Below are 72,089 nucleotides of genomic sequence, written 5' to 3'. Positions count from 1 at the left end.
ACGAAATGGGTAAATAGTGGTTTTATCGGGCAATTGAAACTTTTTTGAAAAGTGAGATTTCACAGAAAAGACCTAAAGAGTTAAGGGTGAATTGGAGGTATTCAAAATGATAAAGCTCATTTACGTTCAGGGCGCCTTTAACTTTTTGGTGTCCCTAGGCACATAAGGATTACGAGACTCCTATGCAGATGAGAGTAGATAAGCATTCAGTTTACACAGGATCAGTTTTTCGACTAACTTAGTGTGCTAAATAGATAATTATTCAATGTCTCTGTCGAATTTCTTTCGATGTGCAATTGAATCTAATTTAATTATATAAAAAAAATATACTACTAATATTTTATAAGACTGGGGATAGAAAATCACATTCTAAATCAATTACTTTGTAATTGAATCGTGTACTCAATATATAGAATGGAATGACGCCTGCAAAAGAATGCTTTTTTGAGAACAGACAAAGCCTCCATCGATCGCATTAGTCTAGGCACTTGCCCAGAGTGCCCAGTGAAAAAGGGGGGGGGGTTGTTTACATCTTATTTGTCTGTGACAAAATAAGCACACTCTGTATAAACTATACATGTATATGATATGTTATACAATTTTGAACGAATGATAATGCATTTTTGTCATAGTTAGAGAATGCTAATAAAAAAAAATTAATATGGTTTAAGTTTCTGCATATTCATTTTATTATATATTAAAAATTTTTGTAATAATAATCAATAAATATTTATTAAAGATTATTTTTATTGAAAGGGGGGAAATGCTGTTCTTGAGTTGAGTTGTAAGTCGTCCGTGTATATTTACTATTATAAAATATTAATTCTTCTTTTTTCTGCGGCATTTTTCATATATAAAATTACCCTTTCATTAATAAAATTTATTATTTATTATAAGTTTTACAGGCATTTATAGGGTGCTCACAAATTAGATTAACCGATTATTGTTTTTTAACCGACTGTTCATGGTTTTGTGTTAAATTAGGACTCAAAAGTAAAAAAATTTTATCGAAAAATCAATCAGACGTATCGTTTTTGTAATATAGTCATAAGGCGTTCTGGAATTCGAAGATTTCGATTTTTGCAGGCTTAAGGTGCATGTATCACAAATAGTACATCTCAGATGTCCATTTTAACACGAATTTTGTTATTTTTGGATCATTATGACCCAAGTAAATAGATAATTTTTTCAAATTTCCCTATAATCGATTCGCAAAAATCTTTTTGTTTTCCATTTTAATGAAAGCCATTTTCTAAGGTAATTGGAACCCGAAAGTTAACCACTCAACCCAATCGAAAATATATAAATATATATCGTGGTTTCAACGCATGTTTAGCCAAGTCCAAAAAGTAGTAAAAAAAATTATCCCTACAACTCAGTAGATATAAGAAGATAAAATCCTTAAACTAGATAGGGATGGAGCAGTCGAGCTTAAGCCAAAAGTACAACAGAGTAAAAAGGGAAGCCAATGTTCACTCTGTGTGTTAGACCTTGAGGTTCTTACAAATTCCGAGACACCCGCTAAATATAAAATATATAATCCATACAGTTTTCGTTTTTGTTTAAGGAATCTGTAATATATTATGCATTTGTAAAATATGAATAGAAATTGTATTAATAATAAAATTTGATATAATGAAATAAAAATCATATGCGTTTTGAAAATGATATTCTTGAATATTGAAAAGTGAAATTATGCGTAGGAATTTATTTTAAAGATATTTCATTAAAAATATATAATTCAAAAAAACTAGTACGGTGATGCTTAGAGCACGAGTAAACAGTGATGCTTAGGAAATAATGTTTCAAACAAAAGTTGTTTTATAACGAACATTTTACATTTAAACGTTTGTTCTATCTCTAACGGTTTACAAGATGACTCCTACGGACCAAAGACGTAATTGACCTATGTTGCCCATTTACGAACTCGACCTCACTTTTTATGTCCTGAGTACGCTGTAATTTCAGTTTGATATCTCTTTTCGTTTTTGAGTAATCGGGATGACAGACGGACAGACAGGCAGACAACCGGAAATGGACGAATGAGGTGATTTTATGAACACCTATACCAAAATTTTGTTCATAGTATCAATATTTTTAAGCGTTACAAACTTGGAACTAAACTTAGTATACCTTAGTATATTTCATATACACATGGTATAGCAATATATATATAATATGTGTTCATGTATGTTTATCAATATTTATTTATATGTTCTAGATTTCATTCGTTTGTGGGTCATCTTGATCATTTGATTCAGACCTCGGATTAATTAAATTTCAATTAAGACTATGGTATCCTTTGAAAATATTCGAAAAGATGGTGTAATTCGAGAAAGAATCCAATTAAGATATTTAAAATTATTTTTTTATTAATTTAAATATACCAAGCACACTTTAAAGGATGTAACATTTTGTAAATATTGATTATTTATTGTTTCAGAAGAGTTATTTGAGAAATTTATATAACCAAGAGTATTCTTACTTTTCAATTAAGTTTTAAAATTTAAGAGGCGGGCAGACAAATGAATGTATTCTTAGTTGAGTACCTATCGATTCTAGACCTGATTAATATTTCCTATAATTAATTAATTAATGGAGTATAATTATAATAAATAAGTTCTGCTTATACATTACATGATTATGATTTAAAATATTGAGTTTAATGTCAAAAATCTTTTGAACAAAAGTTGTAAGTTTTTGAAAACAAATTTGGTAAGCGTTGGCCCATATACCTTTAAGAAAGAATGAAAAAAAGCTCAAGATATACAAAATTTTCTCAACCATTTATGAATAAGAGGGTGTAATTGTAACGAGGGTAAAACACTAATAACATCTTTGGATTGAATTTTTAGCAGAATTAGGTTAAAATGGTCTCCATGAAATATCGTGTATTTTATGATATCTTTTTTTAATTTCTTTAAAAAAAAATTCAATCGATGATTGATGCTGGCTGGCTAAGATTATTCGGACAAATTATGGGCTTAGAAGTTTTTGTTTTGTTATTTGGTATATTGATTAATTCTTTTAATCGTCGAATATTGTCGAACTTGAATCAAAAATACCAAAACTTCCCTACCTTAACTCTTACCAAAAAAATAGAATTAAATAGAGATAGGGAGCCTCGGTCAGAATAGATGAAATCCATTTCAGGAATAAAACAGTTACCTGAAAAAGACAAAAAAAAATTTTTTACTTTTTTATAATTTTTTCAAAAACATAATTTAGAAAGTTTGTTACTGATTTCAACATAATTTTTAATTAAGAGATTTTACTTAAATGATAAATATTAATCATATTTTTTAAAATATAAAACAGAAAAAAACCGTTACAAAAGATTATTATATTATAAGAAATCAAGACGACACACAATATTTTTTAATAGCGTTATGTTCTTCGGTTTTTTTTTGTTTGGTAAATTATAAATAATATTTAAATAAACAAGCATTTAGATACAGCTAAAAAAAGCTAATGGCTAATTTTGTAATTCATATATAAAAAAAAAAAAAACAAGTTCAGAGTAAAATATTTGATTTTAGTCAATTATTTAAATACAGTCTGCAGTATTAAATTTGGTCAATATGGATAGAATAATTATGAGGCCACGAAGATGAGAATATCTCTCTGGGGAACTATGTTTGACCATGTAACAGCTTTAAAAACGGATACCACATGAATTTTTTGTAAGAAAGATTGATAAAATGAAATCTAAGTGTTTCTCGAAAGAAAATAGATATCTTCTGTCTCCGAAGAGTGTGGAAAAACTACTATGTAAGGAAGCAATGATAACATTCAGTGGCCAGAATAACGATAAAAATTAATTATTAGTTTTTTAATTAGAGTTATTTTCTGGCACCAGAGACTGTCAGAAAAGAAGATATGAACGTATTCGGCAAGCTGTAGAGGATTCTTGTTAAATGAGCTTCAAATTTTAGAGTTCCCAACTTCCCGAGGCTGGGTGAAGAGGCTATAAAGAGCAGATAACGCCATACTATATGGCGATGAAGTCTTCAAGTAAGATATCACTTCGACACATCAATTTCAGCCTTATCTTTGGTTGCAGTCCTTTTATATGAAATAATAAAACTGTGGATTTAACCGTGGTCCGGGTGCCTTGCTAATGAAAATCGATTTTCGTGTGTTTTGACCAATTTTTTCACATCCAAAAATATGACAAGAAAGACATTGATAACACTATAGGTATATACGTAAAAAGAATGTTCGGAATATGTCTAAAACCTCTACGTTGAATAATCACCGAATTTTTTCTTCATTATAGCCAATAATTTATAGGTTCATGATCTAAATGAAGTCATGCATTTAAAAATATGTTTAAAGTCTTAACATGTATATAACTTTTGGTCCTTCAGACCGGATGGACATACCTTAATTAAAGAAAATAAAACTATAATGTTACCGTTTTGAATTTGAGTATTGCATATAAGAAGGACTTATAATAAAATGAAGAAATTAGTTTAATTTGAATAAAGTAGATTAAAATAACTTGCAACAGGTAATTGTGAATCGAATGGTGTAAGATGCTACAGTTAAAATAATTTTAAGTCAAGGTATGATTGCATGTTTGTTTTTCAAATGAGCTTGAACTTTGATAATGAATAAATAACAACAAGAATTAAGAACAAAAACAATATATATACTTCCAACATTTATCATTAAAGCCAACATTTTTCCATAATGTACGTAGCACGAGCCCCTCTCCGCCGCTTTAAATAAAAAATTATATAATAGAATGACGCCAACAAAACCATTTACTGCTGGTATTACTTGGTTTGTAACCATCAAACACAAAAAGAAGAAGAAGAGAAATATTAGTTCAAAAAGAGATAGATACATGTAGAAAAATAAAATGAACTTGAAGTTCTCTTGTATATATTTCTCTTCAAATAATCATATAGCTTCGATGTATAAAGTTTATGTTAGTTCTGTCACGATGTACTACACTAAGTGTAGATAATAAAAGATAGTTTTATTTACTCTTTGATGACACTATCTCTTTCTTTCTACACTTAGATTGACAAAAAGAGCACAAAGACTATGAAATGATGGAGAAGTGAAACGAGGCAAACGAAGGCAAACAAACACTAACAAATATCGTTGTGTGTGTTATTATGTGTTGACGTCAGCGGTGTAGTTTCGAAAGTATAATAAGATAGATAGGAGAAGAGAGAAGAGAGAGAGGGACAGTGGAATATGTTGCCGAGGTTCGTGCGGCGTTCTCCACAATTTCATTCATAAAGTTATTGAATGAAACTCTAGTAAGAGATGGTTTGGTATACTACGTATATATTATATAGTTGGTATAAATTGGCAACCAGATTCCTTGATGAAAGAAAGGGTAACCATTAGTATGTATATAGGTTGTATGATAGAGATGGTAGTAAACCAAAGAATCTGTATCTAGCAGGCTTTGGTAGGTACAATATATAGTAGGTAGGTATATGAAATATTATGAATGAAATACGTTTATGTCATCGATATATAGGTAGGTAGGTCCCTACGTACATACATACGACGAAACATTACAAACTTAAATTTTACACTAAACTGTGTTTTAAGGTAGTACCTACACGAAAGTGATATTTCAAGAATTTCTCAAAACTCAGAATATAAAATATTTAATTCATAATACACTTGCTGTTAAAATTAGAAGATGATTTACCATGTCATACATGAGATATTAGCAATTAAAAGTGACGCAATTTGTACGTGTACATGGGAGAAGCGTATAAAAATACACAAATTTACAAATATTATATTTATTTATCAATGAATGACGTCCACCATCTCTATGAAAAACTAATATAATGTAGAATACTATATTTAGAAAATATATAAAAAAAAAATAAAAATTATTTACCATATAGTTTCGATAAAAAACTTAAATAAATAACTCGTTTTAGCGATATTTTTTTATGGAGAGGATATAATAACTAATGGTAAAGTTATATATCATAGTGTGTGTGTGTATACGTATAGGAGATTTAATAGTGAGTAACTACAGTCTTGTGAAAATAATATATGGTATATGTATAATAGTCATAGCACAGTTAATGCACTGAATGATAGTATTAGTCCAAAACTTTTTGACTGGACTGTCGCGGAGGAACTACCTTAAAATACTAAATTTATTTATGCCTAGATAGGTACTGTACTTACGTATGTGAATATATTGGGTGGTCTTAGTAAAAAAATGGATTTAAAATTGCTTATCACGTACAGATCTTAGTTTCGGGCAAGATAATCAGGGATTTTTTAGTTTTATAAAACAGAAAAATTGTGTTCACCCTGAACAAGTTCAGGTGCCTATTAAAATTTTTCAAAGTACGATAACACTCTTGCTGACTCTTTTTTTCTTTGTATAAAGGCATTAATATAATTTATTTAAACTTATTCTACCATATAGGTGTCTACAATAAAGGCATTCGGTTTGCTCTAAAGTTTAGCAAGAGAGCGTTGATTAAAATAGTAGTTTTAACATGTAAGATAGAACGTCTAGAATAATCTAACTCCATGTAGTATCCTGAATAGAGAAACTGCTCTAGATGACCTAACAAGAGAGCTCTATATTGCTCTGGATAGACCAAAGAAGAGCATAATTTAGGTATTTTGTCTACCCAGAATTTAGTAAAAGCAAATCTAGCTGCAGTGTAGGTATTTTTAACCTTTGACAAATTGGGATTAGTTAATTAATATACCTTATTTGATAACCAATGAAACTTGATATGCAATGAACTATATTTACTGTGAGAAGTCTTGGAAACCCTTTGGAGAAGTTGTAATACTACGGTGAAAGACCCGTAAATAATTTTTCTTTTACTGAATAGAATCATTGACACTCAGTTTTATGTGAAAATTCATTTTCTCCATCAAATAAAATTTTTAAATCGTTTGTTTATCTTGCAAGCAATAAAAAAATGATTCAGCTACACGGTAAATATTTTCATTCATTGTTTACGAACGACTACTAATAAACTATCTTTATCTATTATGGGTTAAAGAAGATTGGCAAAACTATTCAAATCGACGAATGTATATAACAAGATACATATTGGGGTATTATATATTATATATTATTTTATTCTATATTATGCTATAGTCTAGAGTTAGCATTTTGCGAACATGGTCTCCTGATAATTCATACTATATTTGGTTAAGGAAGATTCACAATCAGTGCTTTTACTTCCTGGATTACAATGGATAGATATGTCACTGAGAGGATACTATTTCACCAGTTCAACAAAACTGGCTGCGAATAAATAGATTACTACAGTTAACTCTTCAATCTTGGTGATACATTTGCGTTGTTGCAGACGTAAACATTAAAACAGCTTACAAATAGAAGCAAGTCAAAAAATTCGAAATATTTCCTAGCTTATTTCACTTTTAGAGATTCAGGCAATTCATTCAATTATTCCAAGTTTGACAGTACATTCTCATCTTCTGAATTGTTTTAAGAGATCGTTAATAATTATGTTAAGAATTAACTATGAAAATTCATGAAATAAATGGTAGAAACGCATATAAATAATATATTACATTACATTTTAATATTCAAATGTATTTATTTGCGCTCTCACCATATTTATTTAGAATTGTGAACAGTTATATGAATAGTATTGAGATATTATTTATTATTATTAAGGTATAGTGAATAGATATTCATTAGAGCCATAAGTCCAGGCAGGCTGAAGGCCAGGCCAAAGGGCAGTTATTCCAAAGTTTCAAGTTTTCACTTCCGTTGACAGTCCCCAAGACTGACTTTTTTTTTCGCATACACCCAATATACATAAATAGATTTAGTACTACACCAATTGAAATAAAGAATTGTACGAGTTTTAAAAGTTATTGATTTTAATATATTATTTTTCATGTATTAAACGTATATTTTATTATTGCCACATTACTTTACGATTAATTCATTATTTATAATATGAATTCTATATTTAGATACCTAGTACAATACTATTACAATGTAATTCATATGTATGTATGCATGTACGTATGCATGTATATTTTATAAATACATAATAATATTCCACCTTTTTTTACGTATGGCGTAATCATTTGTCAATTATTTTTCATTGATTAAAATTTCTTGAATATAATATTTTTTTTGTGTTCAATGGAGGAAGATTAAAATCGTCCTTGTACTCAAAAAAGTAGGTTTTAATATTTTTTTACACTTATGAAAAAAGTATTATTTTTATTCATTCAGTTAGATTGTTATATCCGTATGGTCCTTCAAACCGGATGGAGATTCTTTAAATTAAAAAACCAACTGGACTTGTTCTTTTTTGTTTTGAAATTGATCACTGCGGAGTGTAATATAAAGTTCACTAAAAGTATACTCATACTGTGAGACACACCTTAATTTCAACAATGTAAATGGACAAAACAGGCTCGATAAATGAATTATCGTTTGGATTTCGCAAGTTTTTGGAATTTTTAGTATAAATCAATAATATTTGCTAAAATTAATTATGATTTTGTTTTATATTTGCTGTGTTTTTCAAACAATTAGCAACAGGTGTGGAGATAATTGTAATTGGAAAATTCATTAAATAGACTTATTCCGCCTTAAGCTATGATCATATCGAGAAGGGTAGGTGTATTGCAAGTCATTAATTCTATATCTAATATTATGAACTTCGGTACTTTAGTAAATTTTCAAATATTCCTGATATATGCTGGTGACTGACCTAGGAATTAAAATTTTGGATTTGAAATATGTTCCGAGTGTTCTTCGCGTCAAGGACACTTGATTTTAACTACCACGAATATATAAGATTATATAAATAGTTTTGCTAAGAATTTTCTGTTATCCTGTTATCAAGATATCTGAAAAATATCCATAACCAAGATCATGACAATTATATATCATCATTGTTTGTCTTTTGACAAAGGAGCATTCAAAAAAGATGATAAGAAAATTTTTAAAATATTTTGAAAAAGTTAGAACGTATAAGATTAATAAATATCAAACAGATAGGTAATTATTGAAACATCCAAAAAAGTTCAAAAAATTATTCGTTGCACAATATTTAAAAAGCTGCATGTATGAGCTTTAAGGACTTAAAATAAACTTGATAAATTATAAAATCGATTCTAACAGCTCAAGGCTGAAAACAACGCAATCGTTTTTAAACTTTAAAAAAGTTAAAATTATTAAAGCTAATGATTATTATTTCTAATGAAGGTTTAAAAATAGTCTTTGGTATAATAATAGAAATAAACTTTGAAAAGGATAATTACCTAGAAAAGGAAAAAAAAGTATAAGTATATTGAAAATTGGAAATTATCACGTAAGCGAGCAGCTTTTGTGAAAACTGGTCGGTATGGAAAACAAGTAATTTTTCAGAATTAAGTGCTTTATTCGAGGCTTTGAGCAGGACCAAATACAGGATCAAATTGAAAAAAGAATGCTTTGAACTAAGAAAAAATGAGTTCAAAATTTTATATTCTAAGAAATATATAATGAATTAAAGTTATCAATATTTCAAGCCAAATATAAAGCTTTATACTATCGCTGTAGAAGTATTAAAAAAATTTTTATTTTAAAATATATTTTCGAGAAAGAAAATGACGTAAACTCTTTGAGGTGAAAAATGAGGAGCATTGAACGATTATCATACATCGAAGGTTTAAAAATAACTATACAATTACTAAAAATTCAATCGATTTTAAGGAAGGGTAATTATCTAGTCAATATTATTCTAAATAAAAATATAATTTCCTATTTTACATATTTGATTGAGCTATATTTTGTTTTACGTATATATGATCCAAAATCCGACCGTAGTAAACCCTCCTTGATACAATTTATGTAATCCTAAAATGTACAGAAAATTTTTGTTTTCGCTTATCCCCAAAAAAATAATTTATTGGGGTTGTACACACGTTCTTGTTGGCCAATAATAACAAATTTCATAAATTTTCATACAAGTTAAATAATAAAAATTTTAAAAATTTGCAATCGTTGCTCTGACCTGAGTCTTTTCATTATGAAGCGGAAAACTAAATACAAAAAAACTGTCTGCTGTCAAATAGCTTACCAAGAAAACGAGTGTTGCCAACTCAAAGATGTGAATCTCTAAAAAAATCGTTTACTTTAAAAGGGTCGATTTTTCAACTATTTTCAGTATTTTCGAGCCATCCAAAGACTACATCAAAACAAATTGACTGTTTTTAAGTATAAAAACTATAAAATTTATATTTACTAAATTCATATTTAATACTACCAGGGAGAGTTTACTACGATCAACTAACTCTGCCGCTATTCATACAGGTATATATATATTAAAAGTCGAGCCTAGTTTGTTGGAGGTAATATAATAGACCTTAAATAGAAATTCAATGGTGTAGTTCATGATTTGACCTTAATCCTTCAAAAATTATTATATGTGATGACGTAAATTCCATTCATAATAAACAACCATAACGTTAGTATCTTCGGCTACATGCGTTGTTCGTTATAACTGAAAATAGGTATTCTCCTTATGTGAGTGTATTCCCCTATTCTCGATTGACGTAAGCATTTCATTCTGTTTTATCTCTTGATGAGAATTTCCCCATGTACACAAACACACACATATATTATATTGACGAAAGCATTTCCCCTATCGTGTAACTATGTATAAAACCAATCCCTTTTTACTATGATGACGTCAATGGTTGTTATGTTCGGAATTATTTTCATGGAGAGGAGAAATGTATATTTTATAGTCATGTAATTTTCTATATAGCCGGCCGGCCGGCATCGCATGTGTGCTCTTTTATATATAGACGGTTGAGTGTGTTGTCACGAAAGCACGAAAGCTATTTATTATGTGTATAGAGATATTTTGTTCATGTTTTCCTGATATTGTATATCCGGCTTTTTATTCGCTTGTGAGTTTTTAAGCTAGAGGCATTTAGGGAATTTACTGGGTTGATCGTGGAAAATATTCCAATATTTCAATTATTCCCTTGGTTTCTTTTTACCCTTAAGCGTGACTAAGCTTAGAAGGTATGACCATAAATTTGTAGGCTCTCATATAATCGTTTATACATCTCTTAAAAATATTCGGTTACGTTTAACCATGTTAACCAGTGGTGATTTCGAACTAAAGCTTAAAGATCATTGCAATATACCCAAAAACGTATTAATGTTAAACTTTCACTTTCAACCGTATCCAGTTTTTAGTAGAACTCATTATTTTTCAGCTACTTTTACCCTCGTTTCTTACAGTTTTTTTCCTTCTCCAATTCTGAATTGAAGTTATTATCCAACAGCATAGTGTCTATAAAATTTTTTTGCATGAGAAGCAAAAAATTCTTTTTTACTTGTCGTGAAAGATAAAAACATTTTGCGAGAAATTCATTAAATGTCGTATAGAAATTGATCAACTTCCTTCTCGTCGTTACTCAATATACTATGCTAAAGATTAAGATTGATATAATAAGCAAACTTACACGAGAATCCAAATATCCAAATCTATTTAGAAAATTAGAAAAGCTATATAATGAAAATTTACTTTGAGTGAATTCAGTCCAACAGGTTTTGTCATGCAAATTGAATTAATTTACCGCTATATAGGCGGAAAAGCTATTGTCATATCACGACATACACGAATATGGATTCCTTGGCCTTGAACTTAGTTTTCTTTCAATAAGAACATGTGAAAATCCTCTTTTATAGGCCGAATATTTAATTTCACGGTAAAATTAATTTTTAAATTACAAAATATGTTTAGATTTTAATTTCAACAGTTTATTTATTTAGACTTTTTGCTTCAACTTACATCAATGGTAATATAAAATCAATAATAATATAAAATTATAAACCGCAACAAATTTTTCCCAAAAAATATACTTAATCTACTAAATTTATTTAACAACACTATTGAGTTATTTATAAATTTATTGGATTTTACCAGCACGTTTTTTCTCGGAAAACCTTATATTAACTTATTGAGTAGAAAGTTCATATGTAACTTAAGAATCAAATAAAATGTATCATCAAAAAATTAATGATAATCTAACCAGAAATTTTTGCAAAGATATTTTATACATTGCGATGGCAGAAAAGATATTTGTTTAAATTTGGTTTAAATTTAATTATTTTTTTACATTCTTGCACAAAGTAAAAGAAAATTTTGTCATCGGGAAGAAAATCGGTGTCAACTCGTATAGGGAATATGGAAGCCTGTTTCGATGTGAAGCGTGTACGAACTTATGTATAAACTTTACTTAACTAAAATAAGTGAGACCTTGAATGTTGAAGTTTTGAGTCTAGGATTGTTTAATCATTTATTTGTGCACCTTTTCAATAGCACTTTCTTGCATATGGCAATATTGACAATTTTTATTTTTGCGAGATGTACTAAATGGATATTTGAGTAAACATGCAAGATTTCATTGGGCTAGTTTCGAAAAACCGAATCACTGATAATGCTCTTCTTTATTTCTGATATGATTTAAACGAGATTTAATTATGGTGGGAGCGCATGTCACTGTGTTCAAGATATCTCTTTGTAGACAAATTGAATGTTCCCGGCGCTTCCACCATAATTTTATTATTGAAAGTGATAAAACAAATTTATGGGATTGCATGAAATAAAAAAGGTACATGTTGGCATTTTTACGATGAGAGAATTGTAATAAATTTTACTTCTTATTGGGATATTAGTTTTTTTAGAATTTTAATAACCGATTAATACTGTATTTCAGAAGTCGTTGAATAAATAGATGAATGTTAAGAAACCATAGAAATTCACAACAATTCTGTTCCAAAGTGTGAAATATTATATTAAAAATAGCCACTCTTTTAAGGGTCTATTTATGCCACAGACAACTAATGTTTTTTTTTTAAGATTTAAACCTGCCTATAGCTGCCATATTGATATTTTATAAATTCTAAAAATACAAATTAGTCATTATATAGTGGAATAATTTATATAATGCCTTTAAATGTTTTTGAAGAGGGTTTGTCATAGCTCCACCTATGACGACAATTTTGTAAATTTAATAATTGCAATATTTTAATTATTATTCTAAATTTATATACATAGATAAAACATATTTTATTCGACGTCATATTCATAATTAATAAAAATAAGAATTCAGTGACCTATCGATATTATTAATATCAATCTATAATCATAATAATGAAATACCTGACCATATGACTTTTATACAACTAATAATTTTATATAAATTTATCAACAGTTTCAAAACAAAAAGAACATACAAAGTGAAGTAGAAAGGAGTAAAGTGAGGAGAAACAAGGGGAGTACAACAAGCCACTTAATTACATTTACGTATATTAAACTCAATTTGATTACGTAATAAAGGTATTTTTTTTATTAATTGATTGTTAATTAATTAAAAAATTGTGTATTTATAACAGCTAAATACAGTTTTAAAACAAATGCAATAAAAAATAATATAAAATCGTTTGATATATGAATTACGCATGTAAAACAGTTTAAAAATAACTTATTTATTTTAAATTTATTTTTATAAAATTTAAATAAAATCAAAGCAATTATTGTTTCTTTGACAAAAATATACAGTTTTCTGAGTTCTCAGTTATAACAGTGAACAGTCGCTTTGAAGGAATTCATGTTTTTTGGGCTTCGTATCTACGGTACTTTTGCCTGCCGCATATGTTAAAAGGAAGCAACACAAGCGAGTTGAAACCCATTTTCAATACTTTCAACAATTACAAACCTTTTGTTTTTTTGCATACATACTTTGTTTTAATGACTTTCTATTAAAGTAAACGGCAGACAAAAATTTCATTAGCGATCAATCGATTTTCTTTGGTGCGACTGTTCGTCCATTCCTATTTTTGGAATTGGGACAATTGACGCCAATTGGTGGATTTTTATCTAAACTAAAATTTTTATTTAAAACTGAATTTTGTCCGAATATTTATATAATAACTGCCTTGGTGATAAAAAAACCATTTTTTATAAAGAAACTATGTAACTTAATTTTTGTCTTTACCTTTTGTAATTGTAAGATAAATCAGTAAAAAATTTCATTGTGGTAGAAGAAAACAGGCATAAAAGAGCATGTTTTGAAATGGATACTTTAATTTTTGGAACACTTTTGGAACACTTTTTCTGTTTTTAAATAGTAAACAATATATGACAAAAAAGATTTGCTACCCTCAAAACTTTGACCGACCTCTAGGAAAACAGAAATAGCTAAGAGATGCGCTCAAAAACATTCAAAAAAAATTGAAAACCTCTTTTCTAAACATAGCTCATCTACGAAAAGATGAAGTTGTTCTTACTTCTTGTGGAAAAAGATTTATAAACTCATCAAGCAAAACCTAAAATTTAGTTAATAAGACTGTCGATGTCTTAATATTGTTATCATTATTAAGGCTTCAAAGTGAAAGCCATCATTGTTTTGTAACAAAGATAAATAAATGCAATTAAATAATAAAATAGAACAAATTATGTATATGTGTTTCATTTCTACCCAAGAGATAACTAACTCAAAATGGTACAAAAGGTCTTCTACATACATGTATAACATATATAATACATCAAATATTCAAAAGGTATTCATAGGTATGAATACATCGATAATTAATCAAACAAAATGTCAATTGGAATGTTTCTTCGAATGTATATTAAAAATACAACTGAACAAATTGATACTGTTTATTGACTTGATTCCAATTAATATTTAAGACAGACTGCTACAGAATCATTATTTTTGTGGCAATAAATTTATTAATAATAATACATCTATTTCAATGGAACTCGATAACGAGAACGTCAAAGGAAATGAGTTAATCCGTTTTCGATTTAACAAATAGTTCGAGTTATAGAAAATTTAATTAATAGCGAAAGAGCATGCAATTTTTTTCGACTTACTGAGGTATACAACTTAACGAGTTATAGAGATTCCACAGATTCCACCTGTATTATTAAAATACTTTTTTAAGAAATTCTGCTTTTGTTTAAAGTTATCAAACATTGTACCACACATGAGCAGATTGATGAGAACAAGAAAATTGAAAGCGTCAAGTGCGTGAGGTTTGAGACTCTTAGAAGACTCTTTAAGGGCTGAAAAATGGATCAAAACGAAATGAAAAAATTATAACTACTATCAGAAAAAATCATAGGAAAAATAGTCGTAAGCATTGGGGACAACAGGAACAGGTGATGGACTATAAATGACAAGGAATAAGTAAATAAATCAATAGGAAAGAAGAAACGATAGATTATCATCTGTGTTGGTGCTTGGTACTGGAAAACCAATACTACGAAGTATTAAGAAAAGATACATAAAAAAGACAGCCGCAATAGACGTTAGGAAAATATTGACCATTGTAGGAAGGCAAAGCTGAATCATTCTGTACTTGAAACAGATTATTTAAAAGAAATAAGTCATTATTATTTGAACAGAACAAGAATATAAGAATTGATCGTAAAAATAATTATATGATTCTTCTTAAATTACATGTCAACTTGATAAGAATTATTCAGATATATATACAGCGTGTACAATTGTTTTTAAAATTTAACAATAAAAGTCATTCTTTATAAAAGTTATTTCTTACCGAAAAGCAAGAAACATAGTTCGGACTAGAAAACCTTCCAATACACAAAAAACGAAAATCATCAAAAAAATTAGTCTGTCAACCTCTATTTGTCGAAATAAAAAACATTTTCAGAAACCATTGATCGGACTGGAAGTGCTCAGAAATTGGCAAAAATAAAACTATCAAAAAAATTAGAACTTTTGTAGTGTGAAAAGTTTGGTTCTCTAAAACTGTGTACAAATAACTTAAGAAAAGGCTACAAAGTAAAAAATTGTTTAGCTGAGAATTTTTAATCCAAGTGTTGTAAAGTTTTTTCTTCAACAAATTTCTGTAGGTACAATAATAAATAATGGCACTTTGCTCGTTAATAAACGAATTTCAAATGGTAATGCTATTTTTTTTGACAGATATTGTTGGATAATTATTAACATTTCCTATTTTCACTGTGAAATTTGATGCTTGAAAAATCTTACTTTTTCGATTAATAGATATTTCTATGAAGAACGACTGTCGTAAAATTATTAAAGATTTTCCTTCTGATAAATTCGATAGGTTTACACACTGTAGTCGAATAATACGTAATACGTTTGATTTTTTTAAAACGTTGAATACTTATAATATAATATGTTTACGATAATAAATCCTATTATTACCAATGTTGCATATAATTTTTTATGTTTTTATTCAATTCGATTATATATGTGACATTTCTCTTTTCCCTGAATGAATAACGGAGAAAAGGCTATAAAAAAGGCAGTTTAGTTTTATCGTTTTAATTAAATATTTAAATAGATTCTATGTTTTATCGTAAATTGATGTATGATGTAAAGAAAATAAAAAGTGAAAGTTTAATGCCTTGCACTATAAAAGCAATTATAATTATTTCTATTGAAATAAAAGTTTTCTGTAACTACTTTATAAGGCTCAAATGTATTAAAATACGGTATTCAAATCAATTCTGAGGCTCAGTTGGAATTGAAATAAACAAATAAAGCATATTTAAGATCAAAGTATTTGTAATAGCGTTATTCGAGTAAGGTTCACGGTCTGGTCCATAAAAGCAAACTTTATTATAACTGACTTTATTTTCTGACGTATAATTGTACCATTTTTAAAATAATGCAATACTTGATGCATAAATTTCTACTTGTTGCTACTACAAATGTTGCTACAAAATCTATATTTTCAAAGATTTGACAATTTTTAAGGTGGAGTTTTTATATGTTAAACCTGTTTCGTTATTGTTGTTATATAAAATAAAATAAGCAAGAGATGATATATCTGAGGAAACTTATTTTATACTTTGATGCGAAAAGTCTCGACACATTTTTTAATTTCATAATTTCTTTTCTGATTATTGAGTGCTCCTTACTGATTTTGTTAAACACACTGGAGGTTACTAACAAATTCCTTTTCAACGTTCGTTAAAAGTGCGTTCAAATTGATGCTAGTGTCACCGCAGCTTCAGAAGAGTGTCGTACTTGACCAAAGACAAGCTTTTTTCATGATCAAACCAGTTAGAAATTTTATGAAATAAAAATAAAATTATTATTTTGAATAAACTTTTCTTTCATAGCTTTCGTTTCGTTGAAAGAAAGTAGCTTTGTGACTGATTTTTCAAATTTGAAAGTTCTGTTTCTTGGCTACAAAATGCATACGATAATTATTTTAATTGATGAATTTACACACAGTTACGTTATTTTATTACGCAATCGATATATTATCACGTTATAGATTCCGCTTGTTGTTTATTTTCAATTATATTTGATTTCAGTATACATAGGATATTTTAATAAACGATTGAATAATTAATTAATTGATGTATTGATTAACAAAGAATTAAAAAATTAAAAGGTAAATAAATATAAAGGAGTTGGCGATATGAAGGATATATTTTTTTTAAACAGCTGTGATTGTATATTAAAGTTTCCATTCATTAATAAGTTTTTAATTCTATGAATGCTCTTGCTAAATACTCTCTTAGTAAGAGTGTGCTGTAGTAACTTACAACAAGTATATATTTATATTATAAAGTGAAAAATACCTTCAATATATATATATATATATAATATTATGAATGAAACGAATGAAATAATAATAATATGTATAATAATGATTTGATAGTTTATAACCAGAAAGTAAATATTAATAATAATTTGTGTGTATGATGCAATTTTATTTTAATCTAACTGTACGCGCTGTGCTAGGCTTCAAGTATATATACATGTTTATATACAGAGTGTTGTAGTTTAAGGTATAATTATATAAAGCTGCAATTTTTAACCCCCGAACTAAAAAAAAAGCAGTTTTATAAGTTTGACTGCTATGTGTGAGTGTGTTTGTGTGTGTCTGTCTGTGACATCGTAGCACCTAAACGGATGAACCACTTTTAAATTTTTTTGTTTCATTTGAAAGGAAATTTAACGGAGAGTGCTTAGCTATACGCCTCAAGTGCGCAATTAGTGTTCCATACCTGCAAAAAAACTAGCAATTTGGCGATGATCTTTACAATCGATTCAGTTTGTAAAAAGCATGACATATAACTTTAACTAATAACTATGGAAATGAATGGTTAAATAAACTTGGTTCCATTCATTTTGAATAGTGAAATGATAAAATAATTAAGTTATTTAAAACAATAATTCAAAAGAATAAAGTCAACTCAAATATTTCAATTTCAATTAAAATATTTCCAAAAATTTTTTCAAAAAATGATAGCTCTCTAAGTTTCCTTTTCATCTTATCTGATGTCTTTGACCATCACTTTGATATTGATTTAAGCAGGAGTGTTATAAGTTTAAAGTGTTTATCTTTGAGTCTGTGTTTCTCAGTCGCATCGTAGCCCCTAAACGGTCGAACCGACTCGACTTAGAACATTTTTAAATGAAGAGCCTTTAAAAATAGATTAACTGGGCAGGAAGCGTGAAATGCTTCAAGGCAAAGAATTTGAAGATAGTCCACAAATTTCAAATTTTTGTTCTTAAATAATATACATGTTTTATCCAAAAATTAATTTTTAAACATCCTTTATATATATTATTACCTATACACATGATTATTATTATACTTGTTTTTTGTTGCAAGCAAAAGCAAGGCGAGTGCTAGTGTCTTGTGCCCATTGTCGCCCACGACAAAAAAATACAACACATATACATGTATACATGTCCATATTAAACTCAGCTCGAGAAGAGACTCAACTAAAAAGTTTATATTCTCTCTATCAGCTTCACTCATACAATTTTTTATATTATTTTATTTTTTTTTTTTTTACATTATATAATTCCATCTGACACTCATCTTTTACATGTACTATGTGTGCGATTAATATAAGAGAAGAAAAATTATTGTTAATATTACACATTATACAAAAAGTTTGGATACAGTAGCTAATTTAAAGCAAAACGTTTTTATTGGTACTAATTTTTATGTATACTCTGTATTAATTGATTTCATTTCTGGTGAAAAGTTTTTATTAACCCACGAATTATCGACTTCATTATCTCTATCATAATATTTCAAACTAACATACTTCTATAAAATAACTTTCACAAAGAATGAATGAAGAACTGAGGTAATGTCTGCTGACTAATATATTTGTCGCCTTTTTTGTAGCTTTTGATGTAGTGGTTTTGACTTTTTTTGTAAAGGTCCTTCCTTTGCGCACTATATACTCTTTTAACAAGTTTTGGAGTAATTTCCCTACGGACTGATGTTCCTGTTAGGAAGCTGCTCATATGTAGCTTCAGTATATATGTATTTTCTTGAAGTTGACGTAAACACTACGTCTTCTGCTGCAGTAAAGGAAACAATTTTCTTATCTCAGCCACAAGAGAAAACTTTAGCTTTCCATGGTCAGATCAGAGACTGCCAGAAAGAAACTATTTGAATTTTCTTTTCTTTCTTAAGTTTTTCTCAATAAATTTGATCATTCACTCGTGTTCTAAAAGGTCCTGAATTTTTAAGAAGTCTAAATGTTCCTTTCTTTATCCACCTATGTGCTACTCATTTCTCTCAACTTCTGCACCCATTCTGCAAAGAAAAGATTGCTAAATTATTCTTGCGGAATTCATTGAGGTTTATGAACGAATAATAAAGAGAGCATATCCAACAAACTCCAGGTTAAAACTGCACTAGTAATTTTGAGTTCTTATTAGACCAATATTGCTATAACTAGTGAAAAAGTCTTGAAGTCTTCCACTTTCATTCCTAGGTAATTTTTGCACCCAATTAATGGGATTTTTAATTGATTACTTGCAGTAAGGTTTTATTTGCCGACTGAAGATATCCGAGCTCACTATTTCTTAACTCAAAAGCCTAGGTAAATGATGAAAAATACCACTAGTTGCTTCGATATCAGCAATGTATCTCAAACTTTATAACACTGGTGTATTTATTAAACATTGTAATGCCTATATTTGCTGTTCGCTCGTTGCGCTGCCAGCCTCAACCATTGTCTTCTTCTTCATATATTTTATATATAGTAAAGGTTTTTTTATTTTATTTTGTGTGTGTTATATCCAAAGACAATAAACTTATGTTGTATTTTTTTTCTTTTTATCGTAAAAAAAAAATTTTTATTTATAAAATTTATTATTATATTTATTATGGCTAGCAATAATATGTTTCTAAATATACATTTATACGTATGTTTGGTTGTGAGAAGTTATTACCTTACAAATTTGCTAACAACCTGGGTCATATTATATACCTTTATTTTATATGAGACTAGTAAACCTGTTGAAAATCAACGATATGCTCTCTTCATTCTCAGGTCACAAAATTCAGTTACTTACGCAAAAATAATAAGCCCTTTTTCTTTTGTAGGAACAATGCAGGAGTTGAGAGAAATGGGTAGCAAATGACTTGATAAAGAAAAGGACATTTAAACTTCTTAAAAATCCAGGACCTTTTAGTGTAGTAGCGAGTGGTCAAATTTATTAAGAAGAGCTTAGGAAATAATAGGAAAATCAAATAGTTTCGTTCGGGCAATCTCCGAACCGACCATGGAAAGCCACAATTTTTTCTTGAGACTAGCTGCTTTCATTGCACGGTTTTTGCGTCCAGCTTAAAAATATATACTGCAGTTACACATGAGCTTCCTCATGGAAGTAGAAGTCGAAGTTTGCGTCGAAGTGAAATTTGAAAATTTTGTAAAACTTCATATATTATGTTATATCGTTTTTTTTTTAAGAGTAACGCGTATAAATATCTTTATTCAATTTTTGTTGCTTTATTTTTACTTATATACTAAAAATGGTTTAAACGTAGATAGTTAAAATCAAAGTCATATGGAACATATCGAACATATCGAACATCGTACACTTCGAATATCAGACACTTCGAACATCGAACATCGAACAAAATATAAAATTATGTATTTATAGATTTTATAAAAGATGATTATTTTCTGTTTTTGTTTTTGTTGTTATTTAGTTAATATTATTATTATTATTGAGAAATAAAATATTTGTTTATTTATTGATAAAAAATAAATAATAAGTAGTTGGTAATAATTATTTGTTGATTGGAAACAATTTATATTTTTGTGTTTATGCTTAATATTATTATTATTATTGTTATTATTTATTTATTTTTTGTTTATTTGTTTAATTTTCTATAAATTTCTAGCCAAATTGTTTTTTTAATATTCATAATTTTTGTATTAGATATAAAGCTTGCGTACATTTTCTTAAATTATTTGCAACAAGTCCAATATTTGTGTCAGTATAGTCTTTAGGTATCCCACTTGTGCTTAATAAATGGGCGTTATTGAGTGGAGTATATTTGTTATTGGGAACAAAAAATTATTAATTGGTCAGGCAAACAACAATTTTCATGGTCCCTTTTTTTTTCTTATTCTAAAAAATAAATACTTCGAAAAAAAATGTCCAAATTTTTTATGAACACTCCACAAAGTGAAGTATCCACCGTGGAACACCTTGAAAATTCTTTAAGGTAACGAATTTCTCATTTTTTCGAGTATCACTCAAAATGATTTTTTATTCAATTATCTTCTTATTTGAATCGTTATCATTGAATTTTCTTATGCTTCCAGTGCAATTAAATTTTAAGTATTGCATGATCCCTCTCAAAATTACCAGTCGTTCTGAAATAACTATTAAATATTACACCCGGCCCTAGAGCTATAATAGTTTACGGTTTTATTGAGTTTTGTTTTACAAAATATGATTTGTGACAATAAAATATTTTGAATGAAATACTTCTTGTTTACGATCGAATACCTGTAAATTGGCGTCAATCTTATCTCTTAGACAGATGGAAAAATTTAAAACTTTTTTTGCATTCAAGTTCATAATTTTCCGGATGACGAAACTATTGTTTTTCACGAAACGAAACACAAAATTTTATGCTGACTTTATACTTTAAAAGTAACGACAAATGATATAATTTATTTCAATTTTTCAAAATAAGAGAAAAAAAAGTGATTTTGATTGAAAAACCAATTTTTAATCATTATTTCTAATTTCTTGATTCATGGTCTGGGTTGAGGAGAAAGTATTACATGAGAGTGAAAATGAGAAGGTTTTGCTGCAACAGTCAGATTTTTTTAAAAAGTCACTAATCCTGAGCTTTTGAGTACAGTGCACGGTAAGAAATTTTTTGTAGGAATAACTATGTCAGTACGTCAGAACGCCGTACTGATTTGACCATTGAACGAATAGTAAAGTAAGCAATAGTTATGGCGGGGAACTGGTTGGCAATACCCATAAAACATCTGGTTGGCAATACCCATATAATTCCTCCCGTGTACCCCGAAAAATCTGAACAAGCAAGATTCAATTATATTTCGTAAATGTAATTGAAAAATTACTATTTTATGGATTTGTACATTTGAACATACAGCTTGTAACGGGCTGATAATTCTTGTTTCTTATTGATCGTATGCAAGATCAATGAGATCCATGGTTGTCATCTGGTACATATTACTTTAGTTACACAAACAACCAATAACCCCCAGAAAAGTGGGATTAAAGACGTCAAATGATTGTTGTTATTTCTTCGCCATATTCCAGCATTAAAATGTAAGAACAAGTTCTTACAAGCTTTAATAACTCGCATAATAACTCGAGATGTATTCAGCACGTACACTTGGCTGGAAGAACTTTACCTCAACATTACAATACAAACAATGTTTTCGTAATAAATTTAAGATAAAAACCGATAAATACACGTACCTAAATAAAAAACCAAACATATGTTTTTTAATCTAATAAAATACAGTTTAAAAAAAAATATATATATATTTAAAATTGAATATCTTATGGCTATAAATTTTAATTCATATAAAAAAAGGCGCCACTAAATACAAATTTGAAAACAAAATTATGGGTCAGATAACAACATTATTGTATATTTTATATATTTAAAATGTATTTAAATAAATATAATTATAATTAATTAAATATTAAATATATGATTCTTGTTACGTGTACAAGATATTAAAATACTAGTAGTTACACGCCTACCTCGCGTGGAAATTTCAATTTTAAAAACAATTATTGTCGTCTTTTCAGTGCCTTTACCCGCATTTCTCTCACTTATGCCTTTCCATAACACTCGCAATATAAATCATGCTTAAAGACAAATGCAACACCTGCTACGTATCAACCCTTTCCCCCGCTTTCCCCGCCACGTAAATACTAAATTAACTAGAATCCGTTGGGTAACTAGACGATCATCAACCTGGTATCAGCCTTTAGCCATGAAGCTCGCTACCTTCGAAATTTAGTATAGGCATTAATTAAAAATGTATAATGGTTTAATAAATTGTACGGTAAAAGAAAGATTATATGCTATATCTTTAATACAACGACGTTTCATCAAATTCCGTCTAGTAGTTTTTACACTCATAAATCCATACATACTCTCAAACTTTCACGACGATTATAATAGTAAGATTTACATTAGCCGATATTCGTCCGCTTCGCTGGACAATTCTTTAAACTTTATGAACAATCCATGCAATATTTTTCTACACAAAGGTCTCCTTGCATAGGCCTTCATCTCGTAGACTCCAAATAAGTTCTGGATCTGACTTCGATTGTCGGCCTCAGAGCACACTTCGTTCGAAATTTTATATAGATATACAGGTATACTTTTCTAAAAGGAGGGTTAAGTGCAAAATCTTCTGCATCAAAGAAGAATATACAGACGCACTAACGTCGATTATATAAATTATACATATATGTTTATATTACATCTTTTTATACCTATAACCAAAACTTGAATTTATAATTGAAATTTCATAAAAGACTTTAATCTGTCATTAAATATTTAATAACACTTTCGCTTTTGATGTTTTCTTTAACTTCAAGCAAGGCAGGGGCACTAGGATATTGTAATAATTATGAATCCAGTTTTATAATTTTTTTTAATATCGTTTATTTTCGAAACTATGTCAGGTGTGTGTAACATTATTCACAAAAAAAAATCATCAAGACCGTTACTGCTCATAATTTCCGTTTCATGATTTTACATTGATTAATGTTCTTTAACGACCGTTTCTGTCCATCCTCCAAGTCCTTCTTATAATAGCAAAGTGCACGGAAAGAAATGTTTTAACTGGGTAGCGGGTTCAATTCCCGCCGTCGCAACAAAAATTAATGTAATTAATAGTTATGATGGGCTGGTGTAGTGTAAGGTATATTCATGAAGGAGATGCACTCAGCCTCTGAAATTGAGGAGCTGAAAAATGAAATTATCAGCGGAAAAGGTGGTGAAACACATATCTGGTATCACAATGGGCTCTATAGCCTAAGTGTGTCTATCGTGGACAGCCAATATAACCTAACCTAACCTAACCTATATAATTAATTTATGGATTAAAATTTTAAAATTGTACTGTCCTATCATTGATAGGCTATCAACCTTTGGGCTTTCAGACGTCTGCCTGCATACGAATAGTAATCAAATTCATTTAAACTTAGATTCACTTAAAATATCCTAATAGATACTTTACGATATTCTAGAGCAAACAACTTTGTGATAATTTATGTTAAAGAATTCATTATCATTAAATCCTAATCTAATCTAATCTTTACTATATCCAACGGATTGTCGTTACCTTGATGTATGGAAACATTACGCATTAATTAATTAAAAACTTTCACGGATTTATAAAATTGCAAAACAATTGCTAATTTTTTAACAATATTAGAAATCTGCTTATTGTCTTTTTCTTTACAAAATTATTATTAATTTACCTATTTAAAACGAAGTATAATTTATTCATATTTAATAAGATGAATAAAAAAAAAGATCCGTTGTTTTTTATTTTTTTTATTTAATTAATGCATAGATTTTTTTTTCATGTCATACCACCAAAACGTAATGTTATGAATCAATGAATCATGAGTTCAGAGTTAATATTAGCGCGTTAAGTATGTAGTATGTACTAAATTGGAAGTAAAGTATTAATGTAATTGATTTAAATCATAATTTATGTAGTTTTATGGGTAACATCGTTGTATTGTTCTATCTATATATCTGTACGAACATTATTTACTTGGCTGCTGCTGTGGCTAAGTAAATAAATGGCTGTGTTCAAGTCATTTTGTAGTATATACGCTGTTTTAAGAACTGAGTAGTTGATACAAGATACACAAATATACAATATACAAAAATGGAAAGATTGCATATAAGTTTTATAAGAAAACTGTTTTTATTTTTCCATAATAATTTGAAAGTTATGTATAGTTTTAAAAAACTTTTCGACTCTCCGATAAATTAACTTTTTCCTTAAAGCCATTTCCAAACTGAGCTGATTTTGAAGGTCATCGCCAAATTTTTCAAACAACACAAAAAAAATATAAATCGATATATTTTATAATACGATGCCACAGCCCTTTAACACCCGCTTTTCTTTGTTTGGAGGTTGAAAATAGAAAAATTGGGTTCAATTGAACTGCTCAACCTGTCGCCTAAATGAATTGAATTTTTGGGTCTTCTTCTTTTAAAGATCAGTTCATTTGCTCATAAGCTCTGTTTGATTTCTTATAAGACAAATACTTACTTTCAAAGAAATTCTAATCAATTTTAGAATTCAATTTTTTGAGAGGATTTGGGCGATAACTTAGAAATATTGCATCCTTTCTGTTTTGGAAATTGATAAAACTCTGTTTATAGAGTCATTGTAACCCAAAAAGTACGAAAATTGGGTTTATTTAACTATTGGCCGACTATTTTCTTTCATATCCCTCAAAATGTTAAATGAAAATGGAACTCTATATTTTGAACCAATGTTAACCAAATAAAGTCTAATGAACCAATGTTATTTGTTTCTCTTGGGGCTTTGAACTTTAAATTTTTTAGTACCTGTCAACCTTTTTAATCTTTGTTCTCAGAAAATTCCTAAAATCAGATACCTAAAAAAATCGTTGTCTAAGATAATTAAAACCGAAAAATACATAAAATTGCATTTATTATTAAATAGCTATTATCCATGATATTTTCATATTTCTTAGTTTCCTGACTTCCCTGACTTGAGGCCAATTTGTGTCAAATAAAACATAAGACATTTGAACTATGAACTAGACAATTCTTACTATCCAACTTCAGCGTGTAGACTATATATATAGTTGCTAGTTTGGTGAGTTATTGTTTTTATTTCATTTTGATTTGTATCAAACAAGTATACAAGCATAGCAGCATACATAACTCTAGCAAGTACTAAATATAAATAAAACACTGCATACTTCTTATAACCATTAATAGAATTAAATTTGTAAAAATTTCATTCATAAAATTTTTGTGAATTAAATATTTGTGGTGTTTAATATTGTACCATAGTAGTCCTAAAGCCAGCGTACATTTTAGAAAATTTCAATAGGTAAGAATATTTGTTGCTAAGTAGTCCTTAGATAATTAAAAATTTAATAAAATTAGCAGTACATAGTCGGTGTGGTACTGAAGTCGTGTGAGTACGAACCCTGTAGTCCACACGACTAACTTCCCAGAGGGGGGAAAAACATTAAAAAAAAGGTCTTGTTAGCCTTCATAGATAATTCTTCGAACATATACTGCAGCTTATGCTGGAACGATCAATATCTCCACAGATAAATGATGTGTTTATCCACTTTTCAGATTATGTTTATCCAGTTTTTTCCAGTTTTTTTATAATCATTAAAATATGGCTTTACTAAGTCTGCTGAAAACTCTTTCAGTTCTTAAATACGCGATTACGCGTCGAATAAGCCCAGTCACAATGTCATAACTGCTTCGCGAGGCGAAAGAATCCCAACGAACATACGGACATACGCACACACACACACACACAGACATCACATTGAAAAGGTTTGATTCGGATATTGCGGCCTTGAAACCGCAGAAATATGTAAAACTGGAGATTTTCAAAATCGGCCCCATTACATTAACTTCCTCTGGGAAGTTAAAAATCAAGAACTCTGTGACTACAATATGTAAATTTTTTTACACTCAGGGTAAGTAATTCGCACCGTGCATGAGTTTTATTGGAGGCGTTTCCATGGTAACGATACACTGCTTTTTTTAATATAATTATTGGATTACATTTATGGCTTACTTAGAAAATCTAATATTAATCATTTTGGGCAACTGAAGAGCTAAAAATACAGTACTAAGTGTCAACTAGTTGCAATCAATTCTATACGGGCACTTATGATCTGTAGTTAATATTGCGTAGACTACTGAAAAGTTGTTCAAAGAAAGAACCTGTTCAAAGATACGAGTTTTAAGAACTTATTAGCATGAAAAGACAGCTTTCTTAATAATCAGATTTCTAGATATTTTCGAATACCTACATCTTTGAGACCCGTTGCAAATATTACCAAACAAAAGCAATGCTAGCTTTATAACTATAATAGACAATGGCAACACTTTCTAAAATTTATGTAAAATAAAATCATATAAAAAAAACCTGTTTAGTTTATGGTTAGAAGAAGGATCGTGCGTAATTAGTTTGTAGTATACTTCAAATGTTAAATTGTCATTTGCAAGAAATGTTAAATTTTAACAAAAAATAATATTTCAAACAACGTGCGTTGAAATCTCTTATAAAAATTAGAATATACTTAAGCCATATTTTCGAAATACGTAGATATCTATGCATATAAATCTATTGGTATCTGAACATGATACTTGAAATAAAAACGATTGTTTTATCAATGAAACTGCCCACGCCTTTTCTGTTACTCCCATGTGTATAATTTATTAATAGTATATAGAGGTTTTATGCTCAATGCCAAAACTTAATCTTTAACCAACGTAAAAGTTTAATGACACTTTCTAGCAAAATTTTTCTATTTTTGTTCATGGAAATATAAATGAATATATCTCAAAAATTTTGTATTTAATTAGCTTTGTTGTCTGCCTGTCGAGTATTCTTTCAAAATTTGGCAAACTTAATTCTTCTTCTCAAGAATATGATTTACTAATCTACTAATTATTCCTAATTTGGATGGAAGATTAAGGCGTGAATCCAATTTTATATGTCAATCAAATGATAGTTTTTAAAGCATATTTGTTCTCTTTTTATTAGTAATTCGATATCAAAGGGTATTGAGCTTTTCATAAAAATCATCGATAGGTTTTTGTAACATATGTAATGATTTGGAATATATTGCATTCTTATCAACTGTTTTTTCAAACAACAATTTCAATTCAGTTCAAAAATTTTTATTCAAGTATATGTCAAGAATTTATCTTATTTTTTCTGAAATCTGAAAGTGTTAAATAGCTTATGGGTCAATTGCATTGAATTGGGAACAAAATTTCGAAGGATTTTAAAATCAAATCTACTGTTATATTAGGTTTCGTCCCATTCATTATCATTGGGATACCTAGAAATGGTGATTAGATTTTCGAAATAAGTGAGTAGATGAAAACAATTGGATAAGACTAGAATTTGTACCCATGTTGGAATTACGACCCACTTTTCGCGAGAGATCGGTTATTCTTTAAAAATGAATCTTTCTAAAAGAAATTCACTTATAGATTGATCCGCGTTGAAAATAATTCCCAAAAATGATTTTCCTAATTTAGATGAAATTCAATCCAGGAAAAGACTAAAGTCTGGATTAGCCACTATTTATGAGCCAATCACGGATTATATTTAGAGAGGAATAATTTATGTTTCCGTGAGTCACTCAACACACATATTGTATAAAAAAATAAAACAGACTCAAATCTTGACCAAACAAAGATTTCAAGTTAAAGAGAATCATTTAAAAACATCGATAACAAATCTTTCCATTAAAAACATTCATAAAACACAAGCCATCTCTAAGTGAACTTTTTATGGGTATTAGTACCTATAATATAGTTGAAGATTATGGCTAACATACAGACGAAGCCAATTATCTTAGAAGACATACATACGTACATACACACGTACATTACATACATACATAGATACATAAACATATTTATAATGATGAAGATCAAGTATTAAAATACTGAATACCCCCGCAAAAGTATATAGATAGATAGATTCAGCGTGTGTCCAAGTTGAGTCCATCCATATTAACTAACATCAGAATATCACCGTATATTCATTGTGTGGTAAGCATGAGCGCTAAAGGTCGGATAAATAACTTTCTGATAAGTAGGTGAATTCAAATTGACTTTAATTTCTAACCGACTTCAAACAAAAAGGAGGAGATTCTCAATTCGACTGTATTTTTTGTTTGTTACCTCAGAACTTTCGAATGGGTGCACTGATGATTTGATAATTCTTTTTCTATTTGAAAGTTGGTGCTTTCCGTGTGGTCCCATTTCAAATTGATCCAGTTCTATGTGCGCAACAAATGGACGAATAAGTCAATATCACGTCAACCGATTTCAATTATTCTTTTTTTAGTGACAAATTAAAACGTGTACTTCAGATTCACTAAAAATTCAAAAATAAAAAAACTTTTAACAAAAAAAAAACTATTCCAAAGCAAATTAAAAAAATATTATTAATTTGACATTTGTGCGTTGCTGATCGTTTTAAATCGATTCATAACGTAAATGAATACAAACGAAAGAATTCACAGCATTATCATATACAGAGTTACAAAATTTAGTACTAAAAGTATGTGGCTTTAATATGATTTTGTTTTATATAATTAAAATAATACAATATTAACTTAGCAGACTGAAAAAATTACCCAACTAGTGGCTTCACCGATCGATTTTCATGTAATGTAATGGGCGGAAAAGTGTCAATAGTAGCAATGAGACAACTTATACTTCGAAATAATAATAATGGCTTCTAGTATCCCAAAAATATTTCTGGACTTCGTTGAGGTATCCATCGAAGAGTAACTGCAATTTTTTAGCTCTTTATTACACTGAGAAGTTACTCGGGTGGATATAATAGGTCGCACCAGACCCACCCCACGGCTTGTTACAAATCGGATGTGATGGAAGTATCACTGTAAGATATTGAGTTATTTTGTGACCAAAATTCGAACGTTAATAACCCGATAGACACCTTAGGTTAGGTTAGGTTATATTGGCTGTCCACGAAGGACACAATTAGGCTATAGAGCCCATTACGATGTCATATATGTGTTTTACCATCTGTTCCGCTGATAATTTCATTGATCAACTCCTCATCTATTTTGAGAGGATGAGTGCACCGCCTTCATGCATATACCATGAACTACATCTGTCCATCACAACTATTAATTATAATCAATTAACTGTTGTTGTGACGACGGAAATCGAACGTTCTGTCCTAGAAATGTCGCGAATGAAATTGGTTACGCTTTAACCCAAATAACAACTATAGTTGACCCGCTAGAGATCTTAAAACGAAAAAAAAAATTGTTTACTTTTTTTTGATTTTCGAGATGAATACAATATATTTGTTTCAGACAGTTAATAAGCAAAGTATAATCTAAAGAGTTAAAAAAGAAGAAATATTATAATCGTCACAATATTATAATATTCTGTGGTTCTTTTTTATAGATATATGTATGTGTGTGTGCCTGTGCACGAGCGATATACTGAACTCAAGAACGTGGCACCATCCTCCGCATATAAACATATAAAAAGAGTTTATCAATTATTGAAGATGAAATTATATGTTTTATTTTTGAGAGAAGTACTATATAATTTATTTCGTGATTTATTAATTTAAAAAAAACCATATTTGTATATGAGTAATTCATTGAAGACTGCAATCATTCATTCATGAAAGATTCAATCGGATTTCTTCTTTTTTTTTTAAATCGAATAGATATTTGATTATTTGATTTGTTATTTTTTGCATTGTTTGATGATGTTACTCAAATGATCGCATTTGGGTATTTTTGAACCAACGCTTCTATTTGGAACTTTATGTTCCTTATCGCACAATATTTCTTTGCTGGTTGAGAAAATCGGAAAAAAAAATTTTTGTTTTTGAATTTGATGAAACTCGGTGGATGGGGTAATTTTGATCCAAAAAGTAAAAAATTAGGTTAATTAAATGATTGGATGCAGAGTTTCTGAGATATCGCAATATTTTGATCGATTTTAGTCCGTATCTCAAAAACTATTCGACCAGTCATCAAATGCACCCGATTTTTGTACTTTTTGGATCAAAATTACCTTATGATATACTGAGTTTTATCGAAATTGAAAAAATTGAGAAAATCGTAAAAACAATTTTGTTTTGGAATTTCATGAAACTCGGGGAATGGGGTAATTTTGATCCAAAAAGTAAAAAAATCAGGTTAATTTAATGATTGGACCTACAGAAAGTTACAATTTCAGTGAATTTCATGGGAAAAACTTCAAAAAAGTTAGAGTTCCCCACCAAAAAATTTAAATCCATAAAATTGTGAACAAAAGGGTGGATAAGTGAGGGCTATAACGTTATAGGCTTTGTTTTTAAAGGAGAAATTTCCTAGTGTATATAAATATATACCAATGCAAAAAAAATTCAACGTTCGAAGAAAATTTGACAGAGAATTCTTCTGCTAAGATTTCAACAAATCACTGTAGATACATGACGACCAAGCGATATCATATTATATAGTGTTTTTAAAACTATAAAATAGAATCACTTTAAAAAAAAAAGTGGTCTTCGACCATATTATATACTTATAGTTATCATATTATACCTATACACAATCTGGCTGTATGTTGGCTGTATAGGAGTAAAAGTCTATGTTCTTCGTCTTTTATTAATACAAATAAAATAAAAAAAGTTTTCGCTGTTTGATGCCGTTAAGAATTATAATATCTCACTGAATTCATTTTTAACCACGTGCCATACAACATTTTACATTCCATGTATTTATTATATTATTTTTAATTATGACAAAAAAATAAAAAATCTTTTTATGATATTTGCGTTTATTTTGAAATAATTATTTTGCTTACAACTGTTTTATTGGTAGGTTATTTGACATTTGGATGTCTTTTTATGAGAGGTTGGAGCATTGTTATGGTTAAATACTGGTTTTTTTTATACACCGGATGTTGTATAAAGACATAAGATCAAGCTTTTTGTAATTTTGCATATTTTTACAATAAAAGATTCTCTCAGGTGTAAACTGACTCAGACTAATAAGATGAAAAAAAGACTAGATTCTAGTGTCAAAGTAATAAACTTTTACATAAGGAAAGCTTGGACATAAAGCTTGCATCTACACAAATGATTACAGAACTAAGATAATTTATCCATCAGATTTATTCCTGATTTACTTGAGCAATTGTATGATTTATCAGCGAATGCCATTGCTTTTCAGTGTGGTATGGCAAATTTGATTTATCTGTGCCCACATCGATTAATCACCCACAAAATTGCTCAATATTCCACCATCGAAAGCTGAAGAATTCTGGGCACACTCATCGAAAATACACAAAAATCAATTTCAAAATTCAATCATAGATTTATTCAAAGATTAATGCCAAGTATACAGGGGGGGGTCATTTTTATCTACTATGGTAATAGCTCGTTTGAGTCGTTTCGTAGTTAACAAATCAAAAAATAACTTAATCAAAAGACATCAAATTGGACCTAGTTCTTCAGGCTGCTTTAATAGCTAATTTAGACTCTAAGAGGTATGAGATAGATAATAGCTAATTTAGACTCTAAGAGGTATGAGATAAAATAACACTTCAAATTAGAAAGTTGATCCTCAAAAAAAACTAACATTTTTTTGAAAATCGTTAGTTTTCGGAAGGAATGCGACTTAAAAATATGTCATTATAACATTTAATCGAAAGAAAACACGCTAGTTACAAAAAAATGCTGCAGCCAGAAGTTGTCAAGGGTAATAGAGGATATTTCTCATTTTAAGTTTGTTTTACTACAGTCGGCTTGTTTTAAATGAATTTTTATGGAGTGGAACTTTTTATTTTTGTAATTTAAAAAGAATAATAATTAATTTACAAAAGATTTTGAATTAAGTTTAATCACTAATAGTAAATGACTAATGCTTTTTATCCCAAGGCGAAACAATCAAGAAACATTTAAAGATTGAGTAGTTTTTATTAAAGCAGAAAACTCATGCATTGACTTAGTTGCTCTCTCATATCTCTTCGGTATATCAATTAAATTAATATTTTTAATTTATATATTATTTTATTTTAATATTAAAATGTCTCTTAAAGGGAAAGAAACTTGAATTTGATTTTACTAAATAATTGACTGATTAAATTACGTTTAGTGGTTTATTTTAAATATTTAAATACAAAAATAAAATAAAAAATTAACCAACCAGTTATGTGACTTGATCATTAGTCAACTATAACTATAAATGGTAAATTAAATTATATTTTTGTATAATTGATGGGAAAATATATATTATTAGTAAACTGTCTGAAAGACAATCATTGTTTTCATCCTGAAAAGAACATTTTCTTATTAATTCGTGGAAAAATTTTGATTGAAAACTTTAAACTAATTTTAAATTCAGAAAAACAAAAACAAAACCGACTACTGTGTAGTCATGATAAATATAAGAATATTATCGAATAAAGTAAACTTAATTTTCATTTAAGCATTTAATCGAAATCCCGAGTAATTTTAACGGCTCCCGGAACATTTTCCTTTAGTCTTTTCCCCTCAGATTCCTGAAAGAATGCACCATTTTAAATTATACAAGTGAAGTCACTTGTTTCAGTGGATACGTGAAAAATGATGATTTATTAATTTGAATATTAAAATATATGATTTATTAATTTGAATATTAAAACATAAGTTTCCAAAATCTCAACTTAATAGATATAAGAGTTTTCTCAGTTTTACATCCAGACCATCAATCGCCGACAAAAACCGTACATCCCAACAACTTAGAAAATATAAACGTAACCTAGAATTTAAAAAGCAGGGACACTTTTTGAAATCCGAAAGGGGAAAATGACTTATAGGCTATGACAATATTCCCTAACTTCAAATTTCTTCGATGTTTGATGAAACTTCATAGATATTTAATTTACTTCAACAAATAGTCATTGGTCTGACTTCTACGAATCATTATACCTATTACGGCTTGTTTTATTTTTATTATGTATAAAAAGGTCTTACTCATTTGACAATAGTAAATAGTAAATAGTCAATAATAGTCAATCGTTATTGACTAGGAAATTAATTACTTCAAAGTTTCCCATATTGTTCTGTTTATCATTAATAAAACAATTTCATAATGTTCGTACGTTTTTTGCATTTCATGAATGAAAAATGAGTTGCTATAAGAAGCATTGATAATGTGGAAACAATATTTGTGCTAAAAAATCCCGATATGTGTACTAGGAACTTTAAAATTTTTGAGGGAGTAGTCTTTTTGAAAGAGTCTGATAGTGTAGATCGCGGGTTTTACTAAAAAATTTGGACTGTTTTTAATTAATGTGCTCTTTTAGTTTTTTATGTCACTTTGAATTATGAAACAGCCAGGAACGGGGGTGATGACTACATTTTCTTACCATTTCAGGTGAAGAATTCTCACTGCACGGACAGAAAAGTGAAGTTGGTTTTAGAAGATTTAGATAAGTGATTGCATCATAGATATTATACACAGTCTATGATGATCTTTTATTATATGTCTCTTTCAGGCAAGACTCAGTTTTGCCTGAATTTAGCTTTTGAATTCTGTTATAGTAAGTCTTCTTTTACATTTTTATGGATAAGGGGGCAAATTCGATATCAATCAATTAATGAATTCAAGTATATTTGTACAGTTAAGAATAAATATTAAACATACTAATTATTTTGCATCGATTTGAGTAAGTACGCGAGTTTATCAAACTTGTCCACCTATTATACTGCAAAAAACTAGTGTTAATCTGTTTAGCTTGAAACGATTCTCAGAGTAAGTAATACCTAAATTAAAAATTTATAGAAACCCCCGACACAAAATCAGGTATGATCAATGCGCTTGTGTCATTATATCTCCTAAACGGGTGATCATCACTTCTTTTCAGGTTGTTATCGGGTACAGAACCCTTACACCCTTACTTTCGATCAAATTACCTTTCAAACAAGCAATAAATCAAATTCGATTTATCCGTTTAGAAACTACGATGCCACAGAAAGGCAGAGAAACACAAATACTCAGTCACGTTAAACTTATAACAACCCTCTTTGTTCGGGGTTAAAAATAGCCACTTTAAATTAAGATAGAGCGTTTACAATTGAATAATGGGAATATAAATTTCCTTCACCCGCACGATTTCCTAATTTGTCGGTGGTTTTAAAAATTTGTTAAATTTCTCTTGTTGACTGCTACTTAACAACTCTAAACAATTACTACAAATTGCGTGTAAGTATTATTCAAAATTTAAAAGAATAGAACCACAAAAACATAAGATGTCGTGACATCTTTTCTGAAAAAAAGGGTTGGTTCGTACACGGTGCTTAGCCTAGAAAAAAAAGTTTTATTGTAAACATTTAGTTTTTTTTTATATATATTTATTTTTTTGACAATACATACATAAAGTTTGTTGAAATTGATTATAATAAATGCTTCAAAAGTTAAATATATCAGAGTATAACGTTGTGTGTCGTAGTTTTTTTTTTATATATATTATTTTATTTTATTTTTTTATTTTTAAATAAAAAAGACTTCTCTACTACATCACCTTTTTTATATAAATCTGTTAGTTTTACTTCCATCATCTAGCAACAGGTATCAACAGGTAGTATTTGAATATTTTATTGATGAATACAAAAAGGTGTCATCATCACTAATCGGTTGAAATATTTTTAAATGTTTTGATTTTATCAGAAGTTTGAATGTCTATGGTTTCTCCCAAGAAATGACTTCTAAAAGAACTATATCACATTTTAATAATATAAGGTACATGCCAGAATTTTTCGCTCTTAGAAAAACGAGCTCAAAATTTAATTTAAAAATACTTTCTAGAAATTATTTCAAGCGAATATTATTTTCATTCGCATCGATCTTGACAATCTTTTATTTAACTTGCAATGTTTGTACGTATGTAAGCATGTAAGCATGTATGTATGTATGTATGTATGTATGGATTTGTTCGGATCGAATCTTGCAACTAAATTTTAAAGTTGTTATCCTCAACCGATTGACCTGAAATTTTGCTTACACGTTAAGTTTGGAAGACAATGCCTTTCTAGGTAAAAGACGTCATTCTAAATCCAATGGCGAATTCATGATGGCGGACCAATTATTTTTTATGCACTCCCATGTGTATTAAATGAACGGGTTTGCTGGGAAGAATACGAAGAACATATGTAAATCGGACGATAATGCATTTTATGTAAAGTATAACCTGATTTTCCCATCGCTTCCACCATGTTTGATAAACATACCATTTTTTAAATACTTTATAAATAAGCTTTTATCGTACTAAAAAGTTAAAAATAATTATTACAATGAATCACTCAAACATGACTATTTGTAAAAGCTTGAAGCACTCCGAATCGTCCGTGTTTTTTTTAAATTGAAGACTCCATAATTATTTTCTACTTTTTTAATATAATAAAAGCTTGTCTTTTAAAAAGTAATTTTTATAACCAATTTTTACATTGAAGAAATAATTTATAGTTCTTAAAGGGTTATCAAAAAATTATTGTGGAAAATCCATTGAAATTCAAATGAAAAATCATTTGTAAAATTACTTCTCATTATATGTACACAAAAAATAATTAAAATTTAATTTTTTTTTTCAAATCTATTTATTACCCTGAAGGTTTATTATATTCAATAGATTATTAACAATATTTCATTTGTGTATGTAAGATAAACTATTATTCATAATTTAATTAATTTTAGAATATGTCTGTCATAGAATTTTTATTTTAAATAATTATTAATTACTTTTAATCACTATTTAAAAAATTTATATTGAAAATATAACACGCCATGTATTATTTATAATTATTTTTAGATCTTGAAAAAAGTAAAGTTTGTTAAAAAATACATGAATAATATATTGCCCAACTTTTATTTTCCTGCCTGTCTTGTGAAAACAAAATTATTTTCTCCACAATCTTACTTTACAATTGAAAAAATTTTGGATTTATTTAAACTATTGTCCACTTAAACCTTTAAATGTGGCGAAATTAATCTATGCCCTATACTTGAATTATAACTTTCAACTCATATGCCCCATTATGGATTTTAATGGCCACAAGCAAAGCAAATGTCGTCGTTGAGATTTATGTTTAAACGAGATTAAAGATTTTTCAACTCAATTCAACTCAAATTAAAGAGTTCTTTCTTCCTATATTTAATAAAACATGTTTATCCTTATCTTTTAAAAAAATCGGGAAAACTGAAAATCAATCATTTCGTAATGTTTGTTCAAATTCCATTTCTTCATCTGAACTAAAAGTTTTCACTTTTTGAGAATGATTTTACGACTTTTTATAACGACTGTAACTAAAAATTTTATTGATCTAAGGACAATGTATTCGATGAATTTCTCCAGAAAATTTAGCATGCATTTGTAAATCGGATGACAATGTATTTTTATGGTAAAAAAGACCTGATTTTTATATCGCTTTCACCATTTTTGATCTACATACGTTTTTTAATTTTAAGTTTAAAATATAAATAAAAAATAATTTTTAGGGACAAGCTTTTATTGTATTAAACAGTAGAAAATAATTTTCTTTATTAGTCACTCATACATGACTATTTATAAAGATTAACACGCTTTGAATGTTTCTTGATATTTTAAACTAAGCGCGACCAGCTTTTACAAATATTCATGTATGAATGATTCATAAGAAAATTTTTAGTACAATAAAAGCTTGTTGCTAAAAAATATTTTTTACAGAAATTTAAAGATATCATAAAATATTTTTGATTTGAATTTTCAAGCATGAAAACCACAAGGGTAATGGGGCCGATTTTGAAAAGCTCTAGTTTTACATATTTCCGCGGTTTCAAGGCCGCAATATCCAAATTAAACCTTTTCAAGGTAATGTCTATGTGTGTGTGTGTGTATGTATGTGCGTATGTTCGCATGTTCGTTCAGATGATTTGGCCTCTGTGACATTAACACGTGACTGGGCAGAATTAGTTAAGCCGTATTTTAATGATTATAAAAAAACTGAAAAAAAAAACTGAATAAACATAATCTGAAAAGTGGATAAACACATCATATATTTATGGAGATATTGATCGTTCCAGCATAAGCTGCAGTACATGTTCGAAGAATTATCTATGAAGGCTAACAAGACCTTTTTTTAATATTTTTCCCCCCTCTGGGAAGTTAGTCGTATGGACTACAGGGGTCGCACTTACACGACTTCCGTACCACACAGACTATGTACTACCAATTTTTAATTGTAAGGTTTTTAAGTGTAATTAGTAATACTTTTATTATTCTTTTTTCTTAAATTTTCTTTTCAGCTATTTTATTAAAACCTTTAGTAAAAAGTTTTTGATTTGAATACTGATGATGATTTATGGTAGTCTTAAAGTGATGTAGTTGAGTCAAGACTATTATATTCTTATATATATATATATATTTTTTTTTTTTATTGTGTATATTTGTTATAAAATATAAACCTAACAATTATTATTTTTTTACATATATTTTATTTACATTAAAATAGGTGTGTTCATTCATTTTTATAAAACCATTAAGAAAACCAGCTTAGGGTATATATATATACATACAACTATTTTATACATATACATATAAAAGTTGTGTCTAAGTATCTGTAGATATCTGTGTGTATCTGGATGTATCTGTGTGTATGTGTACACTTACTACTCACTCAAGATAGATCGTGAGTTCAAGAAATGAAGTGAAATGTTCCAAAAATTCTTTTTTGTCGATCATTTGGAGAATTGATAAAATTAAGTTTAGTAATAATATTATTCCATTTGAATTAGATGAAATATTTCTGATTATCTCCAGTAAAACAAGTGAAAACAAACAATTGTGTGAGTTAATTGTTGAAATACCTTGTATAGACAGTGTTGATTACTCTATCACGTTACATACATATATGTCACACACATATAACTGATATTCCCATATAATACATACTATACAATTTGCGGATAATTTGCTCTCTCACAGGTAAACAGTAATGTTTACGAAAAAAGGTTTCAAACAGAAGTTGTTCTCTAACGGTTTACAAGATGGGTCCTATGGAACCAGAATCCAATTGACCTATGTTGCTCATTCACGAACTCGACCTTACTTCTTACGTCCTCAGCACGCTTTAAAAATTTCAGCTTGATACTTCTTTTCGTTTTTGAGTTATCGTGATGACAGACGGACAGTTGACAGACAGACGACAGACAGAAAGACAACCGGAAATTGACTAATTAGGTGATTTTATGAACACTTATACCAAAATTTTGTTCATAGCATCAATATTTTTAAGCGTTACAAACTTGGGACTAAACTTACTCTACCTTGGTATATTTCATATACATGGTATAAAAAGCATAGGTTTCGAGTAAATTTCAAAAAAGTTCGAAAATTGCAGACTTTTCGAAATCACCCTTTCCTAGGCGTATGAGAATTTTTATCCTACAAGTAAAACGAAATAACTTGGCAAAGGTGGCATAACGGCTTTCGACCCTCAACCGATGCAAATGGCTAAATATGAGCTCACGGTCTAAGAACCAAACAGATACGTTTATATATACATACAAACAGCCAGAGACTGACTTGATACTTACATTTGTTTTGAAGTATAGAAAAAAGCGTTGGTTGCGTTTTAGAATAAATTATGTGGGTATGTCGCCACGGCCAAAGTGCAACAACAACAACAAAAACAAAAACAACAACAAAAACTATCTGTAAAGATAAATAATTATCGTATATGTTCTATGTGTAATATTCAATGTTCTGTTTTTTTTTTAGTTATCCAAAAACTGTTAAATTGTGAAAACTCTCATGAGCCTCACTTTTTTCTCGAAATTAACTTGTAAAACTTTCAAGTGTTATAAATTGTGGAAAAATTACACGCAAAATATTCTCGATATCAATAGATGTTAGTTCACTTTTTCACATTAAAACATCATATAAAACATTTTCTGTATACATTTTCAGAAGCGAGTGAATAAGTATTGACAATTGTGGTGGAAACGCAAGGAACATTCAATTTTGTTAAAATTAGATATGTTTAATCTATTTATCTGCGCCTCCGCCATCTATTATTTGCGGGTTGTTTTTGCTAAGCTGTTGATATTTGATCAAGACGATTGACTTCTAGCGTATGCTTAATTTCTAAAGTGTGATCAGGAATTAAAATGCATTTATGAATCTTTCTTCATCTCATGTCCAGTTATTCTGGTTGAGAATCGGGTGAGGTTGAAAATGGTAAGTTTTTTTTTAATGTTTTTAACTTGGGCGTAAAATTCCAAGCAAAAGCTTGCTGGCCAGATTATTGTCTATTGAATTAGTTGGATTTATCCGAACTCTTCCTGTTTTGCTACTCTTATACAGTATCTACTAATCAAAAGATTAGATTGCACTGTTGATTTTTCAACCTGTTTCAATTACTACATAAATATTCACTAACAAAATTACAAAAACAAAGATAGATAGTAATACAAATCATATTTTTTCTATCTCTTATTATTTGGAAAAAGAACAACAAAAAAATCAAATCAATTTTAATATTATTATTTAATTATTAATATTTCATTCAAGTTTCTCTAGTTCTATGAGTGTGACTCACACAAACACACACATACCCATACATACAGTTTTTTATCTCTTTTTATCTAGTAGAACCTTTAATTTTTTTTATCTATAACTAATCTGAATTTGAAAGAATAAAAAAAAAAATCTATGTATTATAAATATTAATAGCCTAGCAATTTTGTTATATAGCAGCAAGAGTCGGGTGTATGAAACGTATGCAGATTAATAGCCTTTTATGGTGACACGTTCCAAAGTTGTTCAGTAATAAATAATTAATAATTATAGGTATATTTATTATTATTTAAAAAAATAATAATATTATATTTTTAAAGTTCAAATTTAAATATTTAACTTGCTCTTACCATACCGTTTAGTCCCAGTGCCCATCAGCATAGATTGTCATTGATAAATACATATCTTATATAGATCAAGAGCCAACGCGAAAAAAGATAAAAGGCCGTAGGCCAAGAAAGGTACAGTGATTTAAGCTGCAAGGTCATGTCTGCTAACATTGGAAATTTTTAAAGAAGAGAATATATCTTTCGGGAGGCCTCGAAAGTTTTCAATTGTCCGTTATTTTAATAAAAGAAAATCAAGGAATAAATAATGCAAAATCATTTTATCCGATACTAGAAAGAACGAAATTTTCGTTCTCCGACACCTAAATGTTAATTATTCTTCAACAGCTTTTAGAATTTACAGACGTTCTGAAATAATGATGCGAATTTTCGAATTAGTCGAGTAATCTATTTACACTACCTGCAACTCGAGCAAGATTTAATTAAACATTTTTTAGAATTTTCTCACAATTTCTACACGCAGGAAGAAAATTAGGAAGAAATTACTAGTAAGATGATAAGCAGAAGGAAATTGATATTGATACTAATTCAATTTCTAATAGTACGAATAATGAGAAACTTCACCAGTATATCGAACTTGAGTCAAATTTCCTTTTTATTCGAGTGGGAGTTTGACAAATTCAGTCGAATCACTCTCATAAAAACCGGTCTATTCCAAATGACTGTCAAGTACAACACCTAGTTCTAGAAGAATTTAGATCAAAAGCCAGCATACCAATGGATCCAAAGCCTTCTTTATCCAGTTTAAATTGATATTTTATAGAAGGATATGCCCTGGTTAAAGCTCAAAAGATGCTATTTTAACTCCTGCAACAAATTAAAAAAATGCTTTTTACCCACCTCACAAGCGTCGCATAATGGACATTTTGTTGTATTTGTTCGACATCTTGAAAATTGCAATTTTCAGAGTAACGGAAAACGAACATTCGACTTAAGCGTGTGTCAAACAAAATGATTACAAAGACGAAATGAATTAAAGAATCAATATCCATCAATTTTTATCTTCAAATATTTTTTGAACCCATGAAAGATAATGTCCCACTTACACTAATTTTTGTAAAGGGAAAACTTGTTAGACTAGACATAACTAAGCCACATCATAATTTCTAGAAGTATAATAATCAATGACAGCTATAATATGCTGGCGAGCACCAGGACTAGTTGCTTAGATACTGATCTGTATGTGTTTTGGTCATAGAATGCTGCTATGGTCATGTTGTTTTTTTTTTTTTTAAATGTAGATCTTTTTGTATTCATAACTCTGGGTCGTTTAGTATTTATTATCTTTTAAAGATCGAATCAAGAAGATGAAGAAAAAGAAGAAGCAATGAACTGTTAAATATTTGTGTCCTTTTTTTTAAAGTGGAAATATTATGCAATTCCTTGTTTGATGGTGTTTAGTAATTATTGGAATTTTTTATGTAATTTGATTTCAGATGCCATTTATAAATAAATAAGTTTATATTATTTAATTTCAGATGCCAATAATAAATTCATGATTTCATGTAATTTGATTCAGGTGTCATTTATAAATAAAAACCTTTAGTTATTTATGTATGACATTATTTTTACTCCTGAAAATTTCCAACTTCACTAATTTTTTTACACTATTGCTAAAAGAATAAATCTCAATAACATGTTTTCAATCCCCTGTTCAATCTCGCATATATTCCATTATGGTAATTACCTATAGTGTTTTTACAATTTTTTCTTTTTGTATCATGAGTTTGTCTATACAATCCTAGTATTAGGAACAAATGCAGTATTCGGAATACCCCTATTTTTGTATCCCGATTATAAAGATACTGTATCTTTATTCCTCAAGAGAATAGAACGTTCTTAACGGTAGTCAAAAACTAGTCATGCATAAAATTTTTTGTTAAATCATTCAATATATCTTATATACAAATTGGAATTTTATTTTATTTTAAAAATGCTCGAAATTAAGTTCTATCCCAAAACAAAATAGTTGTAAACAAACTAATCAAAAAGTTCCTTTTATCCACAAAAGTATCTTACGAGAACAAAATAAATCTTTTAAGAAAGTGTCCTTAAGAGGAGAAAATTCTGTATTAAATATTAGTAAAGTCTATCTGTCGGAAAACCAAAATTGTAGGCAATATTGAGAAGCAATTTACTTCATTCCAAATAAAAATTCTAAGCATAGAAGTTTTGCTTTAAAATTATTTCTGTTATTGTTTTGTAAATAAGTACAGTTCACTTATAAAAGGTAATTTTTTCACAGCAAAAGTGCATTTTTATATTAAACTGAATCGCAGGTTTATTACATATTACAATTTAAGCCCAAATTAATAATTTAAACTTGCAAATTTCTACAGTTATACTTGGAAATACTCACATTTCTTGTCAATTTGTCAATTTCAAGTCTTGAGCAACCATTAATAAATCGAATTACGTAGTTATTAAATGAAAGCTAGCTCAAATCATGCGACGACTTCCGCAGTGTGGTACCCGGGACTAAAACAGGCTAGAAAAAGTTAATATATTTCTATTTATAAGAAATTTTATCACAGATATGATATACAAATAATATACTGAACAAAATTAAATCTTAAAATTATTTTTCTACCATGTTTTTTTCTAAACGGTACATTTTTATACTGCAAGACTTGTTTTCGTCAGTACCCAGCACGATAAGCATTCTTCTTACGATGTACTTACGATCTTACGATGTGCCAAAAAAACAAATTAGAGAAATAATATAATAAGATGATGTTCTCATCATTGGACACTAAGGCATAATCGCAGAACGTTTAATCGAACTTGTTACGTGTTTTATTTTATTTGTTGTAAGACACGAAAAACACGAAAATCATCATCCACATTTAATTAACAGTGATAAATAGCCGCCAAATCAACTCTTTCGAAGTAATAATATTGAAAAATTTTCAGATATATTAAAAAGTTATAAAATTTCAAAAAAAAAGAAAATTATTATTTTATTTTTAATTTTAATAATGCTTTTACTACCAATAATTATTTTAAAAATCATTACATACACGGAAGGTGTCAAAATGAAATACGTTTGCCTTTTATAAAGGAAATTATAAAATAATTTAATCGGCCGCCGGTTATCCTTTTTCAAAAAAAATTTTATTAATAAAGAAATATTTACAATCTTAATGAATTTTATTGCTAAAATCATTAAAGTTAATGTGGTAGAATTTATATAATTTATTGAATCAATAAAGTCAATGTAATTATGATTTGATTTTATAGTATTAAAAGAATCGATAGAAATTCAATAAATACAAATATTTTTATTATGTTTTTTTTTTTCAATTTATAATAATAGTTAAATTTTAATCCTTATATTAATATTATAAATGAGAGTAAATCTGTTTGCCTGTCTGCTTAGTTTAGTAAAACCGATGAAATTCACGACGAAATTCCCGATTTTGATGCAATTCTCGACGATCAACCACTATTGAGATCAAATAAGGTGAAAAGATGTGACCTATGTATAAAAACTTGACATTATTGAATTAAATTTTAAATAAATAAAATTGAAGGGCTATCTCTATTTTTCGAGGAAAAGGGAATATCAATCTAAATACACATACCATATACTACCGATACGGTACGAAATGCATGGCGTTTATTCCAATGCTGGTATGGTATATTTACAATACAGTTTTGTAAATAACGACATATCTACGGACATTACGATAATATTATTGAGACCCGTGTAGAGCACAGCCCCCCTTCATAAAATTTAGATATAGTTCTTTATAGCTAGAACTGATAACTGTAATCTCTGGCCCTTTTAATAAACGCCCACATTATTTTATTGCAGTAAACGAGTTGGCTCTCGATGTTTTTATAAAAAAGTTAATATTTCTTAAATCAACTATCTCAAGGCTTACTTCAAGAAAATAACTATTTGACTGCCAAAAATTTTCTTGATCGAAGAAAATAATTACTTGCTACCATATTAAGAACATATTTTCTTTCGACCAGTACTTTTTTTACAGTGTATGGATGATGGCGCAGGGATATTTGACGGAAGAGTTGAGGTGTGTAAGAGGGTTCAAGTAGCGGAGCTAAAATTTGTTTAATTGTATATTTTTGTATATCCAATCATTCATTACATTTTACAATTTAGTATTTTTACAATTATTTTTGAAAATAAATGAATTTTGGAAAATATTTGTGAAGCAAATCCAAATTGTCCAACAAAGCAGACGAGTAACGGCTAGTAAATAAATTTAAATTAAATAATGGTGTTCTAACTTATGTTGTTGGTTGGTTAGAGCTGTTAAGGTATGTAATTAAACAACACACAAACCACAAGAGTTGAGTTACTCATTTAGTGGTTAAATTAATGAATGTATTTTAAATGTCTATTTAGATATACTTAACCATTTTATTATAATCAACGTAACCGTTTTTAATGTGTTCTTTAACATTTTTATTTAAAAATAAAATTAAAAGAATAACATTGATTTTTAATTCCAGTAGGCCTTTTTTTAAACACTTTATTAGTGTTTTCTTTTAATTAGTTTAGACAGTAAACTAATACAGTTGCTATACCGAACTCAAGAGAAAATCAATTTTTTTGAAAATTTCAAGAATGGTTTTCCAATTGGTTTGTGAAATTTTTTCTCAAATAACATCTTTGTTCGAGAACTACAAGACCTCAGAGGGTCAAAAAAATGAAATATTCAGCAATTGCTTTGATAAGGCCAATATATCAACAGTACCTACTAAAATTCCACTTTTTTGCCGTACATGTCAGACTATAAAAATATTTTGCAATATAGAAATAAAATAAAAATTTTAGTTTATGAATAACAAAATTTAAATATAATCATTTCCATAATATTTTCAATATATTTTATTAGTTTTGGATAATTATTGTCACAATGAAATCTGCACAAAAAAATTGTGGCCAAAAACCAAAATATATAAAATTTCATTTATTTGACTTATATAGATTATATTATTTCTATGTTATATGAATATAGCACCATGAATCAAATAAAATAATTAATATGTTACTGAGAGAGACCGGACGTTTATTACCCGTAACGTTACATAATTCCATAATACTCAAATTTCACAGTAATTGTTTTTAATAACAACGCAATGATACTGGAAGTCCCATTCTAAATTTTATTTTCAAATATGCATGTAAAATTCTAACTTGAACTTTTATATATACCTAATTTACAATAGTATCTCCGTTTTCTGAAAAAAACTTCGGAGTCCAACCAACTTCTCTAAAATAGACCCACTGATCCTTACAAACTCGTAATTAAAACAATACATAGTTACCAAAAAATAATATGATTATATCTATTTCAAAAAATTAAATGGATTAAAAAATCCAATTTTCCAAAATTTTGGAAAAAATCATTCATATTTAATGAAGCTATGTATCGGATAACATCGGGTAAGATTTGATCTAAAAATTGTACGAAAAGATTTTATTTTGTCTTTCATCTAATGGACAAATGACTCTGATTTTTGTGTTTTATAAATGCTAACTAACAAATTTCGTAACTGTTTCGCTCCATTTTGTTAACTAAAATAAGAATAAAAAAATCGTTTATTTTCATTTATTAATAACAATTTTTTCAAAATTGAATTTTCCATTCTGAGTGGGACGAACACCCATAAAATTTTATGAAACGAAAAACTTCATTCATATGTCATAGAGAACCTATTCTCTTAAATAAAAATTATTACGTAATTTTCGTATCATAAAAATTACTTATTTTGTAAATCATTAATTGTACGTATAAAAACAAAAAAAAAAACTTTACTTACACCGTTAATTAATTATTATTAGCTTTTTGAGAAAATACAAAATTTTAATATCAAATAATTAGTTGTATTCATTACAATATCAAATATACAATAGCGATTATGGTCGAAGAATTGAAAACAATAGTAGGTTTATTAATTATTCAAAGAACTGCAAAAAAGTAACTGTAGCGAGTAATATACCGAGTGTAAAAAATACCAGTACCCCAAAATTACTCGAAAAATAATTGTTTTAGATCGAAAAAGATAAATTAACGCAAAAGTGAAAGGAATCAAAGAGTTGTACTAAATGGCGAGCTTAAACTTTACTTTGAAGTGGATTTGTAAGATTATTTTGTTTCTAACTTGAAAATTTCTCATTTGAAAACACTCATTTTTGACATCAGAAAAAATGGAGCAATCGAGAATCGGCACGATTTTAAATTCACTGTTTTATGTTAAATGTACTGTGAGTTTTAGTGCGACAATAAGCTTAATTTATCGAACTCGATGAACTTTATACTCATATTTATCGATCCTAGAACTATCTAGAAGCATAGAAAATTTCAAAAATTTGGTTCTAGAAAATTGAAACAAATTAATAAAAGAAATACTGATTATAAAGTTTTTTATGAAATTTTTTTACAACGAAGTTATATTGTAATTAATTAATTATACGTGTAAAAGGTAAAATATTGTCGATATAATATTTTTAATATCAAACAATTAGTTAAAATCATAATAATATCAAAATTGAAAATTACCTACACAATGGCTTTGACCATATTATAACTTGCATATAAAAGATTTTCATTAAGAATGTCAGAACTTTAAACTGAATAATTTGTGTGCGAAATGACGGGTAGCCTGCATATCCATAAAATACAATTTTTCGATTGCTCGAAGATACAGATTTACAGATTTCGCATATGATGTTTGTGCTTATTTTTCAGGGCAGGCAATCAATTGGCTGATTTAAAAAGGGCTACCAAATAATGCATAATCAACTCAAATTGATGATATGACGTAATCAGAATCATGTAATAAATGAAAAATATTTCGAACTAAACACTCATTTCGATAAAAAAAAAGTTCAATTATTTGTATGTGTTGCTCTACATTGCAAATAATATTGCGTTGCAGTTATCATATATCACAAAAATTCCCAATAAAAACTCTTTCAAATAACAAAAAAAATCGTATCCTTGATGAAATCATGCTAAAATTCAGACATTTTGAATGGAAAACTTTTTAAATATTATAATAGAACTGTATTATATTAAAATAAAGTATTTAGTTTACTAGAGCATGCATAATTTCTAACTGCAAGTGCCCTTAAGGTACAATTCAAAATGCACAATTTCTATTACACGATATATTACGATATTTTAATATTGTGAGTGTATTTTGTACACTGTACCGTATACTGTGAGGACTTTTTTAACTGTACATTATTAGCCAATTGAAGAGAATTGTTTACTGATAAAGTTGAAATCTAGTAGGTCTAACAATGTCTAAGTCTTATTCAAATTAATATAACCAAAGCAATTTTAAATAAAAAGCTAGATTTTTTTATTTGAAATTGGATTAAGTCTAAATCAATTATGAAAATTGTAGAGGGAGGGATTGTTGCCCGAAAAGTAGGCATATTCTGGAGTAATTTTTCAAATATCGAAAATTGAATGTATTGTTTAATTATTTAGCTTTCGATATTTCGAAAAAAATGTATCCTTATTTTTCGTCTATATTCATGAAGTTATAACGAAATTCGCCATCAATGTTAAAAATAAGGTAAAAATAATTTCAATCCTAAATCTAAAATTGCCTTAGGGCTCGTACCACCTTAAGAGGTCTTGTTTTTCATATCCTTTATATAAAGTATATTTCAAGGTATACTAATTTTACCTTGTCCGTCCGTCTGCCAGCACAATACCTCAAAAACGAAAAGAGATATCGAACTAAATCGTTAGAGATAGAACAAAACTAATTGTAAAAAATGTTTCTTATAAAAAAATAAAAAACTTTTATAAATATTATTGTTTTCTCGTAAGGCACAAATTAAGGCAAACCAAAATAATAATTTATAAGTTCGAAACAAAAATACTAGTTTTAAGCATGTGATTTAACGCGGGTAATAAGAATCGCTTCTAAATAATTAAAAGTTAACGCTAAAAAAACAACAACTTGCGAAACAAAAAAAATCTCATGAGGGATTATTTGGCTTATTATATGGTCCAGGAATCACTGACTTTTGATTGATAATAACTGAAATGTGGTTCTATAAACTGGTTTCGACGATTCTGAAAAAATAAATTGACATATCGAACTAAATCTTTGAACAACTTGTTAAAACCAGAACAAGTTGTTTTAATTTTATTTTTTATATTATTTTATTTTTTGTTTCACTGAAAGCGATTCTAAAGTAGAAACCCATTTGCACCCCATCTAAGACTTATCACCGTAACGGTCTGTTAACATGAACACTTGCATAATATTAAGTAATATTTTTTCCCATAAATAATAATGTCTTGTTAATGACACCTGCATTGAATTGAAAAACTTCGAAGGAAATTTCTGTTGATAATTTTTCTTGGTAATCGTATAATCTAAATACGGTGCTAGTTACCGCTACAATAATTTTCCTATGTAAGTCATAACACCACTTCCTATATTTCAGTTTTCGCTACTATCATCTATTTATTAATAAGCATATAAAAGTGTATGCATATATATTACATAGGTAATATATTTTCACTAACACAAAAATATTATATTTTAATGGCTAATAATAATAGAAAATTTAATACATCATTCGAAATAAAATAGGTCCTATATTATTGAATATATTTTATTACATTACGCATAATATTTTTATATTATATAAATCTTTTGAAACTTAAAATTTATTAATTTTTCTTATTTCTATTATTATACAAATTTCTTCAAAGAAAAACTGTTTTAAGACACATTTAAGGAGATTAATTTTATTTTAAATATTATAAATTTTATAGTAATGCAGTCGAATCGCCCAAAATGTATTCCATTGATAGCCTCAACTTGATAAAATAGCTGCTAATCCAAAAATATGGACACCATGAAAAACATATTAGCGATTCTCCGTGTTGTACCTAAATTAATTTTTATTTTAGGTAAACTGCAAAAAAGTATTAATAGCAAGTAAATATTTCCTTGGTTCAAGAAAATTTCTAAGAATAAATTATTCAATATTTTAAGAAACTTACTTTTAAATTATTAAAAAATCCACAGTACCTTGAGGTACCATAATTGAAGTATATATAAAATTAAGACACGTAAAATTTACAAAATTTAAAAAATCCCCGACAAATTTTTCGAGTACGGGACCCTAAGCTCCCACTTGAAACATATATATAAGAACACTCTCCATTAAATTACCCTTTTCCTTAAAGGATTTGGAAAATCGTCGCCAGTTTTTAGTATTTTTCGGGTACGGAAACTCAAAACTCTCTTTTGAAACATAGCTAAGAATACTCCCCGTTAAACGAAACCAAATAAATTAAAATCGGTTCATTCGTTTAAGCTTTAAGCGAAACGATGTCACAGACAGACACACACACACAAACACACAGACACAGCGGCCAAACTTATAACACCCCTTTTTTTTAGTTGGGGAGATAATACAATACTATAAAATACCACTTGAAATAAGAAAAATATAAACTTATATTAACAAATATATTATAACAACAAATGCGGTAAATTCTTAAAACAAGAATTTACTGACTTGCTATCATTTTTTCTAAGACATACTTTCTTGAACAAAGAAGATATTCCTTGCAACATTTACATTTTTTGCAGTGTATATATTGATTGATCTACGTGTATTCGTAACGTCACTAATAGCAACGCATATAGTAAAATAACCCTTGCATTTTAAAGTAATATACATTTCTTCCACTAATTTCCATAACGCTTTTAAATTGTAATATATATACTTTTTTTATAGTTTGATAAATTTAATATTCGTTCGATTTAGTTTAAATTTTGCAAAAACAAAATTTTACAGTTTTTACTTTGAATATAAATAACCCAAGAAATTATTCAAATAAATTTCCATATGAAAATTTATCGATAAAATAATATAATATTGGACCGGATTTAATGTCGTTTGAATGAAATAATATTTATTAAATGGTTAATTTACTAAATGATTTTTATAATTAAATTAATAAAAACATTCATGCGATTATAATTCACACCTTATTACGATCATATTTCTTTTTTTGGAATTCCGTATCAAAAATTATTCCTTATTTTTTATGTGGTTCAAATGCTGCGATTGACTTTGTTCTAAATTACTCGAACACATGATGATGAAGAGGAAATTTACTTTGTAGGAGCTTGTGAAAAAATTTTCTCATATTATATTCCAAGAATGAGACTTTAAAATATTTATTTTTTACCAAATTGAAAAAAGAATTTCCTAAGCCAACCTAATGCCTAGCTAAGATAATACAAACACCCTTCTTCATGCCGTTCAACGTCCTTCATCACATGTAAAAATAACGACAGATAAAAAAAAGGATCATCGATGACTTTCCAAGATAAACAAAGTATCTTCTGAACAGATTGCCAAAAATAAGAAAATATGGTTCTTAAATCAAAGGAAAAACAAATGCCAAACACAATTTCTTGCTTGGACATATTCCAAACTTGAAAGTCAGGCCATTTTGAATTTTATTATTTTTGAAATAAGATCAGATAAAAATCTATAAAAGACTCAAATATTATTAACAACAGAAATTTACCAAAATAATATCTTCGACGAAATGTAATAAGGTTGATTCAAAATTTGTTTTTATATTTTTCAATATTCAAAACTACAGTTTCTTTTGTGACTTGAATGTAGATTGTTTCAGATGTCATGCAATAAAATTTGTGATGAAATTTTTCAAAAGCTATTTTATTTTTTTAGTTATAAACACTTTATTTCGGGGTTATACAATTTCGAAAACATATGGCCTAATACATAAAAAGTGTCAGTCATCGGGTTGAGCTCCAATAAAAAATGTGAGAGTTTCCTGTGAACTGTGACCGTACTAAAACAGTAATCACTTAATATCCAAGGTTATCCAAGGTGTAACAGCAGAGCTTCATAAAATGTTAGCGCACTATTCTAGATGCAATGTTTTAAACATGAAAAATTGACATTAAGCACCGTTCAAAGTTTAAGGCTTATGCAAATAGAATGCCCCATGCTTCGTTCATCGAGTTTCAAATTTCTTATTTTACCTGATTTCGCCTTTTCGGCAATATTCATAATAATGAGCATTATTTAGAAATGATCGCTATAGGTTTATTGAGAAATTGTCATTATTTTAACGTTATTTACCATTTGATAAAGTCCAGCTGTTATAACTTGGATCATCCTGTATAATGAAAGTTATACTTTCCTTAAAATACAAAAAAAATTGATGATTTTTTCAGCTTTTTCTTAGTTTTTCAAGACCTTAAAAAAAAATTTTTAGATCAGAAAGAGATCATTAAAATGGAATTACATCGATGCCGACGGGTAACAAAATCTTCTGTGTATATTTATCTGTATAGGTAGGATATTATTATTTTTATTGTATAAAATGGGTTTTTTTTATAAAAGAAAATTGTTAAATAAAAATAAAAAAATATGATATTAATTAAAATATTTTAAACTAGGTAGTTAATTTTTACAACATAAAAGGTTAAGAAATAAACACATTAATTATTATTATTATCATAATTATATGTGGTTTTATTAAAATTGAATGAATCAAAATTAATGTTTTTTATTTTTAATATGTATAAGGCGGTTTTCTTATCTCTTAAATAGGGCTTCCATGATACCTGGTGAGTATGAAAAATAATTTTGACGACATTTAATTAACTAGATAAAATTATAATTACCAATTAAACAATTATTATAAATTATAAAAGTATATTTGACCATTATTTTTAATAATTAGTATGCATCATTTTTTATTAATCATAAGTTATCGGTAGCCCTGGAATATAGTACGTATTACGACAAGAATGTAAATTTAATAAAGAAAAAGCTCAAATCTGGCGAATATAATGTAGCATGTAATCTGCAATTCAATCTAGCTTTAAGTCAATAAAAAAGATGAATTTCTTAAAAAAAAAACTGCTTAAGAAAAAGTATTCGCATTTATCATTCAGTTTTTAAAACGATTTTTAAAAGAAATGTTTAAAAAGAAATAAAAGGTAAAGAATACACCTTTTATTTCATTAAAATCCCAAGTTCTGGTTGAGAAAGTATTTTTGTTAAATAATTTTTTATCTAATACCGAAGTTTTAGTTAATACCGAAGTCATTTGCCTAAAAACTCCACCATTAAAAATATCCACCAAAAACTTCAACCATGTTTAATAGAAAAGTTTGAAAGTCTTACTTAATTTTCTAAAACGGAATTGTGATCAAAAATATAAACAAAATTGCAAACAATAAATTTTACTAGAATTTGCCTATTTTTGTGAGGCCTAAGCCTAATAAGGATTATATTTATATGATATGAGAAATTTTAAGTTACAAATCGTTCTCATATTTGAGATTTTAAAGAGAAATGCATAGTTTGAAATTTCTCGACTGATAGTGGTAAAATTGAAATTTGTAGTATTATTCCAATCAAATTAACTTTTACTTATATGTGCTAGAAAAATTATAATTTGAGTACGAAAGATATTTTGATATATGATGGGGAGTTCTTTGATGATTTTAACTTAAAAGCTCGGGATGCTAAAATAAATAGTAACACATTCGCGATACCTTATTTTTATGTTATTATCCTTGCCTTTATTATTTTCAGGAGCCGCAATTGTCAAATTTTTAGAAAACTCAGCGGAAAGCGCGAAGAACAAACAAACTTCAACTCCTATTTTCTATGCAAAAAATTAATTTACAGTAACTTTAAGCTCCTATCTTTTGCGTTAAAAGTACTAGGGAACGAGAAACGGTGGAAAACCCGGACGAACCCTAAAATTCAAGATGAAGGTACGTTTCCTCAAAGGTAGCATTTCAAAATTTTTGAAGTTAAGCTCACCAAAGGACCCCCACCACATATCAAAATATCTTTCGAACTTAAATTATTTTTTTTCTAAATTATTAAATTGAATGGATTATATGTATGAAAGTAAAGAAAAATTTAATTTTAGTAAAGTTTATAGATATTATTTGTATGGTTATACCATCACTTTAGGTTCGAGATCTTTGGGTAATGTAAGTTTTTTTTACCATCTATATATGAATGTTTAGTTCCAAGTTTGTAACGCTTAAAAATATTGTGCTACGAAAAAAATTTTGGTATAGGTGTTCATAGAACCATTTAATTAGTCCATTTCCGGTTGTCAGTCCGTCTGCCCGTCTATCGATAACTCAAAAACGAAAAATAATATCTAACTTAAATTTTTACAGCGTGCTCAGGACATAAAAAGTGAGGTCGAGTTCGTATTTTGTAAATCATTAGAGATAGAACAAAAGTATAAATATAAAAAATGTTCTTTATAAAAAAATAAACAACTTTTGCCTGAAACATTTTTTCAGAAACATCACTGTTTACCCGTGAGAGCGCAAATTAGGCGCAACTTATATAGTATGTATTATATGGGAATATCAGTTATGTATGTGTGACATGTATGTATGTATGTGTAATGTGACAGTGAAATCAACACAGTCTATACATGGTATTTTAACAATTAACTCAGTCAATTGTTTGTTTTCACTTGTTTTTTTTTTAAATTAATCCAAAAATAAAAATCAATTTTAAAATATACAGTAAAATGTTTATAAAAATTAGTAAATGTTTTATGAATGAGAGGAAAAAGGTATGTTTTATGAATTTATGATTATTTTAGAATTAATTCTATCGTGGGCAGATCCATTGTATAAAATATCCTAAGAGATCGATGTATTAAATACTTTTTATTCAATGAGAGAGGTCATACTTATTCTTGCAATAATTTATATTCAATTTATTGCTTATATTATTTTGTAAACAACGTTAAACCGACAAATAATAGATAGATAGAAGAAATAGTTATCACAGTCCTTAAAATAAAGTAAAATAATATGCTAAGACTTAATCTAAAAGGGAAGGAGTATTTTTAACAAAAATTTTAAATATAAAATTATGCATAATAAAAGTGGTCCCCTAATTAAATTATAAAAATCAGGTTAATTTAATGATTAAATACAAAGTTTCTGAGATATCGCAATATTTGGATCGATTTTAGTCCGTATCTCAAAAGCTATTCGACCAGTCATCAAATGCACCATTACATAACCGATTTTTACTTTTTGGGTCAAAATTACCTTATATACTGGTTATATCGAAATTGGAGATAAAAAAAATTTCTCGATTTTTTGCAACTTTTTTAAGGGGTACCCCTTTGAAAAAATTTAGAAAAACGCAAAAAAAAATTCGTTTTGGAATATGATGAAACTCATTAAACTAATTTAATGATTGGATACAGAGTTTTGGAGATATCGAAATATTTGGATCGATTTTAGTCCGTATCTCAAAAGCTATTCGACCAGTCATCAAATGCACCATTACATAACCGATTTTTACTTTTTGGGTCAAAATTACCATATATACTGATTATATCGAAATTGGAGATAAAAAAAATTTCTCGATTTTTTGCAACTTTTTTAAGGGGTACCCCTTTGAAAAAATTTAGAAAAACGCAAAAAAAAATTCGTTTTGGAATATGATGAAACTCATTAAACTAATTTAATGATTGGATACAGAGTTTTGGAGATATCGAAATATTTGGATCGATTTTAGTCCGTATCTCAAAACCTATTCGACCAGTCATCAAAAGCACCCGATTTTTGTAATTTTTGGGTCAAAATTACCTTATATACTCAGTTTTATCGAAATTGGAGAGATAAAAATTTCTCTATTTTTTGTAATTTTTTTAAGGGATACACCTTTAAAAAATCTAGAAAAACGCAAAAAAAATTTTGTTTTGGAATTTGATGAAACTTAGTGGATGGGTTTGAAAGTTGGGATGAAAGATCGAATATTTTCAAATATACAATGATTTTTTTATGCCCGATTTGGATCATCACGATTAGCCATATTGCTCTGAATTACGTGTATAAAGAAAGCTATAGCGTATCATAAACATGTATAATACCACAATAATTTTGATATAATTTGAGTTAAAATCACACAAAATATCAGGTCATTTAAAACAATTTATTAAACGCAATAACTAAAATATACTATAATGATATAATTTATAATATTTATAATATAATGTACTAAGTATACTTATTATCATTAAGAGCCGCTCCTCTTACAACGACTGCTTCAAAAAGTACAAAAACGAGATACTAAGTGTACTCTCTGTTTATATGTTTATATTGTCCACATATGATACTAAAACTAATATACCGTGAGCCCATAATAAAGCGAAATTTCTTTTTTTCTACCATTTATTAAATTGATAAAGGATGCAAATAAATAACAGTTAACAAAAATTAAGAAATGTTTTTATTCTTTAACTTTTATTAGACTAAAATTCCAAGTTTTGGTTAAAAAATCTTCTTTTACCCAACTTCATTTTCCCAAAATAACTAAAATCTCTTTTTAAAATCTATAAAAACACACTTTTGTAACAAGCTGAACTATAAAGTCGAAAATAATTTCTATAAGTTCAAAAAAAATAAAACGTGGGATGGTAGATTTCAATTATTGTAAATATTTTATCAGCGGATATTGTTAAAAATAAAATCATTATCAAATTTCTTTAAAAGCACCCCACGCTTTTATACGATACAATTATTTTTGCTTTCATTCTATTTTTTTCCTACTTTTTAGTTCAGCTAGTTACAAAAACGTGTTTTTTTAGTTAATATATAGAATATTATTTGCGTTTTTAAATTTTATTCATTAATAAATGGAATGTTATCTGCGCTTCCACCAGAATTATATGAATTATATATATATATTTATCCTGATTCTGATCAGAATTATCGGACAAACTTAATCAATTATTATATTATCATCGGCCTTTGATAAGTGTGCGAAGTTTCAGTTCAATTCGATGTTTTGAAGTGGACGAAAATCACGTTCAAAGATTCCGTTTCGTAGACACGTAGATACACATTAGTTAGCTATAATAGAATAATTGTCGAAACACGCGAAAATCGAAAAACTTGATACTCAAGAAATTAGATACTTGGGCCACAGTTCAAATCTTAATTTTCTTCATAACCAAACTTGCCTTTATCAATCTCTTTATTGGGAATCCAACAGGTAAACAGAAAATATCATGATAATTCCATTTCATTATAGGCTCACGGTCAACATAAATTCATTGTAAAATGGAGTGGAGAGTTAGTTTGGTTCTTTGGCTGCCTTTTTCTTGTCATTTCTTTAAATTAAAATGAACATAATAAATGATAAAAGCACATTTCCGGTCATTTGTTTAAATATTAATTTAGAACATGACTTATTACATAAATATGTAAAAGTATTTATTTTGTTTTTTTTATTTATTTATGTATTTTGTAAGATACCTAATTTAAGTGTAATCATTTTTTTATTGTCTTTTTTTTTCTTTGTTCTGTTTTGTTTAGGTCAGGTTAATTTTTTTAATTGTTTTTTAATTTTGTATGAAAAATTATTTTAGAATTATATTTTTTTAGCGTATGTGTGTAGTAAAGAATATCTCAGATTTCATGTTCGCCCTCGGGCGACAATGAACATAAGATCTGAGACATTCTTTGCTTTCATAAAAACAAAATCCTAAAATAAATAGTGAAATATTTCTTTGACATTTTGAAACCACTTCATAACTGTTTTGTATAAATGGCAAACAAATTTTTTTTTATAATAAAAATCATAAAAATCTTATTAATTTATTAAATTACCTATAATTTATGTAACACCAAAAAAGATTGTTTTTTTATGAACTAATTTTTAAATTGTTAAATGAAGAATATATTAAAGTATATGTCACATATCACACATCAAAAACAGGACACAGAATTAATAAATTAATAAAAATTCAAAAAAAATTATGTCATCCTCATAACTATGAAATGAATTGTATAATTTTATCTTATTAAAATTGATAACACTACTAACTTGTATTTTTATTATTATTAATACTGAGTTGATTTTTCTTGACATTTGCCGGTTGAATACAGAGCAAAAAAAAATTTTATTGGTTTTATTAAAAAAATTTAATATTAGCCCAAGTCATCATAAAGAATCGGAAACTATTAATCAAGGGTATTTAATCGGTTGAAAAAACAACGCTAATTGGTTATGATATCCACTTTCCTTGTGGAAAAGAAACAAACATTTTATGTAGAAAATTAGTTAGTCATCTTCATGGTTATTTTCATAGCTCGAAAAAATAGTTTGTTTCTAAATAAGCAACATTTTTGAAGTGAAAACTTCTATAAGCGCGTAAGACGATTTTTGGTAGATTAAAATCTTAAGGTTTCGTGTCATCAATGGCTATATCATCATTAACATGTTTTTGCTAGGTCTATCTATGGCTATAGTGATAATATTTGAACAGAGATACAGGGGTCTAGAGCTGTGGACTCCGACAACGGAGGCCAGCGTTAAAGTCCGGCTCAAGGATCCTTTTGTTTGTTTTTTCTTTAAATTCAAAAATTATTACTTTTAATTTATCGCATATTTAATTTATCAAATCTACCTTGGTACAATAACAAAAAATTGCATTGGTTTAATGTAAATAATTTTAATACAAAAATTATGAAATTCTAATTTTTAATATTACAATTAGTTTGGAAATTAAAAATATCTATAGTTTTAAGTTTTCACTTCTGTCGACAGTCCTCATGACTCCAATTTTTATCTTTTACTTTCTTTTTCCTGTTAAGAAGATTGTAAAATAAACCTCGGTCTAATACAGACACTTTAAGGCTCCAGAACATTGTAACCAGCTGTAAAAGTGTAGTGTTTAGAAGACTACGGGATCCAACTAGATTATTCTGTTTTCTTGACTTAGTAATAATAAAACAATAAAAATCCATAAAGATTTTTTAATGGCCAAATAAATATCAATTTAACAAAATTTAGGTATAAAAAAATAAAAAAACTACTTTTTTATAACTTGAATATTAAAATGTCAATTATTTTAGAACTTTATATTTGTAATATTCCATTCCTAATATCGCTGTACTTTTAAGTTAAAATACATAAATCTAATCATCTTCCCAACGCAACGCCTCTACTTTTTAAATATTCTTCTCGACGCTTCCACCATTTCTTTAATTTCCATTATAAATTCTAATTGTACTAGAACTAATCGAAGTCAACTTGGAAATAATATCATCTTGAAATATTGATAGTAGATACATTGAAGAAATGGTTTAGTTTTTATAATATCCGCTCCGCGTGTGGAAGGTTATTTGAAAATTTAGCTCAAGGAGTTGAAAAAGCGGATAAATTTTTTTGGATACATTAAATAAAAAGATTAATTGAAAAACTACATAACATAATTTTTACTTAATGGAACAAAATTACGTTATATACTAAGTTTTATCAATTTTAGAGATAAAAAATTTCTCGATTTTTTGCAATTTTTTTAAATTACCCCTTTGAAAAAATCGAGAAAAACGCAAAAAAAAAATTGTTATGTGATTTGATGAAACTCGGTGGATAGGGTAATTTAGATCCAAAAGGTATAAAAGTCAGGTTAATTTAATGATTGGACCCATAGAAAGTTACAATGTAAACGAGTATCATGGGCAACACTTCATTTTCAGAAAAGTTGGAGTACAATCCATAAAAATATAAACAAAAGGGAGAATAAGTGAGGGTTATAACATGATATTCTTTGCTTTTAAAGGAGAAATTGCCCAGCTATCGGGCGGGTATCTGCTAGTTAATAATTACTATAAAATATTTCATTATATATAAATATGTATGGCTAATTGGATATTTTAAAAAGTCTCCAGAATTTCTTACTCTTTATCTAAAGCCAAATAAACTAGAAATTCATTTGAAAGGTGTAGCAAGGAATTTTATACATATAAAAAATAAACTACCATAGTAATTTGATAGATAATAATGAAGTACAATTATTTATTTATACATATAGTATAGATATATAAAAACCCGTTCAGTTATGTTATTAAAGTATATTATAGTCGATAAAATAATTGACCATATTGGGTCTATATATAGTAAATTGATAACACGTGTCATTATACCTTATATTTATATCATAATATTTGATTTTTGACCAAATATAGTTTTGATTTATTAATTATGTATAGGTAATAATTAATATAGGAAATCGAACTTTATTGGTAATGATCTAAGAGCCAAGTTTGTAGTATTTAAACGATTTATTTTTACCAACGCTTTCTAATGTGACTAATCCACGCTTCTTAACGTTTGCGTCTTTCTAACGTGACTATCTGCATAGGTGTATCAGGAGTGTCTATGGAATAAAATTCCCATCTAGTTTAAAGGTGTATTAATACTAAGCATAGTTGGTAGTATCTATTGATCTGTCGAATGTCCAATGAACTGTAGTTTAGGTAAGGTTATATCGGCTGTCCACGAAGGACACACTTAGGCTATAGAGCCCATTGTGATACCATATATGTGTTTTACCACCTTTCCGCTATTAATTTCATTTATCAGCTCCTCAATTTCAGAGGCTGAGTGCACCCCCTTCATGCATATAGCATGCACTACACCAGCCCATCACAACTATTAATTAAATTAATTTTGTTGTGACGGAGGGAATCGAACCCGCTATCCTAAGCATACCGCGGACGGAATTGGTTACGTCTTAACCAACTGAGCTAATAGGGCGATAACTGTACCTTAATTCAAAGCTTAATTCAAACAAACACAGTTTTCAATCAATAATCATAATTACATGGCAGTTTTCTGGACATTTCTACATCCCCGATCATTGGAAAGTAACAGTGATAGAGGGAATACAAGTCTTTTAGTCAAACCATAACGGAGTATATACCATGTAAGGGCTTAAAAAATATTAATGAGTATTGATATTGTTGCGAACAACAGATTGTTTCATGTCACAGGCTCTTGGACTACAATATGTTAAAAATGTTGTTGATATCAAGAGACAAGTATTTTTTATAATAATTTTAATGTGAAAAATAGTCAAGACATCTTTGTTTGTGAAGCAAGTTTTCCATGAAACTGTTAATTTAAATAATTGATTTTGTCGTAATTCGATAAATTTAATTTATTAATTGGTGACTTAATCATTTCAATTTTCCAGGAATGTTAAGATATAATGTTATTAAGTTGTGTGTTAAGGTCAGTTTATTGGTGAGTGATTATTTGTGAACAAGCGAAGCAACTAATTTGAACTTTTCGTTTTCGTGAGAAGTAAAAGTATTCGAGAAATGTTGGGAAATAATACCAAAAATATCATTATTTAATCGTGTTTTCTATAAGAAAGAAAATTCAATTTATAAGATAATTTTTGCCCAAGAAAACAAAAATCGAGTTAATTTTACGATTGGGCATGTATATTTCGATATCCTACCTAAAATTCTGCATCGAAGAGTGATATCTCGCAAAATAATCAAATTCCAATCGTCAAATCAACTTGATTTATTAAGTCAAATTTTATTGAAATCGGATATACAAAAGTAATTCCGATTTTTTGCCATTTTTTGGAAAACTTCTTGGAAATACAACAAGCGGATTCATTCTATGATTGGGCGTGTAATTTTCGAAATATAGCCTAAAATCCTACATCAGAGAGCGATATTTCGCAAACTAATCGCCCAATCATCATATAAACCAGATTTTTGTATTTAATGGGTCAAATTTAGCATATCAACTAAGTCTATTTTGAAATCGGAAATAATTTTTCCCTAAAAAACGATATATAAATTTTTTGCAATACAATCGGTATCCTCATTATTTGTAGCAAAATCAAGAGTTCCGTTTTAATTTCTGAAGTTTTGTTTATCTGTAAATTGATCTCTTTCCAAAAAAATTGTACTAAAATCTTGTGTTTACGAGCGGTTTGAAAACTGATATTCAAATAAATTATCCGTACAATTGTTTAAAAAAAAATTTTTTAATTGAATTGTGTCTTCAAATCGAATCAGACACTTAAAACCATATTATATTTGCCAAATTAATTAAAGGAGAAATTTTAATAAATAATAAAAATGATACTTTATTTACCAACAAAAGTAAAATTTTCATTCCTTCCATAATCATGATTACTCAGCATTATATTAAAAATTTCTAAATTAAAGACATAATAAATATAGGGTTATAAAAACGAAATTAACCATGCTCAATAAATAATTAATTTTTGAAAAATTACTATATTGAAAAATTATTGTGTATTAAATGAAAATATATTTATTTATTCGACACGTTCATATACCGGGTGTTTCACGGAATTCATACACGCCCTATAATTTATGTGGGTATAAACCCCTACCAAAAAAGGACCCCTACCAAAACTCGAAGTCCTTCGTGCTTAGAGAGACTTATTTGAGATATTGGTCATTTACTCGTTTTTTAATTCATAGAATCGATTTTTGATAGTTTAAGACTCCACTTGGACCGTTTTCTGCTTAGTCAGTTTCCACTTGAAATTATGTGTCAAAAATCATCCAATCGATTTTATGAGTCAAAAAACATAATATGACCTATATCTTGAATAAACCTTTCACTTCATGCCGAATCGATTAGAAATGTTTTGCCTCACAGTTCCAATCAAAAATTGTTCATTCTTATAACTTATAAAAGATAGAAATAGACTTTAAGTTAATCAGTCGTTCTTTGCCTTTAAAAAATAGCAAATCACATTATTGATTGTAAGCAATTTTCTATAAAATAAGCATCGAATATAAAATTATACTCTGGTAGAATTGTTTGTAATTCTATGGCAGGTATATAATAATATATAATCTATTTCTGCCAAATATATTCCCTTTTCAAAAAAATGCCTTCAAACTTGTAAAATGAAACTTAATATTTGTTATTAATAAATGTTTAATGGATTGAACATTTTTCAGTTTCCTATTCTGGCCGCAAGTGACTTATTCAGACTCGTTCTCGTCAATAATTGTTTATAGTAGAATTTAAAGAATGAATACATTTAACAGAAATCAATGTCGATGATTTTTTTCGTTTTGAGATGACAAAAAATGAAATTTAAATTAAAATCAGCGGAGAAATATGGATAATGTAACCATTATCATTTTAAACTATAAATTAGACAGAGAAATCGGACATAATATTTACGTCATATACTATGTTTGCCGCAATAACTCCAAGCTAAATTCTGTTTTGCTAGAAAGAGATACAAACTAAATCTTGGATGGTTTTTATTTTGATTATTTTTATAGTTATTCGAAAAATAATTTTTCTTTGTTGTTGGTCACATGAATGAGGTTTTATTAAAGCAAACAAACAAAATTCTATGTTTTTTAACACTAGAAATGTGTTTTTATTTCTTATCAATATGAAAATGAGTCAGAATAAACCACCAGAAGCTTAAAATATTGTCTATTTAATTGATAACAAGAGATTTCCAAGTTTCACATTCAAGGAAATATTTTAAATTTCAGAAATGGTATACGAGTAATCTGTTACACTCAGTAAATATATAAGTATAATATCAATTAATTAACGAAGCATATCGAGTGACTTGAGTATTTTTAATAATTATTTGACATATTTTCATCCATTGTTTATTTTCAATTTTAAAAATTATATTAATACATATATAAAGGTACTATATATGCATCGCAAATAAACAATAATTTTAATGATAAGTAAAACTTGTATATTCTTTTATTTAGGTATGTATGACTTAAAACTGTAAAGTAGACAAAATTTATACAGTACATATAAAAAAAAAAATTGAAACAGAAGCAATCAATTATCAATACAAGAAAATTGAAGAACGTATCCTTTTAAAAAGTTTCATAAAAAATTAATTTGATTGATCGAACGACAGTACACTTCAATTTTACAATATACTCCAAATTTTTTTAACATAATTTAAAAATTTAACATCCCTAGTAACTGGACTTGAATGAATTTAGTAATTATTGAATTACTAAAAATAATAAACCGTCTTTTAATTCTGTCTTGACGGATGAAATATTACGTAAATTTTTTATTTTTTTAATTAAGATATTTTCAAAAAACTCCGTCAATTATATTTTTTATTTGAAGTAGATTTAATTTATAAAATTAGAAGTTTTTTACTTTTTAATATATAGAAAAAGAAGAATCATTATCGATGAAAAAAACAACATAAATCGATTCTTCCTCTAAAAAAAAAGGAAGTATAACGGAAGTTGGCCAAAATCTGAAGATGGTATTATCAAAGACGCATTAAGGACCACACATTTGACCACAAGAACCTTTTTAATCAATTTGCTAGATTCTAACATACAAAAAACAAAGCGTAGGCTTTGAAATTCTGTCAAATAGACCTATTTTGCAATAATTAATTTTTGATAATTTTAATATCTTTTGCTCTTATAAATTAATTAAAATTAACAAATGAACTTATAATTTGAAAACATCTGACTAAGTAACAATAAAATTCAATTAATTTCATTTATTCTTTTTTGTGTGGTATAAAATCTTTTTTTTTTTATTATTAATTTTAACAGATATTTGATATGATCATTGTTAAAATAAACAATGTTCACTCATTTCCGAAATCGTTCAAAACTCGTTCACAATTATACAACAATAATCATATTAATTTTTATGTATGTCGATGAAGGTGAATAGAAATTTTATGCCACGGCTATGTTCAAGATATGTTGAAAAAAATTTTAAATTTTGAAAGTGTGCCTATAGTATTTACTATTTTTTTGAATTATCTTTATAAAACCGGTATGTATACCGAAAAATGTGTCATAACTCAAGTCTAAACGCAAGTTACATCAATATGGGTCAGTCACTTCGTCTAGTATTGACAACTGACCATTTTAGTAATGGCATCTGGTAGAGTTTAAATTTAAATTTTAATAAAGTTGTATGTGATGCTAAAGTTTCATCCTATAATAATTATAAATAAAAACGATTAATTATTATCACATTAAAATTTCTTATAGAAAAATTCGATTATGAGCGGTACAATTTACGAAAGATTTCATCGTTCTGGAAGATTCCAATCTTTCTAAAGATTATACATTTTTACAAAGCCAAAAAAGATCGTTTTAACATTTTACAAAATAAATCAGAACCTTTTGAAAGACTTCCCACCAGGAAAACTTTTCACACACCTAAATAAAAAATTTTTGAGAAAAATTCTTAAAAGGCGTTGGGTCAATGAACAGAGACACCCAAACATTATATACACACACGCAAAAATTGTCTAATATTGTAGGAATTATTTCTTATCCGAACACTCGAAAAAAAAAGTCGTCCATGTTTATCAAAAAACTTTTCCCGCCTTTTTAACAAAATAAAATGAAAATTAATCTACCATTCTATTTTTAGTAGTAACAGTTTTGGAATAAAAATCATTATTTACTAGGAAGTTTGGAATTAATGCGATTATCAAATTATCTTACGTCGATAAAATATTTTGTGAGATATTGCACAATAAATACCACATTATGAGATGTAGGAGTTCTCTGGTTTTGAGACATAAATTTTTGTCAATTTGTGTTAAGATGTTTATCAGTGGGACATAAAAAATGAAATGTCAGAATACAGAATAGGGAATTTCATCTGGCCGTTGGGCAAAAAAATTGTTATAATTGCAACATTATTCTTAATAAAGTTGCATTCCAATCTTGTTCGAATTATGTTTCCGTAAATTAATTTTCCGATTTTATAAAAGTTATTTTTGTCTTAAAGAAAAACGCTTGCGATCTAAAAGACTAAGCGTATCAACGTCAATTTTCCAACTATAAAATATGGCCTTTAGACCTATTTCAACGATAAAAATATTACAATCGGCAATTTTTACTCTTTATCGCTGAAATAATAAAACTTACGGAATAATAAGAAAATATAATCAAAAATTATTCAGCTTAATCGGAATAAATTTACCAGAAGAATAAAATGATACAGTGAAAAAATTAACACAAACATATTAGAGCAAACAATTGTTTTAGCATGGCATTGAAAAAAACAAAATAATAATGGTTATATATACACAAATTTTCAAATACAATAACAAATTCAAAAAAAATAAAAATTACCTAAATATAATAGTAGAATTGATATTTTGAATTTTAGATAAAAATTTGTTGCATTATATATGTATTATGTTTTTGTTAAAGATTATAATATAATATTTGTTATTTTTCTGTTTGGAAAAACTTCAAACTTTATTTTTGGTCAAAGTGTTTCATATAAACAATCATAAAAATTTTCAATACGCAATGAAAATGTAATTATGTATAAAGGGTGATCTATCCAGCAAATTTTTTGGAAATTGAAGGGCAAAAAATGTTTAAATTAATCCGAGTAAAACTTTAAACAAAATTTTAATAAAAAATAATTTTTAAGGGACAAGCTTTTATTGTGTTATCTATGAGTCACTCATACCCGACTATTTGTAAAAGCTTGAGACACCTAATATCAAGAATGAATCGAAAAATAATGAGGCATGTGTAGGAGATGAGGCATTCCGATTCATTTTTGATATTTCAAATTGAGCGCCGCAAACAAATAGTCGGGTATGAGTGATTTATATATATAATTATTTTCTACTTTTAAGTACAGTAAAAGCTTGTCCCTTAAAAAGTATATTTTAATAAAATTTTTAATTTAAGACTAAAAAAAATGTATATATATATCAAATATGGTGGAAGCGATAGGAGAAACAGGACGCCACAACCTTACCATGCATTGTCATCCAAACTAAATATGCATGCAAAATTTCAGCTCAATTGGAAACCGGGAAGTGGATTAAATTTGACTTGCAAGATTTGATCACAGACAGACAACAGGACAGGAGAAACTAAATAAAAGCTTGTAAAAATAGAGTCTTTTGAAACTCGTTATATTAAATCATACATACTCATAGACTTGAACTTTAGAAGAAAGGTTCGTCTCAGTCTCAGAGGAAGAAGTTTTCCAATTGTAGCTATAAGTAGATCATTACTGTATGATAATGAAAATCCACTTATATCATGTAAAATAGTATTATACTTTCAAAAAACTTTTTTGGTTAAATGGTTATTACTTTTTGAAACTTCATTCGCTCTTTTCACAAAACAACATTTTTGAAGACAATTTCTCAAAACTGATGAACTGATCTTGATAAAATTTTACACAGTTCTTCAAGATACAAATGACTTGTGGTTTCATGAAGATTTGTTCTTAAAAACCTAGTATTTACTGAAAAACGTAATTTTTTAAATAAAACTATAAAAATTTCTAAATTTCAATAAATTTCACCAACTTGATGGTACAATTATCATAGCCTTGAGTTATCATGCTATTTTTTTCTAGCATATTACATTTTTTTCTAAAGATGTTTCCGAAAATCAATTTTCAACCTCTTTATCTAACCATAGGCGTTCATACACATACACTCTCTATATACATATACAGTAGAATCTCGATAAGTTAAAGTCCAAGGGAAACACAAAATATTTTAAGTTATAGAGGTTTTAAATTATCAAGGGTCTATGTTAGGTAAAGGTTAATATAGAGGTATGTACATGTTTCTATGTAGTTACTGAGGGCCTATACAGAGATTATTTATTTAAGTTATAGAGGTTGCGTATTTTAAGTTATAGAGGTTTTGGGCTCTGATGGGAAGGGAACATAGTATTTTTTGAAGTAACAGAGGTTTTTATGTTACCGAGGTTTAAGTTATCGAGATTCTACTGTATTATATTTTTGAACACTATATTAAATATATATAATAATACTTGAATTTAAAATGGTGACTTTCAAAAATTTTATATTTTTATTGAAAAATAATTTATTATTGATACCGATATATTTTCATTTGTATTGTGTATATTATAATTATATTTTATGATTGCATAACTGCTAAAATTAGACATACACAAATTGCAAAATTTTTAGATATAGGAAAATAATACACTAATATCCATGAAAAATGACAATGTTTTGAAGAAATTGACTCCAGAGAAATTTACCTATGTACATATCAGATATTATATTACAGAGATGAAATACACAAAAAGCTCATCTGAACTTTTACAACTATCTTAAGTTTTACTTCTGAAATTTTCTGTATTCGATTTTCGGCCAATTTATTAAGGTTTTGGTTAAATGCTTTGAACATAAGTTGCTTGTTACAAAAACTAAAATTATGTTATTTTCAAATTACTTTGTACAAAATTTCTGCAAATAACGATCGAGATATTAACAAAAGTTTTGTGTATTTAGACTGAAATTTATCTTATATGGTTCCGAATTTGCTTTGACTTATGGACTATTGCTTTGACTATACATTTATCGTATTTATCTGTCTCAGAAAAGAAGATTTTTTGCCGCTAAGAATTTTTCTCTAATCAAGCATTTTAAAAAAATGCAAAAAAACATTTGAACACAAAGAAATGGCCCTTCCTATTAACTGGAAGAATTTGGACCAAAAAAATACTAATTTACTGTTTACTATTTATTATGGGCCTGTCCTAAAACATCTGTCAATAAATTGATTTTTCTATCGTAAAAATCATATTATTGTAGATTAATTTTGATTAGAATTTATCGTTTACCTTGATTAGAAAACAATAGTAACACTATAAAATACTTTTCACCCAAAGCAAGTTCAGGTATTACTTACTAATTGTGTAGGTTTTAAAGTAATATAACGCGCCGTAAAATGTCGGATAAAAACGTCCTAATTGATTATATAATTTACAAATGTGGGTCGTTGCTTGACGAAAATTTAGTATGAATATTATTGAAATGAATAATTTTACTATTCAATCGGAGAATTACTTTATAAACATTTACACCATGAAGAAATATTAATTTTGGAATAATTAATTTAGTCCATAATAACCGACAATTATTACAGTTGGATTTTATTTTAAATTTTTCAAAATTGTTACTGTCTCATAAGAAGCAAAATCTTTTTAAAAACCTAAAGATGATTCAAGGTACACGATCCCAAAATTAAACACTTTACCCTATATAAAAGAATTAAGTTGAATGTAATTTTTTTTAATCTTATTTTTTTACTTATAACTGAAATATTAACTGCTTGACGTTATAAATTATTTCCTCAATTTTTACCTTATCATAAGTAGCAATATCTTTCAAAAAACTGAAGGATGATTCAAGGAACACGATCCTAAAATTCAACACTTTACCCTATTAAAAAAGAATTAAGTTGAATGTAATTTTATTGAAAACGGTCATAATTAGAGTTAAAAAAACTTATTTAACTGTATACAAAATTAAATTTTTAATATCAAACAGAAGATTTTTTTTTATAGGTACAATAATAATACCTATTACAAATTATTAATTAATAAATTGGAAATTTGAGCTAATAAAAATTTATATTTATGCGTTTTTGTTGAAAATTTAATATGTTTGTTTTTTTTATAAAAAGGAATTTCTTATTCAAACATTATAATTTGAGAATAAACATTCAACATTTTCAATTTTTAGTGTAAAAAAACAATTTATATAACTACCGTTTGTGTAGTTAATTTAGGTAAACATAACTAGCAGTATTGAAACATAATAATTTTTTTGAGTTTTCAATCATATGGTAGTGTCCCGTGAGATGAATGAATCGAAAATTCTATAATTGATTTTTCTTGCATTTTTGAGAATTCATAAAGTTAAAATTTATTATTAATAACTGGGAGTTGCGTAATAATTCGTACTAATTAAAATCAGAAGTAGACCCAAATTCGGTAGTTACGATTTCGACTACCAGATGGCAATACTTGTACTTACAATTTTTTAAGGCCAATAAAAATATTCAAATTAAAATCCCGCCAACTGGACAAGACAAACTTATATTCAAAAATGCAGGCTTCCGTTTTGATGGTAATTTCAATCTTCGTTTTATTGGACTAAATCCTTTCATTTCAATTCCACAATGGAGAATTTATACAATGCAAATTTCGACCAAAAAAACAAAAAGTATATCCTTGCTAAGTCATGTTTCACATCATTAACAGTTCAGTAGGTGTAGAAAATATATCAAAAAATTTATTAACGAAAAAATATGGCTATATATTATTTCCTTATATAATTCCTATTAAAAATATTATAACGGGTTTTCCATTAAGAGTGGATAGAACTTTAAACTTTAATTAAACAAATTGTGTATGAAATATATCGTAAACTTATTTTATTAGAACAGTCATTGAAATAATTTTAATAATTTGTATACATTGTGCATAATTGCATGAAAGTAATGTTGCAGGATTGATTTTCCTTATAATGACTGCCCGTTGGTGCCTTATAATGACTATCAAGCTGCTATTTTAGTAATATCAAATTGCTAAAAAATACCCTTTCAAATAAACCAAAAACTTGTATGATAAATTATACACAAATTGTTGTTTAGTTTAAATAAAAATTTTTTGTCTCTCTGAATGGAAAACCTTTTACATAAAATATACCTATTGAATGAAAAATATGAATTTTGAATATAAAAATGATTTTGTCTTTTGAAAATAATAAAAAATTTTTGTGATAATTTTTTCAGTTCTAAAAATGGTTGAGTCATTATGATAAATTTTCATTATATATTTACATACTTTACTAACACAATACCAAAATATTAGGCTATAAAAAAAGTATATGCTTTAAACAAATTAATGTATTGTTTTCGGGCATATAAACTTTTTTTTACGATCTATGAGGTGTGACGCATGAAAACGTTACAGTGCATAATGTTGATTTAAAAATATGGTGCAATTATTCACGAAAAAAATGTGATTTCCATAGAAGAAATTTAACGTAGAATACTTTTCGATTTTTAATTAAAGGTTTATCGTACAATAAGGCAATGTTTAGATAAAAATATATATATTGATATGTTATTAATTGCAAACTCATACGTAAATAATAGTTTTTTGAAAGAAGTCTAATGAACGGTCTTCATGAAACTAATCATTAAAAATTGGAATTTTAACATGTTGTGATGAATGTTGAATGAACGCATCCAATTTCGATAATCTGAGTCATTTTTGTATAGCTTCCATATTTTATCCAATATTTGGATCCGTTGAATAAAATGGCTTAGTTTTATTTAAAACACATTTATTAGTTTGTATCTATCTATGTATCTATGTAACGGAATATTTGTACATGATTATCAGCCTTTTGAAAACGTCAGATTGAATAAAATGCTCGCAAACTTATCAAGGACTGATGTCAAAACAATAATTGAATAAGTTAATCCGATTTTCCTGATCAGGATCTTCAATATTAACAATTAACTAAAAAAATATTTGATGGTGGAAGCGCAGATAACACTCTATAATTTCTAATAATTAAGAATAATAAAAACTTAAAAAACACGCTTTTCTAGGTCGCTATCAGAACTAAAAAGTAGAAAATAATTTCTATAATTCAAAATAAAATAGTGATTAGAAAAAAAAATTTTATCGTAAAATAAAATAAAATATTTATAATAAATAATTAAAATAATAAAAAATTTATTATTAGAATATGACTACAAGATTTCTTATTTGATCTCAAAATTTTTCGAACTTGCGTTCATTCTCAAGAGATTCAATCTAATATATAAAATATTTATAATAATTGAAATCTAGCACCTCTTAGTAATAGTAAATTCATTGTTCTAAAGTATCTTAAAAAACACCCCACGCTTTGTAAAAATAAAATAAACAAATAATCACTTTTTTATAACTTAGAGAAATTATTTTCTACTTTTTAGTCCTGCTAGTTACAAAAGCCTGTTTTTTTACTTTTTTTTAAACTACCACTTCTATAAATACAAAGCTACATTGTATACATAAAAAGCTCCATTTATCAGAACCAGTTATTGATAAAATAATTTAAATAAAATTTTCTTTTCCATCAATGACTTGTATTCTTATTTTGCCCCACCCAGAAAATATATTCAACTAATTAAAATATCCTTAAAATAAATTTTCATAATTCAAACAGATGTTCAAAGGGATGGGCTTAGAAATGCAAATTTCTTTTTTTATAATTATTAATATTACCCATTATTATGAAATATTAGATTTTTGAATCCATAATTGATATACTTCATTTGAAATTGTGTAAATATTTATTACCATCAAATAAATAAAAAAATACGTGTAGGATTGTAGTAATTGCATTCGACCATGAAAATTTAAATTTACTGAGATTTCACCGGAAA

Source organism: Chrysoperla carnea, chromosome 4, assembly GCF_905475395.1.
Source record: "Chrysoperla carnea chromosome 4, inChrCarn1.1, whole genome shotgun sequence".
NCBI classification, from domain to species: Eukaryota; Metazoa; Arthropoda; class Insecta; order Neuroptera; family Chrysopidae; genus Chrysoperla; species Chrysoperla carnea.
This window is presented reverse-complemented; position numbering follows the sequence as displayed.